The 69335-nt window shown below is 61.0% G+C and overlaps 1 protein-coding gene across 1 annotated transcript; it reads right to left on the bottom strand.

The window, feature by feature from the left end:
* Positions 1 to 27196: 27196 nt before the first annotated feature.
* On the bottom strand, positions 27197 to 56955 carry LOC143390597 (mucin-2-like). The gene is given in 51 exon segments (XM_077108617.1): positions 27197 to 27419; positions 27543 to 27669; positions 27915 to 27954; positions 28167 to 28295; positions 28942 to 29040; positions 29300 to 29422; positions 29548 to 29588; positions 29750 to 29854; positions 30114 to 30291; positions 31005 to 31036; positions 31119 to 31219; positions 31321 to 31390; positions 31935 to 32113; positions 32707 to 32935; positions 33185 to 33368; positions 33949 to 34196; positions 34608 to 34782; positions 35039 to 35301; positions 35941 to 36168; positions 36627 to 39999; positions 40002 to 40072; positions 40293 to 42968; positions 43308 to 44099; positions 45089 to 45295; positions 45705 to 45748; positions 46174 to 46321; positions 46703 to 46834; positions 47099 to 47255; positions 47725 to 47964; positions 48074 to 48253; positions 48336 to 48446; positions 48782 to 48920; positions 49183 to 49337; positions 49701 to 49801; positions 49921 to 49973; positions 50116 to 50371; positions 50655 to 50781; positions 50923 to 51017; positions 51525 to 51689; positions 51769 to 51906; positions 52096 to 52165; positions 52246 to 52356; positions 52555 to 52693; positions 52774 to 52891; positions 53010 to 53135; positions 53339 to 53549; positions 53658 to 53767; positions 53843 to 53933; positions 54974 to 55088; positions 55949 to 56219; positions 56880 to 56955. Coding segments are annotated over 51 exon segments (13572 nt in total).
* Positions 56956 to 69335: the final 12380 nt, after the last annotated feature.

The raw sequence follows: 69335 nt of genomic DNA on the forward strand, positions 1-69335 counted from the left end.
AGCCCCCAGGACACCCAGCTCAGGAGTCCCCAGGACACCCAGCTCAGGAGTCCCCAGGACACCCAGCTCAGGAGCCCCCAGGACACCCAGCTCAGGAGTCCCCAGGACACCCAGCTCAGGAGCCCCCAGGACACCCAGCTCAGGAGTCCCCAGGACACCCAGCTCAGGAGTCCCCAGGACACCCAGCTCAGGAGCCCCCAGGACACCCAGCTCAGGAGTCCCCAGGACACCCAGCTCAGGAACCCCCAGGACACCCAGCTCAGGAGTCCCCAGGACACCCAGCTCAGGAGCCCCCAGGACACCCAGCTCAGGAGTCCCCAGGACACCCAGCTCAGGAGTCCCCAGGACACCCAGCTCAGGAACCCCCAGGACACCCAGCTCAGGAGTCCCCAGGACACCCAGCTCAGGAGCCCCCAGGACACCCAGCTCAGGAGCCTCCAGGACACCCAGCTCAGGAACCCCCAGGACACCCAGGTCACGAGTCCCCAGGACACCCAGCTCAGGAGTCCCCAGGACACCCAGCTCAGGAACCCCCAGGACACCCAGCTCAGGAGTCCCCAGGACACCCAGCCCAGGAGTCCCCAGGACACCCAGCTCAGGAGCCCCAGGACACCCAGTTCAGGAGTCCCCAGGACACCCAGCTCAGGAGCCCCAGGACACCCAGCTCAGGAACCCCCAGGACACCCAGCTCAGGAGCCCCAGGACACCAAGCTCAGGAGTCCCCAGGACACCCAGCTCAGGAGTCACCAGGACACCCAGCTCAGGAGCCCCAGGACACCCAGCTCAGGAGTCCCCAGGAAACCCAGCTCAGGAGCCCCCAGGACACCCAGCTCAGGAGCCTCCAGGACACCCAGCTCAGGAGCCTCCAGGACACCCAGCTCAGGAGCCCCAGGACACCCAGCTCAGGAGTCCCCAGGACACCCAGCTCAGGAGCCCCAGGACACCCAGCTCAGGAGTTCCCAGGACACCCATCTCAGGAGTCCCAGGACACCCAGCTCAGGAGCCCCCAGGACACCCAGCTCAGGAGTCCCCAGGACACCCAGCTCAGGAGTCCCCAGGACACCCAGCTCAGGAGTCCCCAGGACACCCAGCTCAGGAGCCCCCAGGACACCCAGCTCAGGAGCCCCAGGACACCCAGCTCAGGAGTTCCCAGGACACCCATCTCAGGAGTCCCAGGACACCCAGCTCAGGAGCCCCCAGGACACCCAGCTCAGGAGTTCCCAGGACACCCATCTCAGGAGTCCCAGGACACCCAGCTCAGGAGTTCCCAGGACACCCATCTCAGGAGTCCCAGGACACCCAGCTCAGGAGTCCCCAGGACACCAAGCTCAGGAGTTCCCAGGACACCCATCTCAGGAGTCCCCAGGATACCCAGCTCAGGAGCCCCCAGGACACCCAGCTCAGGAGTCCCCAGGACACCCATCTCAGGAGTCCCAGGACACCCAGCTCAGGAGCCCCCAGGACACCCAGCTCAGGAGTCCCCAGGACACCCAGCTCAGGAGTCCCCAGGACACCCAGCTCAGGAGTTCCCAGGACACCCATCTCAGGAGTCCCAGGACACCCAGCTCAGGAGTCCCCAGGACACCCAGCTCAGGAGTTCCCAGGACACCCATCTCAGGAGTCCCAGGACACCCAGCTCAGGAGCCCCCAGGACACCCAGCTCAGGAGTCCCCAGGACACCCAGCTCAGGAGTCCCCAGGACACCCAGCTCAGGAGTCCCCAGGACACCCAGCTCAGGAGTCCCCAGGACACCCAGCTCAGGAGCCCCCAGGACACCCAGCTCAGGAGTCCCCAGGACACCCAGCTCAGGAGTTCCCAGGACACCCATCTCAGGAGTCCCCAGGACACCCAGCTCAGGAGCCCCCAGGACACCCAGCTCAGGAGTCCTCAGGACACCCAGCTCAGGAGTCCCCAGGACACCCAGGTCAGGATCCCCCAGGACACCCAGCTCAGGAGCCCCCAGGACACCCAGCTCAGGAGTCCCCATGACACCCAGCTCAGGAGTCCCCAGGACACCCAGCTCAGGAACCCCCAGGACACCCAGCTCAGGAGTCTCCAGGACACCCAGCTCAGGAGTCCCCAGGACACCCAGCTCAGGAGTCCCCAGGAAACCCAGCTCAGGAGCCCCCAGGACACCCAGCTCAGGAGCCTCCAGGACACCCAGCTCAGGAGTCCCCAGGACACCCAGCTCAGGAGCCCCCAGGACACCCAGCTCAGGAGCCCCCAGGACACCCAGCTCAGGAGCCCCCAGGACACCCAGCTCAGGAACCCCCAGGACACCCAGCTCAGGAGCCCCAGGACACCCAGTTCAGGAATCCCCAGGACACCCAGCTCAGGAGTCCCCAGGACAACCAGATCAGGAACCCCCAGGACACTCAGCTCAGGAGCCCCCAGGACACCCAGCTCAGGAACCCCCAGGACACCCAGCTCAGGAACCCCCAGGACACCCAGCTCAGGAACCCCCAGGACACCCAGCTCAGGAGTCCCCAGGACACCCAGCTCAGGAGCCCCCAGGACACCCAGCTCAGGAACCCCTAGGACACCCAGCTCAGGAGTCCCCAGGACACCCAGCTCAGGAGCCCCCAGGACACCCTGCTCAGGAGCCCCCAGGACACCCAGCTCAGGAGTCCCCAGGACACCCAACTCAGGAGCCCCCAGGACACCCAGCTCAGGAACCCCTAGGACACCCAGCTCAGGAGTCCCCAGGACACCCAACTCAGGAGCCCCCAGGACACCCTGCTCAGGAGCCCCAGGACACCCAGCTCAGGAGCCCCCAGGACACCCAGCTCAGGAACCCCTAGGACACCCAGCTCAGGAGTCCCCAGGACACCCAGCTCAGGAGCCCCCAGGACACCCTGCTCAGGAGCCCCCAGGACACCCAGCTCAGGAGCCCCCAGGACACCCAGCTCAGGAACCCCCAGGACACCCAGCTCAGGAGTCCCCAGGACACCCAGCTCAAGAGTCCCCAGGACACCCAGCTCAGGAACCCCTAGGACACCCAGCTCAGGAACCCCCAGGACACCCAGCTCAGGAGCCCCCAGGACACCCAGCTCAGGAGTCTCCAGGACACCCAGCTCAGGAACCCCCAGGACACCCAGCTGAGGAGTCCCCAGGACACTCAGCTCAGGAGTCCCCAGGACACCCAGCTCAGGAGTCCCCAGGACACCCAGCTCAGGAACCCCCAGGACACCCAGCTCAGGAGTCTCCAGGACACCCAGCTCAGGAACCCCCAGGACACCCAGCTCAGGAGTCCCCAGGACACCCAGCTCAGGAGCCCCAGGACACCCAGCTCAGGAACCCCCAGGACACCCAGCTCAGGAGTCTCCAGGACACCCAGCTCAGGAACCCCCAGGACACCCAGCTCAGGAGCCCCCAGGACACCCAGCTCAGGAGTCTCCAGGACACCCAGCTCAGGAACCCCCAGGACACCCAGCTCAGGAACCCCCAGGACACCCAGCTGAGGAGTCCCCAGGACACTCAGCTCAGGAGTCCCCAGGACACCCAGCTCAGGAGTCCCCAGGACACCCAGCTCAGGAGCCCCAGGACACCCAGCTCAGGAACCCCCAGGACACCCAGCTCAGGAGTCTCCAGGACACCCAGCTCAGGAACCCCCAGGACACCCAGCTCAGGAGTCCCCAGGACACCCAGCTCAGGAGCCTCCAGGACACCCAGCTCAGGAGTCCCCAGGACACCCAGCTCAGGAGTCCCCAGGACACCCAGCTCAGGAGCCCCCAGGACACCCAGCTCAGGAACCCGCAGGACACCCAGCTCAGGAGTCCCCAGGACACCCAGCTCAGGAGCCCCAGGACACCCAGCTCAGGAGTCCCCAGGACACCCAGCTCAGGAGTCCCCAGGACACCCAGTTCAGGAGTCCCCAGGACACCCAGCTCAGGAGCCCCCAGGACACCCAGCTCAGGAGTCCCCAGGACACCCAGCTCAGGAACCCCCAGGACACCCAGCTCAGGAGTCTCCAGGACACCCAGCTCAGGAACCCCCAGGACACCCAGCTCAGGAGTCCCCAGGACACCCAGCTCAGGAGCCCAGGACACCCAGCTCAGGAACCCCCAGGACACCCAGCTCAGGAGTCTCCAGGACACACAGCTCAGGAACCCCCAGGACACCCAGCTCAGGAGCCCCCAGGACACCCAGCTCAGGAGTCTCCAGGACACCCAGCTCAGGAACCCCCAGGACACCCAGCTCAGAACCCCCAGGACACCCAGCTGAGGAGTCCCCAGGACACTCAGCTCAGGAGTCCCCAGGACACCCAGCTCAGGAGTCCCCAGGACACCCAGCTCAGGAGCCCCAGGACACCCAGCTCAGGAACCCCCAGGACACCCAGCTCAGGAGTCTCCAGGACACCCAGCTCAGGAACCCCCAGGACACCCAGCTCAGGAGTCCCCAGGACACCCAGCTCAGGAGCCTCCAGGACACCCAGCTCAGGAGTCCCCAGGACACCCAGCTCAGGAGTCCCCAGGACACCCAGCTCAGGAGCCCCCAGGACACCCAGCTCAGGAACCCCCAGGACACCCAGCTCAGGAGTCCCCAGGACACCCAGCTCAGGAGCCCCAGGACACCCAGCTCAGGAGTCCCCAGGACACCCAGCTCAGGAGTCCCCAGGACACCCAGTTCAGGAGTCCCCAGGACACCCAGCTCAGGAGCCCCCAGGACACCCAGCTCAGGAGTCCCCAGGACACCCAGTTCAGGAGTCCCCAGGACACCCAGCTCAGGAGCCCCAGGACACCCAGCTCAGGAGTCCCCAGGACACCCAGCTCAGGAGTCCCCAGGACACCCAGCTCAGGAGTCCCCAGGACACCCAGCTCAGGAGTCCCCAGGACACCCAGCTCAGGAGTCCCCAGGACACCCAGCTCAGGAACCCCCAGGACACCCAGCTCAGGAGTCCCCAGGACACCCACCTCAGGAGCCCCAGGACACCCAGCTCAGGAGTCCCCAGGACACCCAGCTCAGGAGTCCCCAGGACACCCAGTTCAGGAGTCCCCAGGACACCCAGCTCAGGAGCCCCCAGGACACCCAGCTCAGGAGTCCCCAGGACACCCAGCTCAGGAACCCCCAGGACACCCAGCTCAGGAACCCCCAGACACCCAGCTCAGGAGTCCCCAGGACACCCAGCTCAGGAGCCCCAGGACACCCAGCTCAGGAGTCCCCAGGACACCCAGCTCAGGAGTCCCCAGGACACCCAGCTCAGGAGTCCCCAGGACACCCAGCTCAGGAGCCCCAGGACACCCAGCTCAGGAGTCCCCAGGACACCCAGCTCAGGAGTCCCCAGGACACCCAGCTCAGGAGCCCCCAGGACACCCAGCTCAGGAGTCCCCAGGACACCCAGCTCAGGAACCCCCAGGACACCCAGCTCAGGAACCCCCAGGACACCCAGCTCAGGAGTCCCCAGGACACCCAGCTCAGGAGCCCCAGGACACCCAGCTCAGGAGTCCCCAGGACACCCAGCTCAGGAGTCCCCAGGACACCCAGCTCAGGAGTCCCCAGGACACCCAGTTCAGGAGTCCCCAGGACACCCAGCTCAGGAGCCCCCAGGACACCCAGCTCAGGAGTCCCCAGGACACCCAGCTCAGGAACCCCCAGGACACCCAGCTCAGGAACCCCCAGGACACCCAGTTCAGGAGTCCCCAGGACACCCAGCTCAGGAGCCCCAGGACACCCAGCTCAGGAGTCCCCAGGACACCCAGCTCAGGAGTCCCCAGGACACCCAGCTCAGGAGTCCCCAGGACACCCAGCTCAGGAGTCCCAGGACACCCAGCTCAGGAGTCACCAGGACACCCAGCTCAGGAGCCCCAGGACACCCAGCTCAGGAGTCCCCAGGACACCCAGCTCAGGAGCCCCAGGACACCCAGCCTCAGGAGTCCCCAGGACACCCAGCTCAGGAGCCCCCAGGACACCCATCTCAGGAACCCCCAGGACACCCATCTCAGGAACCCCCAGGACACCCATCTCAGGAACCCCCAGGACACCCAGCTCAGGAGTCCCCAGGACACCCAGCTCAGGAGCCCCAGGACACCCAGCTCAGGAGTCCCCAGGACACCCAGCTCAGGAGTCCCCAGGACACCCAGCTCAGGAGCCCCCAGGACACCCAGCTCAGGAACCCCCAGGACACCCAGCTCAGGAGTCCCCAGGACACCCAGCTCAGGAGCCCCCAGGACACCCAGCTCAGGAATCCCCAGGACACCCAGCTCAGGAGCCCCAGGACACCCAGCTCAGGAGTCCCCAGGACACCCAGCTCAGGAGTCCCCAGGACACCCAGCTCAGGAGCCCCCAGGACACCCAGCTCAGGAGTCCCCAGGACACCCAGCTCAGGAGTCCCCAGGACACCCATCTCAGGAACCCCCAGGACACCCATCTCAGGAACCCCCAGGACACCCATCTCAGGAACCCCCAGGACACCCATCTCAGGAACCCCCAGGACACCCAGCTCAGGAGTCCCCAGGACACCCAGCTCAGGAGCCCCAGGACACCCAGCTCAGGAGTCCCCAGGACACCCAGCTCAGGAGTCCCCAGGACACCCAGCTCAGGAGTCCCCAGGACACCCAGCTCAGGAGCCCCCAGGACACCCAGCTCAGGAGCCCCCAGGACACCCAGCTCAGGAGCCCCCAGGACACCCAGCTCAGGAGCCCCCAGGACACCCAGCTCAGGAACCCCCAGGACACCCATCTCAGGAACCCCCAGGACACCCATCTCAGGAGTCCCCAGGACACCCAGCTCAGGAGTCCCCAGGACACCCAGCTCAGGAGTCCCCAGGACACCCAGCTCAGGAGTCCCCAGGACACCCAGCTCAGGAGTCCCCAGGACACCCAGCTCAGGAGCCCCCAGGACACCCAGCTCAGGAACCCCCAGGACACCCAGCTCAGGAGCCCCCAGGACACCCAGCTCAGGAACCCCCAGGACACCCAGCTCAGGAGTCCCCAGGACACCCAGCTCAGGAGTCCCCAGGACACCCAGCTCAGGAGTCCCCAGGACACCCAGCTCAGGAGCCCCCAGGACACCCAGCTCAGGAACCCCCAGGACACCCAGCTCAGGAGCCCCCAGGACACCCATCTCAGGAACCCCCAGGACACCCATCTCAGGAACCCCCAGGACACCCAGCTCAGGAGTCCCCAGGACACCCAGCTCAGGAGTCCCCAGGACACCCAGCTCAGGAGCCCCCAGGACACCCAGCTCAGGAACCCCCAGGACACCCAGTTCAGGAGTCCCCAGGACACCCAGCTCAGGAGCCCCCAGGACACCCAGCTCAGGAGTCCCCAGGACACCCAGCTCAGGAGTCCCCAGGACACCCAGCTCAGGAGCCCCCAGGACACCCATCTCAGGAACCCCCAGGACACCCATCTCAGGAACCCCCAGGACACCCATCTCAGGAACCCCCAGGACACCCAGCTCAGGAGTCCCCAGGACACCCAGCTCAGGAGCCCCAGGACACCCAGCTCAGGAGTCCCCAGGACACCCAGCTCAGGAATCCCCAGGACACCCAGCTCAGGAGCCCCAGGACACCCAGCTCAGGAGTCCCCAGGACACCCAGCTCAGGAGCCCCCAGGACACCCATCTCAGGAACCCCCAGGACACCCATCTCAGGAACCCCCAGGACACCCAGCTCAGGAACCCCCAGGACACCCAGCTCAGGAGTCCCCAGGACACCCAGCTCAGGAGCCCCAGGACACCCAGCTCAGGAGTCCCCAGGACACCCAGCTCAGGAATCCCCAGGACACCCAGCTCAGGAGCCCCAGGACACCCAGCTCAGGAGTCCCCAGGACACCCAGCTCAGGAGTCCCCAGGACACCCAGCTCAGGAGCCCCAGGACACCCAGCTCAGGAGTCCCCAGGACACCCAGCTCAGGAACCCCCAGGACACCCAGCTCAGGAGCCCCAGGACACCCAGCCTGGGAGTTCCTGAGGCCGCCACCGGCTCAGGGTTAGGGCCCACTGACAGGCCGTGTGTATGTCGCCCAGAGCTCATGAGGAGCAGGCCCTGCCCACCCAACAGGCCAGGGAATAGGACTTTCTAGCTTGCCGCTGTCCGTGTGTGGACACTGAGGAGGCCTTCGTTGGCCCTGTGGGTGTGACCTGACACAGGTGGGACTCCTGCGCATCCTGAAGGCTCTTAGATGAGCAACCCACCCTGCCACCCCTGGGGACAGCTGTGGCTGAACTGTGAGTCTCATCTGGCCTCTAGGACTGTCATGAGGTACAGTACAGTGAATGGCGTTCCCAAAAGATAAGCCCTAATGCTGACCCCTGAGCCTGTGGGTGTTGCCTCTGGGGGAATATTGGCAGGTGTAGATGCCAAGGATCACCTGGCGGGTGGGGCTAAATGCTAGGACCAGTGCTTTACAAGGGAAGGGCAGACAGGGATTGATTTGGGACTCAAGAAAAAGAAGACAATTGAGCCCCCAGAGGCTGGGTGAGTGAGGAGTTCCTGCCAGGAGCCGGGGGACAGATCCCCCACCTCCTGAGTCCGATGGAGGCCTCCTGGACCAACAAGACAAATTCCTGTCCTTTTCAACCACCAGTTTGAGGTCATTTGTTACAGCAGACCCAAGAGATAGGCAGTGACCAACGCACTGAAGACCCAGGAAAGGCTGTAGGGTCCACTAGAGCTGAGACCATGTCCAAGTCCCTCCTGGGCACAGCCTGCCCCCAGCAGGCAGACAGCTAAGAGTGACAGAAAAAAGGCTCCTCCACGCAGACCCAGAAAGCTGGAGCCCTGCACCCATGTCCAGATCACCCCTGAGCAGAGAGCAGACGCCGGGCCCGGCCCTGGGCAGGTGCCTCCTCTGACCCTGGACAGGTATGAAGAGGCAGTGGGTCTGGGGAAAGTTGGCATGGGCAGCCTGGATGTGGCCTGCTGGGCCCTGGCTGGCCACACTGCTCTGTGCTGTGTCCTGAGTGTCCCTTCTTCCCTTTCTCTGCTGAGGGGTGGGATGGTCCCAGAACTCAGAGCTTGTGGAATTGCTGTCCCTATCCTCCAGCCCTCCTACTGGCCAGAACAGGAGCCCAGTGTTGTAAACAGGGTCAGGCTTCCAGGAGGAGCCTGGACAGGACGGGAGTGAGAGGTCATGGGGGTGGGGCAGAGGGCTGAAGACCGATGGGCAGCTCATGTCCACAGACAAAGCCCCGTGTGGCTTCCAGCTGGGCATGGAGGCCGGGCTGGACGGCTCAGCACCACCAAGCGGAGCCCATGGAGAGCAGGAAGGGGTCAGAGTCGGGCAGCACGTCAGGTACTCTGCACAGTCGGCCTCTAAGACCCCTTGAGCCAAGCTCCGGCAGTCTCCTGTTGCTGGTGACTCCAGTTATGCCAAGCTCCGGCAGTCCCCTGTTGCTGGTGACTCCAGTTATGTCAAGCTCCGGCAGTCCCCTGTTGCTGGTGACTCCAGTTATGCCAAGCTCCGGCAGTCCCCTGTTGCTGGTGACTCCAGTTATGCCAAGCTCCGGCAGTCCCCTGTTGCTGGTGACTCCAGTTATGCCAAGCTCCGGCAGTCCCCTGTTGCTGGTGACTCCAGTTATGCCAAGCTCCGGCAGTCCCCTGTTGCTGGTGACTCCAGTTATGCCAAGCTCCGGCAGTCTCCTGTTGCTGGTGACTCCAGTTATGCCAAGCTCCGGCAGTCCCCTGTTGCTGGTGACTCCAGTTATGTCAAGCTCCGGCAGTCTCCTGTTGCTGGTGACTCCAGTTATGCCAAGCTCAGGCAGTCTCCTGTTGCTGGTGACTCCAGTTATGCCAAGCTCAGGCAGTCCCCTGTTGCTGGTGACTCCAGTTATGTCAAGCTCCGGCAGTCTCCTGTTGCTGGTGACTCCAGTTATGCCAAGCTCAGGCAGTCTCCTGTTGCTGGTGACTCCAGTTATGCCAAGCTCAGGCAGTCTCCTGTTGCTGGTGACTCCAGTTATGCCAAGCTCCGGCAGTCCCCTGATGCTGGTGACTCCAGTTATGCCAAGCTCAGGCAATCTCCTGTTGCTGGTGACTCCAGTTATGTCAAGTACCCGTCCCCACTCACCCCTGTCCCTGCTCTGACTTTCCCCCCAGGTGGCCCTGCTCAGGAAATACGAAGTGACCAGGGCCTTCGGGGCAGTGACCACTGGTCCTGGTGCCCAGCATGCTGTCCTGGGCCTGGCCACATGGGCAAGGAGACTGCCAGGGGTGCTTGGTGGGCAGGGCCAGGTCTGCCTGGCCGTGCCAAAGCAGTTCAGATCTTCACATAGGCAGCTCCAGCCCCACCCAGCAGGGGACATAGCCCCATCCTTGGGGCAGCCCACCTGCTGACCTGGGTGTGATCTCACGGGTCACTGACATGTGCTCAGTCCTTACAGTCCTGTCCACACACCATCAACCATCACCCCGAACAAAAGGCAGATACCACCAAGTATCCCTCAGCTGCCGGAAGAACAGACAAGACGTGGTGCAGCCGTGCAGCTGGATGCTACTGGGCCTCCAAAGGGAAGGCCGTGCTGACATCTGCTGCCAGCTGGACGGACCCCAGGACACTGCGCTTGGTGAGAGGGGCCAGGCACAGCAGGACAGACACTGCAGGATCCCGCGGGGCCCCTGCAGCCCTCAGGTCCACAGAGGCAGAGAGCCTAGGGGCCGGGGCTGGGGGGCGGAGGTCAGGGCCGGAGGGACAGAGCTTCAGACTGAGGAGATGAGGACGCCCTGGAGGTGGGAGGGCCACAGCAGGTGAGTGTGCCCAGCGCCCAGGGTGGGGCACTGGACGTGGTCAGGATGGGGTTGTCTCCCACCTCCCTCCGTTCATGCTGTGTTTTGTAACGTGGTGAACTTCACAGTAGAATTTGCCACCGTGACCACACGTAAGGGCCACGTTCGGCTCTGTGGCTCCGAGTGCTCAAGCTATGCCACTAGCTGCACCCACGGAGCCTGACCCGTGCGTCCAAGCAGAGCCCAGGCTACATCTGAGCTGCGGGACCAAATCCTGAACTTCATGGAGGAGTCCAATGAGAGGGCCTTCCAAAACATGGTTCCGCCGGCTTTCAGCTGACATGTGTCACGCCCAAGACAGGGACGGGGACATCCATGAGGAGCTGACGGGGGGCGAGAGAGGAAGAGGGAGGGCAGACCTGCCCCCCGGGGCTGCATGTGCGTGGGGTCACGGAGCCTTCCCTGACCTACTGCAGACAGAGCCTGCAGGCCATTCCTTCTGTCTCTTATTCAGCAAACATTTACTGAGCTCTGACCACACACCTGTGCCACTGTGCCCTTGGAGAGCCTCACTGGGTGCTGCAGGCCAAGCCCGCCGGCTGACCCACACTGTCCAGGACGGGCCAGGCAGCTTGGCAGAGGGGCCCGGGGCACTCAGCACCAGCCCCTGAGCCACTGCTGCTGCTGCAGGTGGGTTGGTGGCAGCTGCTCCCTTGGGGCACCTGGAGGACAGCCCAGGGTTGACCAGGCACTGCACCCTCAGGGCTGATCCGGGTCTCCTCCAGCTCAGGTCCAGTGGTTCCGGGTTCCCTGGGGAAGCCTGAGTCATGGGGCTGCAGCCCAGCAGGGTTCTTGGGTCCGTGAGCCGTGTACCTTGGCACCAGTGCCAGCAAAAGACACATTCATTCACAGAAAAGGAAGATATCTTCTCGGGTCACCCTCCTCCCTGGGAAAACAAACGCCCAGGTTATCTCCCCTGGGCATGGGAATGGGCCCTGGGCGCAGAGGTCAGGCCCTGGGAAGGAGGACCTGCTGCAGTTGACCAGTGTCTCTGGAGCCATGCTGATCCAGGCCAAGAGGGGGTGAGGTCAGGGGAAGCTGAGGGCAGCGGAGGACCCTTCTGATGGACACACTTAAGGACAACACCCAGAACTGGAGCTGAGTCCTCGGCTGTCCATCCCCCTCTAGGCGGCAGCCCTGGCCCAGGAGCAGATTCCAGGAGCAGGGATGCCCCCGTGGGTGCCACCAGTGTCTGGGCACCATGTGGACTGGGATTCTTAGTCCACTTCTGGCCATGCAGGAGGAAGGGGGCCATGCTCACTCAGCAATGCCAACCAAGGCCCAAGAGTGGGTGCCACGGCCTGCAGAGCGACAGGGCTGCCCTCAGCCACCTCCAAGGCCTGCCCAGCTTGAGGGACTCCAATTGGAGGGCCTTGGGACACTGCCCAGCTGCCCCCCAGGGCTGTCCTCGTCTGGGGACTCTCCCTGGTCCAGCAGACCCGGAGCTGTGTCAGGGCCCCACCCAGGGTGGGAGGATGCCAGTGGGAGATGGACCCAGGCCCCTCAGCTCATGTGAGAGAACGGTCATCAGGCAGTGACCACACAGCCAAGGGCCATGTGAGGAGAAGGTAGGGCCAGCGGGGGTCCGCTTGGTCCTGGGAGTGGGGACAGCACTGATGGGGTGGCCGTGGGTGCCAGAAGGAAAAGCGGAGTCTCTGCAGATGAGCCAGAAAGGAAGCCGCGGGCTGACCTCCGGGACGGCCAGGGCCGCGGGCAGCAGGCAAGCTCCTGTCCAGCAGCATCACGCAGGCCCCAGAGGCAGGGGCCTCCCTGGGAGGTGGAGGCCCAACCTTGCTGAGGGGGTTGCAGGTCCTGGGAGGACGGTGCCTCTCAGTCCCCGAGCCCCATGGACCCCAGACTTGAGACCTCACTCTGCACGCTGGAGGGAGCTCCGCGTGGCAGGCGCAGGCCAAGTTCCTGGCTCTCCGTCTACTGCTCCTGTCACCCTCGAGGCTGCCACAGTCAATTCAGCTCACGTGGCCAAGCCGGGTCCAGGGCCAGCACTTGCCCTCACAGCCCGGCAGGGCAGAGCCATGGCCTGCTGAACAGGAGGAGCCCTGCCTGGAACTGAGGGCCCACCTCGGGGCGGGGGAAGGGGCTCCAGCCCAGGGCCTGAGCCTGTGGCCCCGTGAGGCCGTGACCCACCCTCCACAGGACACCCCCAGCCCAGCGGTCCCCTCCCATGGTGGGCCTTTCCTCCTCCGTGAGTCACCACATGGGGCCCCCGACCACACTATCCCCTGGCCCCCACCGTCCCCCAGAAAAGCAAGGCCCAGCCACTGGCCCTGCAGGATGCTGCCCCCTTCTGCTCCAGAGGACTCCAAGCCAGCAGCGTCCACGTGAGGGAGGGCACACCTAAGGACGTGTGGGAATACTGGAGGCAGGAGGGCAGGGGGCGGGGACCCGCGCCCCCCAGACAACGTGGCCAGGCCACGCGGGCACACCTTGTTTGCACACAGGGCTGGCCCAGCTGCCTGTTTAGCTATGGGATTTGTGGGGTTTCAACGAAGCTCTAATGACCAGGTGCTGGTCAGCGCCCAGGCTGGTGGGCAGTGGGGAGCTTCCCACCTGCACTGGAACTCAGTGCAGAGTCTCCCTTGAGCACCCAGGAGGCCCCCCGACCCAGAGCCCCACCCCAGAGCCAGCGCTGGGGTCCACCGGAGCCTCCCCATGCCGGACGCCCAGAGCCCCTCAGGGAGGGCCCAGGCCTTGCTGCACCCAGTGGCCCCTGGCAGCTCTCTCGAGCCCCTGCCACCCACCTTCTTTCTCTCAGCCCCTGGCAGATTCTTCCAGAATCATGGGCTTTCCCATTTCCCTCCCCTGATTGGTCCCACTCAGCTGGACACCCAGTGACCCTCACCCTGGCCACCCACCATCCTCCTCCCTTATAGCCTCACTGCCCTCCTCCACCAGCCCCGACCCTGGTCCATTCCTGGAATGTGCCTGGGAGTCCACTCTATGCCCAGCCCTGGGAGCTGCCTGGAAGCCCTGCCTGCCCCTACTGGACCCTGCACTGCCCACCTGTCCACCCCAGGAGGAGGAAGGTTGTGGTGACCAGTGACATCACAGCAGCCTTTACACGGGGCCTCCCCCTCCTCGGCCCCCAGAGGGCTCAGTGCACACCTGTGCTGGCCAGCGGTGAGTGGTGCAAGCTGGTCTGTGGGGACTGGCCCAGGTCTCTGCACTCCTGCTGACCCTGCACAAAGCCCCTCAGGGAGGGGTGTCCCTCTGGCACACCTGTGAGGGACAAGCCCCGGGTGCTGCTCCTTGTCCTCAACCATCCCCAAAGACTGGGCCCTGTTCCTCGGCCATTTACCTGAGGTGGGGGCTGGGCCAGGGCTGGCCTCCAGTGGGGCTCGGCTCAAGGGACCCTCCCTCATCTGCAGCCTCCGTGTCCAGTCTCTGTCAGCGCCTTGAGCCTCCCCTCTCCCACGCCGTTCACCCGCCAACCAGGCTCTGGGACTCGGGGTGCAGGGCACCTGCTGAACCGGCTGCTGCCTGCACGGAGCTGCTACAGGCCTGATTTGGGGTGAGGACAGGCGTGGGGACAGTGGGCTGGGATTTGAACCTAGGGCTCGGGACCCTCTCCATGGGCCGGCCTGGGTTCTGGGGTCTCACCACTTCGGGTGGCCCAGCCTACCCCCGTTGTCCAGAGCAGCCCAGTGAACCTCCACGTACCCTGGGGGCCAGGCAAGCAGCCTCCAGAGCGTGCCAGACAGCCTGGCCTGGAGGAGGCCCAGCCCCCGGGTGGGGACTCCGGGCAGCCGCAGCAGCACCTCCCAGTGGCTGCCCAAGTGTGGCTCAGCCCCTGGCTTCTCCTCTGACCGAGGCGGCAAAGGAGAGCACAAGAGCCCAAGGGGTACCCGCACCTCTGGTGTCCCCTGCACCTGCCTGGCGGGGGCAGTTAGCAGACCAGAGAGACAAGCAGCTCTGTCTCCGAGGAGACAGATGAGCCAGGCCCCAGACCCGTCAGAGAGGGTGGCGGGTGGGGAGCCTGCCCAACCAGTCTCTCCCAGGCACCCACAGGGCCCAGCAGGTTCTGTATGTAGGACAGTCGGGGGTCAGGTCCAGTGCCGGGCCCTGGCTGCATTCACCTAGGGACGAAATTCCCAAAAAGCCTCTAGCCTGTCCACTGAGAGCCGGCTGAAGGCCTTGGGCCCGGCCCTGTGGTCGGCAGAGTGGGGCTCGTGCCAGACCTCCAGAATGTGATGGGGCTCCAACTCTGCCACAGGGGACACGGGTGGGGGCTGCCCACAGCTCTCACAACCCTGCCCTCCTGCACAGCGAGGCCACCTGGGGGACTCTGCTCCCTCAACCCGCAGGAGCACCGGACCCCACAGCCCCCACCCACACCAACCCTGCGGGAAGGAGGGACCCCAGGCAAGATGGACCTCAGGGACGAGAAGCAGAGAGAGAGATGGAGAGGGAGACACAATGCAGAGACAGCCAGGAGGAGAGACCACAGCGGAGACAGAGACAGAGAGACATCAAAACAGAGACAGCTGCAGATGAGGACTGCCACCCTGCCCCCCTCCACACCAGCCAGAGGAGGCAGCAACGCGTGTGTGGACACAGAAGGCAGTCCCTCCCTGGGTGCTGGGTGGGTGGGGACGGTCACTTGGAGCAGGGGTGCTGAGCACACAGAATGGTAGGCAAAGTGGTTAAAGGGGAAGCTTGCTGTGTGATTTTGCCACAGTTGGAATTTGTTTTATTTATTTACTTATTCACTCATTCATTCGTTCACTTGTTTGGTGTTGGGGACTGAACCCAGGGATGCTTTACCACTATGCTGCATCCCAGCCCTTTCAATTTATTAATTGAGGGCCTCACTAAGTTGCCAGTTGCTGAGGCTGGCCTTCAACTTACAATCCTCATGCCTTAGCCTCCCGAGTCCCTGGAATGACAGATGTGGCCACCACACCTGGCTGAGCCCAGCCCTGTGCTCCAGGCAAGGTGCTGGCCTGGGAGACTCAAAACCGATGCTCCAGCAGGCATCCGGGGAGGACCCCACACAGCAGCATGTCTGAGAGGCTCTGCAGCGTCCGCAGGCAGGGCAGGAAGACACCTCGGGAAGTTCAGCCGCCCTCATAAGAGGCCGGTAAGAAGGCGGCCACAGGAGCCACCGCACTCAGGCACTGGGCCCTGCACCCAGCACCACACAGGCAGCTGGGGTGGGGGCAGCGGCCTCTGCCTTCAGATGCCCTCCCGCTGCTCCTGGGGGCCTCTCTGCCCTGCACCTGGGGAAGAGCTCCCATGGGCTCCCGGGCAGGGCTGGGACTGGGCCACAAGGCCACATGGTCACTATGGAGTTGCCACTTCCCTGTCACAGCCACCGGGGAAGTGGCAGGGGAGGGACAGCTACACCAGCGGTGGCGGGGGGGGGGTAACCAGCCCCAGAGGGCACCCTGCACCCCTGGCACACGCTTATCTGGCTTATCAGTGAGCTGACCACAGCTCACGCGGGAAGGCGCACAGGAAGTCCTTTCCATCGCTGGGTAAACTTCCGTGGCCTGGAGCGTGGCCATCCCCCGACACCTGGCCAGGAAGGCCCTGAGGTGCCCACGTCTGGCAGAGGGTGGCCGTCCTGATCCGGACTCTGCTTGGGCCCCGTGCCGTGGGCTGGAGGCTCTGGGGAACTGCACTCTGCACAGCGCACGCTCTGACCGCCACCAGAGACCCCCATCCTGGGCTACTTCTCAGGCAGGGTCTGAGGCCTGCCACCATGTGGGCTGGGTCGGGATGGCTCAGGCTGGTGTCCAGGTGGCACTGGGGCCTTTGGTCCTCGTGTGAGGTGTGGGGACACTGGGAGGCATGGGGGACAGGTACCCATAGGCGCAGGGGCCAACAGGGCCTTGGTGCAGGCCACACCAACTTATTCTGTGACTGACTGTCCTGCTGCCCATGTGGGCAGCCTGCCTCATCCCCTGGTGAGGGCAACTGGTCGGGGGCTGTGCCTGCCCAACTGACCAGTGCGGCTCCTGTTTCTAAGCCCAGACTGAGGCCAGTCACTTAGGCTGTGGCATTGCAAGGGCCCCAGAGTCAGTGAGGGCAGCCAGACCAAGTGGTGAGCCAGCCTTGGGTGCCCGTCTCTCCCTGGAGGCCCCTGAAGCCACATGTCAGAGCCCTGGGGGACACAGGCTCTTGGTTCACTGCCCACCCTGCAGAGCAGCAGCCAGGCTGCTCTTGTGACGTTGGGCCACAGAGCCACCTCCCCTGCCCAGGGAGTGTGAGGACACCTGGGTGACTCGCTGGCCATGTTAAGCAGGATGGCTCAGTGGCAGCCCCTGAGAAGAGGGGACGCAGGGAGGAGCCCCTTCAGCACAGGACCAGGACCGCTCTTGCTGGCCTTGGCAGGTGGGCCCACCCGGAGGAGGCCGGGGAAACGCCCAAATGCTGTGAAAGGGCAGGGTGGGCTTGGTTCAGGCTTAAAACTGCCAAGAAGCAGAGGGACAGGAGAGGGAGGCAGGGTGGCTCTACCGGCTGGCTGCCCAGCAGGTGGTCAGCACCCTGAGACTGAAGCTGGGAACTTGTGGAGCTCAGGAGTAATGCCGTGAATCCAGGCAGCCTCTGCAGTCCAGGGCATGAAGGCCATCATCCTCTGAGGTCATAGCAGGGTCCCCCGAGCCAGCAGCCTAGGGCTCTGCTGACCCGTCCACATTAGATTAAGGCAAAAGTCAACTCCCGAGACCGTGGCTTGGATGTCAGGGAGGGGAGCAAGGCTGATCAATACCCCCTGCTCTGCCCAGTCTCTGGAGGAGTGGACCGGAATGCCAACAGCAGCAACTAGCAAGCTCCAGGGTACAGAAGTCGGCTCTGGACGTTGGGGCAGTGCTGACCAGTGCTTCCAGAGTCCATTGCCCCACACCCAGGGCTGGAGGTCGCAGATCAAGGGGCCTCGGGCTGAATCTTCTCCCTGGGTCCCCGCCGGGTCCTGGGCCTGCCCTGTTCTCCCTTCTTGACAGAACACCGTGGTGTGGGATTACAGCACCCCAGTGCCCCCTCAGCTTCATCCCCCCTAAAGTACCTGTCTCCCAGCCCCGGGGGGAGGCTCCAAGATGCAGACACCGTGCAGAGACCCGGGCGGCCGTATCAGTCCGCCAGAGCAGAGTGGGAGGCCAGGGTGGCCGGCGGGATCCTGCCACGTAGGTCCCAACTGGACACTGTCCATCCTGTAAGCCTTCCTGGGGCTCCTCTCCAAGGTCTGCCTGGCCCCGCAGAGGCTCTAGGGGCCAGTCACGCCACTCCAGGGGCAAGCTGCTCGGATCTGGCATCTGGTCACTGGCGAGGGGCTCAGCCAGGAGGGCTCAGTCCAGGGAGGAGTTGTCCTCAGGGCAACCAGGGCCCTTGCCAAGGTGGGAGGGGCTCGGCGCTCCAGCCGCGTGGCTGCAGCTCCCGTGGCCCAGGCTTTTCAAGATGAGCCGTCTCAAGCACCCCAAGGAACAGAGGAGGGCAGCACCCACCCCACCTACTGACCTCGCAGCACTCACCACATTAGCACACCGCCAGTTTCCCTTTGGTAGATCAAAGGTCCCAGCAAAGTCGGGGCACCGTCCAGTCCTCTGCGGAGGCAAGGAGGCCCTCAGACATCTTCACGCGCCTGCCACATCAGTATTGGAAAGGGTCACTGCGCAGGCCCGGCCGAGGCCGCAGGGGCCACTGTGCCCGAGCTTGGGCGCTCTGCAGGCCTCCAGGAGCCGGAGACATGTGGACTCTCCAGGTTGGCTCTGCTGCTGGCCACTTGTGTTCCCAGGTGATGGCGGGATAGGGTAGGCGTCCACTGTCTGCAGGGGGGGCCACCAGGCGCCTGTGAGCTATGGGGAGGTGGTAGGCCTTTGTGGGTGGGGCCTGCTGGAGAGAGTCGGTCACTAGAGGTCAGCCCTGAAGGGAGCCCTCACCCCCTTCCCGCGCCCCCTTTGCTTCCCGCCACCACTGGGAAAAGTCTCCTCCGCCACCCACTTCTGCCAGGATGCGCGTGCTTCCCAGGTGACCCTGGAAACCTGAAACCCTAAGTCAGTCAAAATAAACCTTTTCCCTCAATACGTTGATTATCTGGAATATTCTGTTACAGTGGTGGAAACTGAGTAACACAAGACACTCTGGACATTGGTCCTCAATAATCACAGAACACGTGGAAATCATCTTTTTTCACTTCCTGGCTTATATTTTTACTTCATCACATTGATAGTTTTCAAACACAATTTCTCAAGTGTAACATAGTCAAGTGTATCAGTCTCTAATGACTTGTGGTTTTAGTGATTCCAGGTCTTAGTCTACTTTCAGATGCTATAACAAAATACCCAATGCTGGGTAGGAACTTTATAAAGAAAGGAAAGGGGTTTAGCTCACAGTTTTGGAGGCTGAAGTCCAAGATCAAGCAGCTGCATCTGTTCTGCCTCTGATGCGGCCCCCAGCTGCCTCACAGCACAGCCGGAAAGCAAGAAGAGAAATAGTGAAGGTTAATGAAAAAAAAGCATTTATTTACAGCAGAAAACCCAAGTTGAAAGCAGAATAGAACAAAACTCCACTAAAATAGCCACACAACCTGTGCAGAGCCCCAAGAATCAAGTGGCAATGTCAGGCCGTCCTGAGAAGACCATGGCTGTGCGAGAGGGCACTGACCTGGGGCTGGCGGGTGAGTGCCCCTCGCTCTGCAGCAACCCGCCCTGGCAGAACAGCAGAGACCCGTAGGATCCCTCCAGCCAGCATCTGCAGTAACCCCTGGGCCCCACGAGGCCTCAGCGGGGCCTCCTGCCAGTCCTCCTCGCCCCAAGGCCACACTGGACACTGCGTGTTTCTCTCGGGGTTCCAGCTCACTGTTTAGTCGGCATGGTCCTTAGGACAGCGGCGTGCTCTCCGTGTGGACCGGCTCCTGTCCCACGCCTCCGCCTTGCTCTTCCACACCCTGGGGCTCCTCGCAGACTTTTGGACCAGCCTGCCAAGCCCCAGGGAAGACGGGCCGTGAAGACATCTCTCCGGGTCCCTGGAGCTGGCCATCTCACTGGGAAGACCCACCTCAGGTTCCGAGGCCGAACCCCGCTCCTCCCAGCAAGGCCTCGGGTCTTCTCAGGACGCGGGGTCTGGCTCACTCCTGGATCTGCACGGGTTTTGCGCTACCTTGGTGGGGTTTTCCCTATTACATTTTCATTTGGCGCACTGGTGTAAATAGACGGGCTTTCTGTTTGGTGGGTTGGTCTTCCCCATGGGTCTCACTGGGCCATGCCAGCCCTCTTGCCTCTCCGCAGCAGAGCCTCAGACAGCCCTCCCCTTCCCGTCCTGATGTCCTCACCTCTTTTCTTGCTTTATTGCCCTTGGCAAAGACTGAAAGCACAGGGCTGCAGCCACCTGCCTCCCAGCTGCCTTGGGAAGGGCAGAGGACCCCAGGGAGCCCATGTCGCTGCGATTCCTTGGAAGAGGCCCCTCCTCCTGTGAGGGACGCCTGCTCCCCTGTGGGTCCCTTGGTCCTGTTTTGCCTCCACTAACATCAGCGCAGGGCGCAGGGCTGAGGACCGCCAGCTTCCCGCTGGGAACCTGAGGCATTGTCCTGGAGATTAGGTTAAATACACCTGTCAGCCAGGCCCAGTGGCACTCACCGTCACCCCAGGATCATAAATCTGAGGTCAGCCTAGACAATTTAGCAAGATCCGTCTCAAAAATAAAAATTAAATTACATTTAACATAAAAATAAACGCACAAGTATATTTAGTTGCTCCTGCCACACCCAAAAAATGTGTGAGATGATAGATATGTCAGTCTACTTCACTATGGTGACGTTTCGGAGTTTGCTGCCCATGGCATCATGCTGCAAACCTCAAATGTACCCAATAAAACTTATTTCCTAAAATGTCCTGGGACATTCCTAAAACTTCAGGAGCCACCAAGTGTCTCTGGTTCCCTCTGCTGCCCAGTGGTGGTATTGCCATCCCTGCGCCCAGGGCCACAGCCAGTGCTGGACCACTCTGGGTCCTGGACACTGGGAAGACCCACTGGGTGGCTCTCTCTACCAGGACTGATGGCCACCTTGGAGGTGAGAGTGGTCTTATTGCCTGGGTCCTGGACACAGATGTGGAGCAGGTGCCAGCCAAGCTGTAGCTTCAGGATGCCTGGGAGACCGTGAGTGTCACAAGCCCCAGGACTAGGCAGCCTCTGTCCCCTCTGGCACCACAGGGCCCATCCTGACCAGTTCCTAATATAGCCAGTTTTCTGTGGTTGAACCATCCTTGAATTCCATGAGAGAAGCCCTATTGGCCAATGTCTTGGATGGGAGAGTGGGAGGGGCTTTGCACGCAGCCACCCCAGTCTACCTGAGGTCTGACCAAGTGAAGGAGCTGGCGTCTCTGGGCAGGACCAGCCAAGGGCCACTGATTCTGCCCAGTGCTAGGCTGTGCTTGTGGGTACATGTGCTTCTTGCTCTGAACCCCTGAACCAGCGAGGCCAGCCTCCAGCCACAGGCAGCCCTAGACCCAGACAAACCCCACCCAGAGGGACATGGGGACAGGCACTCGCGAGGTGGGCGAAGCCCCAGAGAAGGGGAGAGAGAAGAGCTGGGTGTGCACTCTGTCGCCATGTTCAAAGATGGCAGTCTTTTATGTGGGCCCACCCTCCTGGGGTGCAGTAGAGAAGGGCAGGAGGAGCGTGGCCCAGTCGGCCCCTGGCCGCAGCTTGGGATCCCACCTGCTGGCACACTCCCTCGCCAGGCAGCGCTGTGAAGAAGAGATTCAGCTGCAATGTTGTCCCCTGTGCTGGTCTCGGAGACGACCTTTGGCATCGAGACTATACTAGTTTCAAAACAAGATGGCTAAGCGTTCCCACTTTTCCTACTCTTCCAGTCAGCCATCTGGAAGAGTCTGTGTAAGACGAGCGCCGTCAGGCCTCCAGTCACACAGGCCCCCAGCCGCTCACACTTGCACCCACACCCACGACCATACGGGTCTGGCTTGGCTGTGGTCATGGGCCAAATGGTGGCCCCCCAAAATATCTGTCCATGTCCTCTTCCCTGGAACCCCTAAATGTGACACTATTTGGAAAAAGTGTCTTTTCAGATGTGATTAAGAAGGATCTCAAGGTAAGATCGTTCTGAACCCAAGGACAGTCTTTAAAAGAGACGCACAAAGGAGCATTTCCTGCAGAGACAGAGGCAGAGCTTGGGGCCACATGGCCACAGCCACGGAGCACCTGGGGTTGCAGAAGCTGGAGGCGGGAAGCACTCCCCGGAGCCTCCAGAGCAGGGCAGTCCTGGGGAGACCTCGGCTCGGCTCTGGCTTCCAGGGCCTGGGAATGAACTTGTGCTGCCTTAAGCCGCGGATCCTGTGTTCCTATGCTCCAGCTGCCCCAGAACCCACGCAGCCCTGTGCATGCCCTGTGCAGGCCACCTGAGCCCTGGCCCTGCTGGACATGGGGAGGACATGGCTCCAGCTCCCAGCTGTGGCTGCCAGGCATTGGGACAGACTCACAGGGGACAGTGGGGACGGCCGCTGAGCTAGCCCAGGGGCCGACTGCAGACAGGAGCTGAAGAGCGTGGTTGTCCCAGGAGCTAGGCTTGCCTTATTCTTACTCTTATGCGATCGTGCGTACACCCATCAGGACGCTCCACCCGGGGAGTGTGGTGTTATGAGGTTAGTGATGGCATCCAATTGTGTTACCGGCACCACACACAAGGCAAGGGACCTAAAGAGCTCATCTGTGCCACCGGCAGTCCGTTCCCTGGTCCTAGGTGTCACGTGGCCTCCGTCTCTGTGATTCTACCCACGCAGCTGCCTAAGTGTAGACCCCGCAGAATTCCTCGTGTCCTCCAGCAGTATGACGCCGTGAGGGCCCTGCCGGCCGCCCTGGCCCTGGCTCCTTCCCGTGGCTGAGCACCCATCGTCTCAGACCTCGCTGCCTCGGGCCCCAGGTTGCTCCTGGGTCTGGGAGTTTTGAACGCGGCGGCCTTAAGCATTCATGGGCCAGCCGTGCGGCCTGGGCTCCCTTCCTGGCTGGGGCAGGCTGGCTGGACACGGCCATGGCCCTGAGGCACAGGCGCGCTCCACGCTCCCAGCTGCCTCACGCGGTGGCTTTCCCCTGCGATCACTGGGCAGGTCCTAACGGTAAGCATCTTTTCATGAACTTACCAGCCAACTGGCAAAAGTACCACCTTCTATAAGAGCCCCATGAAGGCCTAGGCCCATGCTTTGTCCATCTCGCTGCAATGGGCCACACGACTTCTGGTGCCCTCTGGACACAGGTTGCAGCTTCCCACTTGTATTTGCCAACTACTCTTCTGACAGAGGATTGCTACCTAGAAAACTAAAAAGAACTCAGAAAACTGAAAACCGAATAACCACATAACCCAATTAATAAATCGGCAAATGAGCTAAACAGACTCTTCTCAAAAGATGTAGTTCAATGGGCAACAAATGATGGAAAATGTTCAACATCATTGACAATTAGGGAAATGCAGTTCAGAACCTCACTGAGCTGTGGCCCACACCAGTCGGGAGGGCAGCCTCAGGGGTGTGAACAACAGATGCTGGAGGATGTGGGGAGAGGAACCCTTTACACTGTGGGGGGACTGTGCATCAGCACGACCCCGTGGAAATCAGTAGGGAGGCTCCGTGTGACCCAGCTGTCCCACTCCTCGGTATTGACCCTGAGGAGTCAGAGTCATCTCACTACAGTGACACACGCACACCATTCACAGCCGCCAGACGACGGAGCCAGCCAGAAAATGTGGTGGACATGCACAGTGGAGTTTTAGTCAGCCATAAAGAGGAGACTCTGGCATGTGCAGGAACGTGGGCGGAGCTTGAGAGCATTGTGTTACGTGAAATCAGCCAGACTCAGGTCAAGGGTCCTATGCTTTCTCTCATAGCAGAGGCTGGAGAGGAAAAAGGAGAAGAGACCGTGGGTGTGTCTGATGAAAATCAAAGGAAGGTCAGTAGAGGAAAGGACCAGGGGTGGGGGGAAGGGAGGAAGGGGGAGTGCAGGGGAGGGACACTGGCCAGGCCATGCTGCTGCATTGTGTGTGTGGACATCACATATTGAACCTGCAACAACAACCTGTACAAGTACAATGCACCTGTTTAAAACACGGAAAAAGAGAGGAAACTATAATAATAATAATAAACAAAAGTAGCTTGCCAATTGCTTCCCAAAGGACCGGAGGGATTGTGTGGGTATTCCGGGACTCTTCAGGTAGACTCAAGGAGGGCAGCTAGCTCACCAAGATCAGACCTTCTTGCCCATGAACTTGGCCTACGTCTCCTCTTATTTAAGTCTTTTTAAATTTAGCTTTGGGATGTGTTGTGCTTTCAGTTTACATTTCTTGCACAATCTTGTTAAATGTCTGCCCACGCGTTGTGTTTTTGATACTATTGTAAGTGGAGTTGTTTGCTTTGACTTGATCCCTTTACATAGACACACGATGGGCTCCTGCAGGCGGAGCTCATTGGGGGGGGCGGCTCTGTGGGTTCTGCGGGGCCACCTACCCACGCACTTTGTCTTCTGCACCCCTGGGTGGCCCTCCCGCTCTTGGTCCATGTGTCCTTCGGCTCTCTTGCTGGTCCTCAGGGCTGCCCAGTCCTCCTCCTCTCACTTTGCTTTTCTCCTGTGCTGTACTGACAGCAGAGTCGCCCTGGGCCGTGCTGCGGACGGCCTCACAGCACTCCTCTCTGGGCTGTCTCTCTGCTCCTGGCAGGCACCGACAGCTGTTTCTCACCACGTCACTGCTCTTGGAATCTGGAGAGATGCAAACCTGCAAGATGGGTTGAGAGACGTTTCCCTCAACAGCTCAGGAGGCTGAGGCTGGAGCATCATGGGTTCAAAGCCAGCCTCAGCAACTTAGCAAGGCCCTGTCTCCAAATACAAAATATAAAGAGGGTTGGGGATGGGGCTCAGTGGTCAACAGCGCCCCTTCTCACTTGTGTTTAAATGGGGTTGGTGCTATTTCTTCTCTAAATATTTACAGAACCACAGATAAGGCGTCCTGGGGAAGGCCTGCAGGTGATGGATTCGGTTTCTAAGACAAGATGGGGCTGACTCCTGTTTCTTCTGGGGTCAGTTCTGTGAACTTGCTTCTGTGGAGGGACGTGTCCGCCTCATCAAGTTGTCAACCCCATTACACCATGGTCTCCCTTTCCCCTCCGAGTCCTCGAGAGGCCTGTCCCAGGCTTCGTCTGGGTATAGTCCTCGTTCTTGTTTGCATGATCCTCCTTGATGAGGTTCATTCAGTTTTACTTTTATCTCTTCAGGGAACCAGTTTTCCATTCCACTGCTTCTACCCACTCGGTTTTGTGTGCCTGGAGTCTGGGCTTTGAAGCCGTGAAGTGGGTGCTCCCGGGGGCCACGGGACGGGTGTGTCAGCCTCATCTGTCCCAGCTCCACCGGCTCGTCTTCTGCTGGTGCTGAGGTAGAACACGGGCCATCGCGACTTCCCTCTTACCAACACAAGAAAACATGCTGTGAATGTCTCAGGGATACTTTTTGATAAGTTTTACTTTCATTTTTAGTCGATTTAAAACATTTCCTAACTTCTCTTGAGCCTCCTCTTTGACCCGTGGGTTATTCGGTGTGTGTCCCAGAGGCTGGGGTGTGGCTCAGTGGTAAGTGCTCGCCTGGCCTGGTGCTGTCACCAGCATCACAAACAGAAAACAAGTGTGTGTCCCAATTCCCAAATTTAGGGGGATCTTCCAGTCGCCTGTGTTGCTACTGTCTACCTTAGTTCCACGGTGGCTAGTCAACACCTTTTGTGTGAGGCTGAGTTGAACGTCTGGGGGTTTTATGGCCTGTGTTGGTCAGGGGCCTGTTCTGGGAAGGGGTGGGCTGCTCTGGGGTGGGGTCCCTTTATGGAGGGTTCAGCCCGGGAGGGCAGGCAGGGGCCCAGCTGCACCCTCACCCATTCGGTTGCCCCTGGAGCACCCGCTTCACAGTGGCAGGCCCAGAGATAGGTCCAGGGACCTGCCAGCACCTTCCTCCTCTTCCTGACCAGGGCTCTGTCCACAGCACCCTATCCCACCCTGCAGGTCACCGCCATCCTGGGGCTGCCATCAGGGCACACTCTGGCAGAGAAGTGACACATTGCCAGGACGGGCCAGGAGAACAGCCTCGGGCCACACACGACTGCTCAGGGCCCCTGCCCTCCAGCCCCAGACGGGGCGTGGAGTGGCTTTGGGACTCGGGCCTTGAAGACTTCATGGAAGCTCCGGCTCTGAAGCCCCAGGCCCACATGGCCATGCCAGAGGTGGCCAGCCCACGTCCCCTCAGCACATCTGCTCTGCCAGAGGACCCAGCGGCTCTAGGGTGGGCCCAGGCCCTCTGACTTCCCAAGAAGTCCATGAGCCTCGACACCGCGGGCTCTGGGTCCCCAGAGAGGGTGGCAAGGGCAGCTGGGGCACTGGGAAGACTGCCACACCTGAGCAGCCTCCAGGACCAGGGGACACCAAGGCATGGGCACCCCGACAGGCCCTCAGCCCACTGCCCCTGCCCTGGGGTCCAGAGGTCAGGTGGGGAGGGAACCGGGCAGAGGTGGGACAGCCTGGGAGGGCAGCTGTCTCAGCCCAGCCCCGAGGAGGCTCCAAGTGGAGAGAAGGAAGAGGGGCTCTGGCCTCTGGCCGGCAGCTCCGGACCCCGCACAGGTGCCATGCGCCCTGAGGGCACTGCAGCAAGGCTCCGCAGTGAGACTGGGTGCTGGGGCTCTGGCCTCCTCCGGGACACCTGGGGCTCCCCCAACACTGCCTGCTGCCTTGAGAGAGGAGGTGGGGGCTTCCTGCATGCACCTACCACAGATGGGCAGCCTCCACCAGCCTCCATGAGGCCCAGAAAGCCAGGGCCTCAGCTCCTAAACACGTGAGGGCACTGTGTCTGAGGTCACACACGTACGCGTGGCCAGCCGTCCACTGTGCCTTCAGGCCAGTGGGAGGCCTGGCGGGCTCTGCCTGGAAGCTGCCTGCAACCCTGGCCAGCCAGCCACGGCCACTTCTGGCCAGTTTGCAGCGGGAGCTGATTCTCTTGGCTTTTCCGGGGTAGAAGCCAGAGAGATCCACACACACAGGCACACACTGACCCCACAGCTCGTGCTGGACTAAAATCACCCCAGCGGCAGAAAGCCTGGGAAACGGCCATGAAAGACCCTGGACGGTCTCACAGGCCTGAGGTCAAGCTGCCCAGCCAGGGCTTGGCACATGCAGAGAGCTTGGGGCTGGTTTTTCTGGGCAGTACTGGGCAAAGCCAGGATCCCTGGGTCCTGTGTGCACACTGGTGGCCGGACCCATGGGGGGCCCAGGGCCCTCTCTGAGGCACCCCACCCCCACACCCCTGGACCCTGCCACCCAGTGGCCAACGGGCATCAACTCAGACCACACCAGTACAGCATCTCTGCCTGAGTTTATTATCAGAAAGCAAAAGATCCAACAGAGACTCAGAAAATAAATATCCGCAGAGAGGAATCCAAGCTCAGGGGCCAGGGGCGAGGCCGGTCAGCGGCGGGGGCAGCGCCTCCGGCTCACGCCCTCCCTAGAAGCCGGGGGCTGGAGCGGCGCACGCGGCTCTGCTGCGCCCGCGGGAGCCCGCAGACGGAGTCCTGGCACAGGCAGCTCTCGATGTGCGTGTAGGTGTGAGCCAGCGTGCCTCCGTTGGGGCAGTCCAGCACCACCTCGCGCTCGCTGGTCCTCTCCTCCTTGCAGCAAGAGCACCTGTGGTCCAGGGCCTGGGCCTGCGCCGAGTACCTGGGGGCGAGGCCGGGGTGAGGGGCCGCCTCCCTGGAGGCGGGGCTGGCCTCGCCCCGCCCCCGGCCTCTCTTTGGACTCCTCCGGGCTCCCCACCAGGGCACAGGCTTAGCCGGGACTCACATGGCGAAAGTCCCACAGGACCCGGAGCAGTAGTTCATGGTGACATTCTTGGTGCAGCCGGCCCTTGAGATCTCCCTGACCACTGGGATGGTGGAGCAGGGGACCCTGGTCTCGTTGAGAGGGATGCCTGGGAGGAGGCCGAGGGGCAGGGGTCTCACACCAGCTCTCACTTCCTCTCCTCTGCCCCAGTGCAGCAGCCCCCAACCTGCGCCACCCGTCCCCCAGGGGCAGCCCTCAGCCTCCAGCTGGGCTCCCTCCTGCCTCTTCCTGGGCACAGCAGGCACAGCTCTGGGCACCCTCCTCTCTGCTTTCCTCCCTCCAGGGGCTCTGAGGCACCCACCCACCAGGCTGTGCCTGCCAGAGGCTACTCACATCTCTGGCAGCATCCATTGGGCATCAGTGTGATCGAGCCCTGGGGGGAAAGGAGAATGAGCCTGGGTCCCCCAGACTTCCCTGTCCCGGGGTTGGGAAGGGGTGGTTCCTGCAGGAGCCCAGGACAAAGCCTCCTGGGCAGCTGCAGCCAGGCCTGAGGCCATGTCCCAGCACTGGACCAGCCTTTCAGGAACACTGGGGGCCCCACCCTGGGCAGAGCATGGTAGACCCACGCCCCAGGGGCCCACTCACTGGGACACAGCGGCTGGGGTCAAAGTCAGGGCAGGAGATGTTGGAGACGGATGAGATGAGCTGGTTGTGGAGCTTCATGCAGCTGTAGAACATGCACTTGTTGTTGGGGTTGCTCTGAATGTCCCCGGGCTGCAGGCAGAGAGCATCAGTGAGGACACGTGGGAGGGAAGGTCTTGCAGCCCAGAGACACAAACAGGACAGAGTGGGGACAGGACAAGAGCAGCTTTCCAGACCAGACCAGCTGCAGCCCAGCAGCACCAGGCAAGTGGACAAGGGGTCTCGGGACAGGCGCCTGCCTGCAGCCCACATAACCAAAAGGTTCTGTCCCCATCCCAGGAAGCTGTGGCTGTGCCCAGACCTATGAACTGACCCCATTTGGGAGAAGGACCTTAAAGATGAAGCTAAACAAGATCTTGAGACAAGGTCATCCTGGATTAGCGTGGCCCCAAAGCCAGGGGCAGCATCCTTATGAGAGGCAGAGGAGGAGACAGATGCAGGGAAGGAGCCACTTGGAGACGGAGGCAGAGCCTCCCCATGGCTCCCCCTCCGCAGCCCTGTGAGCCTGGACCTCAGAGCTGGGCACTCCAGAACTGGCAGAATCGAGTCCTGCTGGCTTAAGCCACCGCACTGTGTACATTGCTGCAGCAGCCCCAGGACCCTTGTCCACAGCTGCACCCAGAATTGGGGGACTCGGCCAGCGGAGCCAGGGTTCCCCTGTTCTCTATTCCACCTGCCCTGTGGAACCTCCCAGCCATGGGTGGTGTCCCTTGCGCACCTTCAGGATGAGGTACTGGCTTTTGGGCCTGTTGATGATGCAGTGGGTCTGCTCACACTTCTTGCAGCACTGGCCAGGGGCCTCCACAAGTTCAAAGCCCTGTGGACAGACAAGGCCCAGGCCCAGTTGCAGGCTTGTCCTGCACCCCAGAGGCACCTGGGGCTGCTGGGGTTGCCTGCCTGGAGAGGCTGCAGTCCAGGTAGGTGCCAAGGTGGAGAGGCGGGGACGGAGTGGGCAAGGAGAGCACGGAGGAAGTGTGAACAACTCCGTGGAAGCGTCAGGGCCTGTGTGCTTCTCAGGGAGAGGGGAGGAGGTGCCCTGAGATGGGGAGCGGGGAAGGAGGGCAGCTGGGGCTTACAGGGTCACAGGAGATGTTGCAGGGCACATGGGTGCAGGTGATGACATTGAGCTGGGTGCTGTTGTCCACGGCGTGGGTACACACGCAGTCCTGACACTTGGAGGAGTACACTGGGGAGCCAGGCTGCGGGCACAGGCAGGCGGTGAGGACCTGCCCAGGCCCCGGCCACACCCCTCCCCACCCACGGGGAGCGAGGGCCGCAACCTCCCGTCCCTCCTCCGCCTCCCCACTGCCAGCCCAGGGCTCACCTGGTACTCTGCGTTCTGGTGCACACACACACCCTTGGGCACTTGGGAGAGAGCAGGAGAGGCCCTCAGAGGCTGTCCTGAGTGGCCACCTGGCCTAGCCCCAGCTCAGGACATATCCACAGACAAGACCCCCGAGGGTGCCACTTCCCGAAGCCAGCCCTCCCGCACAGCCCAGCCACGCCAGCCAGCCTTACGCACGTACCACAGGAGTAGACAGGGCAGCACCTTCCGGGCACCATCCTGCTCTTCACCTGGAATCCCAGCGGGCACGGGGCGGGCTCCTCTCTGCACAGGCTGGTGTTGCACTCTGAAGGTGAGGCAGACTCCTAAGGAGGGTGCTTCCCACCGGCAAAGCCCCACCTCCTGCCACATAGCACCGGGCCCCTGCACCCCGGGGGGTTCCCCTTCACCCCTCCCAGGCCAGCCCCTGCAGGGGGATGTCCAGCGGAGCCCCACAGCCTCTGGGATGGCCACATCCTGAGCTCCCAGGGCAGGGGCTGCCCACAGGGTGCCTGATGCATGACAGTGGGGCCCAGGGTCCTGCCTCCCGCTCCGGCTGGCCTTACTGCACAGGGAGATGCTGCAGCAGGTGTCGGCAGGGTCGACCTCGGTGACGAGGTAGGTGCCGTTCTCCTCACACTTGACCGGAGCCCTCTGGCTGCATTGCTTGGGCTGGCACAAGATGCCACTGCCACCCTCCAGGCAGACGCAGTCCTTGCAGTCGAACACAAACCGCTCCCCAAACTGCGGAGGAAGCGCGTGGGCTGCTGAAGCCAAGGGCCCCACCAGGCCCCGCCCACCACCGTGCCAGGGCTGCAGGGCGACCCATCTGTGGCCAGCCAAGCAGGAAAGGGCTGTCCTAGGCAGCTGGCCAAGGGGTCTTGAGGGGAAGCCACATCCCTGCCCACCCCTGGCTCACAGGCCAGGCTCTGGGAAGGACAGCAGCTGCTCTCTTGGGGTCCCAGGCTGCCATCCACAGCCATGACCTGCTCCCAGCACCCACCAACATGGGCCTGGTGTGGGGCCAAGGCACCTCTCAAATCACTTAGGTGTGTGCAGAATTGAGCCAGGAGTGAGCCTCAGGGCCAGGAGCCTACCCTGGAGGCAGAGCACACCCAGTGGCCTATGTGTCACCCCAGTGCTGACAGACCACACGACGGTGGGCAAGCAGGTGGGTGCATAGAGAGAGGGTCGGCTGGGGGTGTGGATGATGGACAGATGAATAAATCCGTGACCAGGTGATAAGAGGATGGATGGATGGACAGATGGACAGGTGGGTGAGTGGATGGACAAGTGGGTGGAGAGATGTTTGGATGGACAGATGGACAAAAAAATGGACAGTGGATGAGTGCGTGGGCGTCCCTGCTAAATCAGTATCCCAGGGTTCAGTGACTGATTACTCAGTCTCATGTCCACCGGACCCCACTCCCCTCCCGCAGCACAAGGGGAAGACCTACCTCTCTGGGCACATTGTCGGGTCCCACACAGCCTGGGGGAGGAAGGAAACACTGTTAGCACAGCGTGGTGCTGTAGGGAGCAGGGTCCACCCCGGGGCGGGGCGGGTGGCCTACCGCAGGTCTTCACGCAGACATCGAAGCCCGGGGCGTAGCTCGTGGTGCCTTCGGGGCAGTAGCAGCCCTCCACCAGGCTGCTGGAGTTCTGCGGGGAGGAGCTGAAGGAAGAGGACCCTCAGGGGGGCCTCTGGCCCAGGGCGGTGGGATGGGGAGGGGCCACCTGCCAGCCCATCCGTCGGGGACTCGTCACACTACGTACCTGGACTGGCAAGTGGGCTCTTGTGGGGGGCCACAGGCCCGGTACTCCCTGTGAGATGGGCACGTCACAGCTGCAGAAAGCAAGGACCAGAGGGCCACTCAGGAGGGCACATCCCCAGTGACAGCTGCCCGCTCCCTCCCAACCAGGACCTCCCCACACCAGCAGAGGTGGCCAGTGACTCAGTGCTGTGGCCTCTGTCCTGCCCTGGTGGGTGCCTGGCTGGGGGGGCGTGGTCACGCTCTGGTCAGCTTGGAGGCTGGGTGACCACACCTGCCTGTCCCACGCCTCCACCCTGGCTGCCCCCCGGCAGGCTCAGCCTGGGGCCATCAGGGAGGTGCCTGTGGCTGACAGCAGGAGCAGCGGGAAGGGACAGGCCTGGAGGACAGGAGGCCCACACCCACCTACCTAACCCCAACCCTGACCCAGCTGGGTGCAGAACTCCACACCCGGCCTCCGGGCTGTCCTTCCCCACCTTGGGACCCAGCCTCACCCTGGCTGTCCCTGCATGCCTGGCTCAGCCCATTGGGTCTAACTTCAGGCTTCACTACCAGCAGATCTGGGAGCCTCATCTGGCCTGCAGGCCCCCCGTGCGGGGCAGGGGCAGGGGCACTTACAGCAGGCCCCGTGGGTGTGGCCCCGCCAGTCAATGCAGACGCCCTGCTGGGCACAGAGGGCCGCGTAGGCCTGCACACTGGCGCACTCCAGGCCAGAGCCAGGCACGAAGCAGCTGTCAAACACGCAGGCGTCGTAGTAGTGCTGGGGCGGCACGGAGGCGTGGCACTGGGAGAACAGGCTGTGGGCGAGTTAACGCTCTGGTCGGCTCCAGGCCAGGTGACCACACCCACCTCTCCCACACCTCCACCCAGGCTGCCCCCGGCATGCTCAGCCTGTGGCCATCAGGGGGTGCCTGTGGCTGACAGCAGGAGCGGCGGGAAGGGACCGGCCTGGAGGACAGGAGCCACACCCACTGGCCCCAGGGGGAGCGCTGGGTGCCTGAGCCTCCCCAGCAGCCCTGGAAGCCCCCTGAAGCCCAACCCAGCACCGACCTGTCCGTCGCTGCCCGCCTCGGGAGGCCCCCTTCCATCTAAGCTCAAACCTGGCTCCCCAGAGTCAGCCCTGAGTGCAAGCTCAGAGCTGGGCCACCCAGGGCCTCTGGGGCAGCTAAGCTGGCACCACCCAGGAGGCCAGGAGAGCAGGGTGCCCAGGAACGCTGCTGGCCTGTGGGAACAGGGGCCTGGGCCTGGGCCCTGACTTGGGCCAGACAGCACCGTGCTCAGCCCTCTAGCTCCCTGCTCGGCTGGGCCTCGCATCCTCCTGGTAGGCTAGGCTGCTTCCTGGGGCCCACAGCTGCCCAGTGGCCAGGCCCGACAGGGCCAGGCAGGTCACCTGTCCTTGATGAGCTGGCAGAGTGGAGACGTGGTGCAGTTCTTGGGCAGTGTGGAGTGGCTGCCCCCTGGCGTTGTGAGGGCCGGGCGCCTGGTGGTGAAGCTGCCGTGGGGACAGTGTGGCTTGGAGGGATCATTCACCACCCACTGGTCAGCTGCGGCCTCGCAGTTGGAGGTGATCTCCCCACTAGGCAGCACACAGTCGTCCGCAGTGCTGTTGGTGCAGGTGCCTGTGGGGGCAAGGATGGTGCCATCGCACCAGCACCAGCCTGGACCGTCGGGGCCAGGGTCGTCCCTGGGAGACCACCCCTCCCCCCGCCCAGGTCCCTCGTGGCCAGCCCCCTCCTGTGGGCTCCCCACAGGGACCAAACCCAGGACCACACCACAGCGCCCCAACAGAGGAGCAGAAGACCCACTGCCCGCCGCTTGAACAGGCCCCCAGCTCCCAAGGTGGGGCGGGCGGGGGCTGCAGAGCTCACCACACTGGCCCTTGGTGTTGTTGCCGAACAGGCGGTAGGGCAGCCTGACGGAGAAGGACAGCCCATTGTAGGAGATGAGAGCGCCCAGCTCGGGGATGTCCACCACGAAGCTGATGCCCGACTCGTAGACCTGCAGCCCATACTTCTTGTAGGGCAGGGCCACCGCCTGCTTGTTGACCTGCACCTGCAGCCAGCGTTCCTGGTCAGACACCCCGGCAGGAGCAGGGGGCAGCCAGCTAGAGGCCTGCCTTGCCCTGCCTCGGTCACCTCCGGGAACTGTGTGTGACGCAGAGGCCCATCTGCACCTGCAGGGAGGGGTCTGCCTGTCCCTCCCCCTCCTGCTCCTTCCGATTCCTTCTGTTGTCCCTGAGCAGACCCTGTCCCCTCTGGTCCAGGAGTAAGCTGGACAAGTCCTCTCTGGAGACTTTGGGGCCTTAAGCAGAGAGTAGGGCCCCAGGCCCCTTAGCCAGTGGACCAATGATCCCAGGAGGGCAGCCCTGACCACCCGCCCCGTCCCCGGGAGGAGCTTCTGCCGAGACCTGTGCCCGGGCGGGGCTTGAGTGGTGGACGCAGGGTCCCTGAACACACCTGGAGGGCCTGAGAAGAGCACGCTGTGTCCCCAGGAGACCCCGCCCCATCCCACCTTCCAGCCCGGCTCCGGGGAGGCTATGTAGGGCCCTTGCTGCCGTCCTCTGCTGTGGGGATCTCGCTCAGAGCCCGGCCTGCTCGCCCGCTGTGGACACTCCCAGGCCCACCCCACGCACCTGCACTTTGAGAGGCATCATCTGTGTGGTTTGCATCAGCACCTCCTGGGTCTCGTGGCGCACGATGAGTGTGCGGGGGCAGGACACCTTGTCGTTGACGTCACAGTGGTAGTTGTCGATGTAGACCCCAAAGTTCTCCACCTGCGGGGTCACCTCCTCCACCAGCACGTAGGTGCAGTTGCCCTGGTAGCTGTAGTACAGGCCGTCGAAGGTGACGTAGTGCGGGTCCCCCCAGCCCGTGCAGTAGCCTGCAGAAGAAGCTCAGTGAGCTGGCGGGCAGGGGTGGGGACCGCAACGGGTCACAGTCAGGATTAAGGGTCAGGTCGGGAGAGCGGGCCTGAAAAGCCTGGTACATTTGGGTGTGAGAGCAGGCTGGACCTGGCTCCCCACCATCCACAGGGCCCTTCCGCAGGACAGGGCCTCGGTGTGGAGCCAGAGGGGCCCCTCTAACCTGGAAGGCTCCTCGTTCTGGGGAGGTCCCCAGACCTGGGCAGGAAGGAGCGCGAGAAGTCCCTGGGCCCTGGTCAAGCCTGCAGCAGGTGCTCAGCCCTCGGACCCTGCGCCCAAGGGCCTGCCGCGTGCTCCCAGGAGACCAGCCATGCCACCCTCCACCAGAGAGGGAGCGGCAGGCAGCCCCCGAGCGACTGGGAGGGACTTACAGTCACACTCCCAGTGCCAGCAGCAGCCGTCGGGGTCAAGGACGCGCACAGGCTTGAGACCGTTGGAGCAGGTGGGCATGGGCGGGGGCTGGCACTCCTTCTCCACGATCTCCACCACATTGTCGTGCTTGCAGATGGCCATGGTGCAGTTACACAGCCACCAGGTCTCGTTCTCCTGCAGGACGAGGCCCTGGGAGTCAACAGGCTGCACGTGGGCAGCAGGGCAGTCCTCTCCACCCCAGAGGGGCCGCCGGCAGCGCAGGGCCTCGTGGCGGCCAGCCACCTGGCCAGGCCTGGAGAAGGCCAAGGGCCGCAGCGGACCCTGCACTGCAGATGGTGCAGGGCAGGGGAGGAGCATCTCGGACCCCTCAGGCCTCGGACGCATGGACACCTCTGGCACCGGGGGGACGAGGCCACCCTGGCCCACTGACCTGTCTCGGAGGATCGAAATCTAGGCACCCAGTGGGCTTGGTGGTGCCGGGTGTCGGCTTGGAGGATGTGGTCGCTGGCTTGGGCGTTGAGGGTACTGCTGGTGTCAAAGGCGTGGCCACCGAGGACGGAGTGGGCACCGAGGATGTGGGCGTTGGGGAAGGCGTGGACGGGCAGGACCAGTTGAAGTACTGCAACTCACAGTCAACGGAGCAGTTCACATAGTAGCAGGTGTCCCCGATGGTGTTGTTGTACACCACGTCACCTGCAGGGAGAGAGAGGTCCAGTCCCCGTGCCACCCAGAGGCAGGGTGGCCGCCTTAGGGGACGCAGGTCCCGTGGAAGACAGAGAAGGCGCGGCTGTGGGCCCAGACAGTCATGTGTCCCAGGGGTTCCTGTGTGACTGTCCCTGGGCACATGCTACAGGGTCGGGAAGGGGCCTCTGGGAGGTGACCAGGCTTAGATGGGGTCCTCGGGGTGGGGCCCTGGGGTGGCATTAGTGACTTTAGAAGAAGAGAACAAGGCTGGAGCCAGCTGGCTTGCCCAGCTCTCCTGGGAATGCCCTCTGCCACGTCAGGGTGCACAAGACGACCTCACCAGGTGCTGACACCACGCTCCTCCCAGCCTCTGGAACCGTGAGCCAAATAAACCTCTAATCTTTAAAAATGATCTAGTGTCAGGTAGTCTGTCATGGCAACAGAAAATGGACCAACCACCCTGACCATGCTCACGAGCTGAGGGACCCTGGTCCCTCTTTCCAGCCAGATGTCCCATTCCACCCTTGTCCTCCCGCCTCCTGAGCAAGTTCCTGGCTTGGACCTTGCCTGGTCCTTACCCTGTCACACTAAACAGGGATCAGACCCAGCTTCAGCTGCCTAGTGTTGGGGGTGGACAGCCAAACACACCTGGGATGTAGTACGTGTCGTTCAACACGCAGCAGGTGGTGGAAGTGCTTATCTCCCACGGGGTGCTGGGAGAAATGAGCGGGGTGGACGTGGCCAGGGTCCCCCAGGAGGACGAGGTTCTGGTGGTCTCCAGTGTGGTCGGCATGGTGGAGGGGAGCCCTGTCCTGGTGGGGGTCCCCACGGCGGTTGTCGGCACAGTGCGGGGAGTGGTCTCGGAGATGGGTGTGCCTGTAAGGACAGGTCTGAGCTGAGGCCGTCACTCCTCTTAGGTGCTACGGGGGCCCGACAACAGGACCACAGAGGGGAAGGTGGCCGGCCGGCGGGAGGCCCAGGCTCTGGAAGCCACCACTCACACTGTGAGGACTGCAGGGGAGGCCGAGGCTCGGGCATCAACAGAGCTGCAGGAGGGGCTGCAGGGCCTCAGACTCAGGGGCCGGCCCCTCTGGCCTCTGCCACGCCAAGGCTCCGAAGGCCCAGGCACAGAGGACGGTCGGGGCTCCCTGCACTCAGTGATGGTGCTCAGAGGGAAAGCCACGCGGAGCCAGCCTCGGCCTTCCCAGGGCCCACCCTCCTGGGCAGAGCAAGGGCAGCCACCCGAGGCACGGAGCCAGGCCAGCCCAGAGCTCTGAGGCTCCCTGGCAGAGGGCGGCTCTCCTGGGAGAGGAGGGTGGGATGCACCTCCTTACCTGGCGAGGCTGGGGTGGTGCCCGAAGTGGAGGCCTCAGGTCCAGGAGTGCTGCCCGAAGTCACAGCGGCCACAGGTGGTGTCGTTCTGGGTGACGCTGGGGTGCTAGAAGGCTCCTTGGTGGTCAGAGGGGTGCTGGGAAGGGTGGTGGACTCCGTGGAAGGGGAGGGGGTAAACTGAGTGGTCACGGGGGTGGAGAGTGAAGGGGCAGGAGTAGACGAGGTCGATGCGGTGGTGGGTACTGTGCGAGTAGGGGTGGGAACCTCTGTGCCAGTGCTGGTGGGAGTGGGAGTAGGGGTCACAGTGCTCGTACTCGTAGCAGCAGGAGTAGCTGTGCTTGTAGCTGTGGCCTCGGGGACGGTGGCAGTTACAGCAGAGGATGGGGTTGGGGTCTGTGTGGTGGTGGATATTGGGACTGGTGTCGCCGTGGGGGTGGGCGTTGGACTAGGGGTCTCTGTGGTTGTGGTGGTGGGTGTAGGTGTTGTGGTCTCAGTGATGGTGGTAGTGATGGTGGATGTTGGGGTTGGGGTCTGTGTGGTGGTGAATATTGGGGTTGGTGTCACCGTGGTGGTGGTCTGTGGGCTCAGGGTCTCTGTGGTTGTGGTGGTGGGTGTAGGTGTTGTGGTCTCAGTGACGGTGGTAGTGATGGTGGATGTTGGGGTTGGGGTCTGTGTGGTGGTGAATATTGGGGTTGGTGTCACCGTGGTGGTGGTCTGTGGGCTCAGGGTCTCTGTGGTTGTGGTGGTGGGTGTAGTTGTTGTGGTCTCAGTGATGGTGGTAGTGATGGTGGATGTTGGGGTTGGGGTCTGTGTGGTGGTGAATATTGGGGTTGGTGTCACCGTGGTGGTGGTCTGTGGGCTCAGGGTCTCTGTGGTTGTGGTGGTGGGTGTAGTTGTTGTGGTCTCAGTGATGGTGGTAGTGATGGTGGATGTTGGGGTTGGGGTCTGTGTGGTGGTGAATATTGGGGTTGGTGTCACCGTGGTGGTGGTCTGTGGGCTCAGGGTCTCTGTGGTTGTGGTGGTGGGTGTAGGTGTTGTGGTCTCAGTGACGGTGGTAGTGATGGTGGATGTTGGGGTTGGGGTCTGTGTGGTGGTGAATATTGGGGTTGGTGTCACCGTGGTGGTGGTCTGTGGGCTCAGGGTCTCTGTGGTTGTGGTGGTGGGTGTAGTTGTTGTGGTCTCAGTGATGGTGGTAGTGATGGTGGATGTTGGGGTTGGGGTCTGTGTGGTGGTGAATATTGGGGTTGGTGTCACCGTGGGGGTGGGCGTTGGACTAGGGGACTCTGTGGTTGTGGTGGTGGGTGTAGTTGTTGTGGTCTCAGTGATGGTGGTAGTGATGGTGGATGTTGGGGTTGGGGTCTGTGTGGTGGTGGATATTGGGGTTGGTGTCACCGTGGGGGTGGGCGTTGGACTTGGGGACTCTGTGGTTGTGGTGGTGGGTGTAGGTGTTGTGGTCTGAGAGAGGATAGTAGTGATGGTAGATGTTGGGGTAGGGGTCTGTGTGGTGGTGGATATTGGTGTTGGTGTCACCGTGGTGGTGGTCTGTGGACTTGGGGACTCTGTGGTTGTGGTGGTAGGTGTAGGTGTTGTGGTCTGAGAGAGGATAGTAGTGATGGTAGATGTTGGGGTTGGGGTCTGTGTGGTGGTGGATATTGGTGTTGGTGTCACCGTGGTGGTGGTCTGTGGACTTGAGGACTCTGTGGTTGTGGTGGTGGGTGTAGGTGTTGTGGTCTGAGAGAGGATAGTAGTGATGGTAGATGTTGGGGTTGGGGTCTGTGTGGTGGTGGATATTGGGGTTGGTGTCACCGTGGGGGTGGTCTGTGGGCTCAGGGTCTCTGTGGTTGTGGTGGTGGGTGTAGTTGTTGTGGTCTCAGTGACAATAGTAGTGATGGTAGATGTTGGGGTTGGGGTCTGTGTGGTGGTGGATATTGGTGTTGGTGTCACCGTGGGGGTGGGCGTTGGACTTGGGATCTCTGTGGTTGTGGTGGTGGGTGTAGGTGTTGTGGTCTCAGTGATGGTGGTAGTGATGGTAGATGTTGGGGTTGGGGTCTGTGTGGTGGTGGATATTGGTGTTGGTGTCACCGTGAGGGTGGTCTGTGGGCTCAGGGTCTCTGTGGTTGTGGTGGTGGGTGTAGTTGTTGTGGTCTCAGTGACAATAGTAGTGATGGTAGATGTTGGGGTTGGGGTCTGTGTGGTGGTGGATATTGGGGTTGGTGTCACCGTGGTGGTGGTCTGTGGACTTGAGGACTCTGTGGTTGTGGTGGTGGGTGTAGGTGTTGTGGTCTCAGTGATGGTGGTAGTGATGGTAGATGTTGGGGTTGGGGTCTGTGTGGTGGTGGATATTGGGGTTGGTGTCACTGTGGTGGTGGTCTGTGGACTTGGGGACTCTGTGGTTGTGGTGGTAGGTGTAGGTGTTGTGGTCTGAGAGAGGATAGTTGTGATGGTAGATGTTGGAGTTGGGGTCTGTGTGGTGGTGGATATTGGGGTTGGTGTCACCGTGGTAGTGGTCTGTGGACTTGAGGACTCTGTGGTTGTGGTGGTGGGTGTAGGTGTTGTGGTCTCAGTGATGGTGGTAGTGATGGTAGATGTTGGGGTTGGGGTCTGTGTGGTGGTGGATATTGGTGTTGGTGTCACCGTGGTGGTGGGTGTTGGACTTGGGATCTCTGTGGTTGTGGTGGTGGGTGTAGGTGTTGTGGTCTCAGTGATGGTGGTAGTGATGGTAGATGTTGGGGTTGGGGTCTGTGTGGTGGTGGATATTGGGGTTGGTGTCACTGTGGTGGTGGTCTGTGGACTTGGGGACTCTGTGGTTGTGGTGGTAGGTGTAGGTGTTGTGGTCTGAGAGAGGATAGTAGTGATGGTAGATGTTGGGGTTGGGGTCTGTGTGGTGGTGGATATTGGTGTTGGTGTCACCGTGGTGGTGGTCTGTGGACTTGAGGACTCTGTGGTTGTGGTGGTGGGTGTAGGTGTTGTGGTCTCAGTGATGGTGGTAGTGATGGTAGATGTTGGGGTTGGGGTCTGTGTGGTGGTGGATATTGGTGTTGGTGTCACCGTGGTTGTGGTCTGTGGACTTGGGGTCTCTGTGGTTGTGGTGGTGGGTGTAGGTGTTGTGGTCTCAGTGATGGTGGTAGTGATGGTAGATGTTGGAGTTGGGGTCTGTGTGGTGGTGGATATTGGGGTTGGGGTCACCGTGGGGGTGGGTGTTGGACTTGGCGACTCTGTGGTTGTGGTGGTGGGTGTTGGTGTTGGGGCGGGGGTCGTGGTAGATGTCGGTGTGGTGACAGTTGGTGAGGTTGTATGCTCTCTCGTGGTGAGTGTTGGGGTACCGGTCTCTGTGGTGGTCTCAGTGGTGGTGGTGGTGGGCGGTGGTGGTGTGGAGCCACAGGGTCTGCAGCACTGGACGTTGATCTCGTAGTTGAGGCAGAAGGGCATGGGAATGACTCCGCCTGGCCTCTGGTCTTCGTTTCTGCAGACCAGTCCGACTGAGAGGTCACACACCACTTGCTGCCCAAGCTGCTGGATTGGAACCTCAGGATGCATCGCTGCTCGGCAGGAGATGTTAGCTGCCCAGCCCGGGGCACAGACGCCTCCAATTGGTTCAAAATCTCCTCCTGGCTTGTCAAAGTTGGGTTTTCCGGAGTCCAGCCAGCCAGTCCACTCGCAGTCCAGACAAGGAGGGGTAGTTGTCGTGGTGGTGGTGGAGGTTGGGATTGTTGTCACCGTGGGGGTGGGCGTTGGACTTGGGGACTCTGTGGTCATGGTGGTGGGTGTAGTTGTTGTGGTCTCAGTGACAATAGTAGTGATGGTAGATGTTGGGGTTGGGGTCTGTGTGGTGGTGGATATTGGGGTTGGTGTCACCGTGGGGGTGGTCTGTGGGCTCAGGGTCTCTGTGGTTGTGGTGGTGGGTGTAGTTGTTGTGGTCTCAGTGACAATAGTAGTGATGGTAGATGTTGGGGTTGGGGTCTGTGTGGTGGTGGATATTGGTGTTGGTGTCACCGTGGTGGTGGTCTGTGGGCTCAGGGTCTCTGTGGTTGTGGTGGTGGGTGTAGTTGTTGTGGTCTCAGTGACAATAGTAGTGATGGTAGATGTTGGGGTTGGGGTCTGTGTGGTGGTGGATAATGGTGTTGGTCTCACCGTGGTGGTGGTCTGTGGACTTGGGGTCTCTGTGATTGTGGTGGTGGGTGTAGGTGTTGTGGTCTCAGTGATGGTGGTAGTGATGGTGGATGTTGGGGTTGGGGTGTGTGTGGTGGTGGATATTGGTGTTGGTGTCACCGTGGGGGTGGGCGTTGGACTAGGGGTCTCTGTGGTTGTGGTGGTGGGTGTAGGTGTTGTGGTCTGAGAGAGGATAGTAGTGATGGTAGATGTTGGGGTTGGGGTCTGTGTGGTGGTGGATATTGGTGTTGGTGTCACCGTGGTGGTGGTCTGTGGACTTGAGGACTCTGTGGTTGTGGTGGTGGGTGTAGGTGTTGTGGTCTCAGTGATGGTGGTAGTGATGGTAGATGTTGGGGTTGGGGTCTCTGTGGTGGTGGATATTGGGGTTGGTGTCACTGTGGTGGTGGTCTGTGGACTTGGGGTCTCTGTGATTGTGGTGGTGGGTGTAGGTGTTGTGGTCTCAGTGATGGTGGTAGTGATGGTGGATGTTGGGGTTGGGGTCTGTGTGATGGTGGATATTGGTGTTGGTGTCACCGTGGGGGTGGGCGTTGGACTAGGGGTCTCTGTGGTTGTGGTGGTGGGTGTAGGTGTTGTGGTCTCAGTGATGGTGGTAGTGATGGTGGATGTTGGGGTTGGGGTCTGTGTGGTGGTGGATATTGGTGTTGGTGTCACCGTGGGGGTGGGCGTTGGACTAGGGGTCTCTGTGGTTGTGGTGGTGGGTGTAGGTGTTGTGGTCTCAGTGATGGTGGTAGTGATGGTGGATGTTGGGGTTGGGGTCTGTGTGGTGGTGGATATTGGTGTTGGTGTCACCGTGGTGGTGGGCGTTGGACTAGGGGTCTCTGTGGTTGTGGTGGTGGGTGTAGGTGTTGTGGTCTCAGTGATGGTGGTAGTGATGGTGGATGTTGGGGTTGGGGTCTGTGTGGTGGTGGATATTGGGGTTGGGGTCACCGTGGGGGTGGGCGTTGGACTTGGGGACTCTGTGGTCGTGGTGGTGGGTGTAGTTGTTGTGGTCTCAGTGACAATAGTAGTGATGGTAGATGTTGGGGTTGGGGTCTGTGTGGTGGTGGATATTGGGGTTGGTGTCACCGTGGGGGTGGTCTGAGGGCTCAGGGTCTCTGTGGTTGTGGTGGTGGGTGTAGTTGTTGTGGTCTCAGTGACAATAGTAGTGAAGGTAGATGTTGGGGTTGGGGTCTGTGTGGTGGTGGATATTGGTGTTGGTGTCACCGTGGTGGTGGTCTGTGGGCTCAGGGTCTCTGTGGTTGTGGTGGTGGGTGTAGTTGTTGTGGTCTCAGTGACAATAGTAGTGATGGTAGATGTTGGGGTTGGGGTCTGTGTGGTGGTGGATATTGGGGTTGGTGTCACCGTGAGGGTGGTCTGTGGGCTCAGGGTCTCTGTGGTTGTGGTGGTGGGTGTAGGTGTTGTGGTCTCAGTGATGGTGGTAGTGATGGTGGATGTTGGGGTTGGGGTCTGTGTGGTGGTGGATATTGGTGTTGGTGTCACCGTGGGGGTGGGCGTTGGACTAGGGGTCTCTGTGGTTGTGGTGGTGGGTGTAGGTGTTGTGGTCTCAGTGATGGTGGTAGTGATGGTGGATGTTGGGGTTGGGGTCTGTGTGGTGGTGGATATTGGTGTTGGTGTCACCGTGGGGGTGGGCGTTGGACTAGGGGTCTCTGTGGTTGTGGTGGTGGGTGTAGGTCTTGTGGTCTCAGTGATGGTGGTAGTGATGGTGGATGTTGGGGTTGGGGTCTGTGTGGTGGTGGATATTGGTGTTGGTGTCACCGTGGGGGTGGGCGTTGGACTAGGGGTCTCTGTGGTTGTGGTGGTGGGTGTAGGTCTTGTGGTCTCAGTGATGGTGGTAGTGATGGTGGATGTTGGGGTTGGGGTCTGTGTGGTGGTGAATATTGGTGTTGGTGTCACCGTGGGGGTGGGCGTTGGACTAGGGGTCTCTGTGGTTGTGGTGGTGGGTGTAGGTGTTGTGGTCTCAGTGATGGTGGTAGTGATGGTAGATGTTGGAGTTGGGGTCTGTGTGGTGGTGGATATTGGGGTTGGGGTCACCGTGGGGGTGGGTGTTGGACTTGGCGACTCTGTGGTTGTGGTGGTGGGTGTTGGTGTTGGGGCGGGGGTCGTGGTAGATGTCGGTGTGGTGACAGTTGGTGAGGTTGTATGCTCTCTCGTGGTGAGTGTTGGGGTACCGGTCTCTGTGGTGGTCTCAGTGGTGGTGGTGGTGGGCGGTGGTGGTGTGGAGCCACAGGGTCTGCAGCACTGGACGTTGATCTCGTAGTTGAGGCAGAAGGGCATGGGAATGACTCCGCCTGGCCTCTGGTCTTCGTTTCTGCAGACCAGTCCGACTGAGAGGTCACACACCACTTGCTGCCCAAGCTGCTGGATTGGAACCTCAGGATGCATCGCTGCTCGGCAGGAGATGTTAGCTGCCCAGCCCGGGGCACAGACGCCTCCAATTGGTTCAAAATCTCCTCCTGGCTTGTCAAAGTTGGGTTTTCCGGAGTCCAGCCAGCCAGTCCACTCGCAGTCCAGACAAGGAGGGGTAGTTGTCGTGGTGGTGGTGGAGGTTGGGATTGTTGTCACCGTGGGGGTGGGCGTTGGACTTGGGGACTCTGTGGTTGTGGTGGTGGGTGTAGGTGTTGTGGTCTCAGTGACAATAGTAGTGATGGTAGATGTTGGGGTTGGGGTCTGTGTGGTGGTGGATATTGGGGTTGGGGTCACCGTGGGGGTGGGCGTTGGACTAGGGGTCTCTGTGGTTGTGGTGGTGGGTGTAGGTGTTGTGGTCTCAGTGATGGTGATAGTGATGGTGGATGTTGGGGTTGGGGTCTGTGTGGTGGTGGAGGTTGGAACTGTTGTCACTGTGGGGGTGGGCGATGGACTTGGGGACTCTCTGGTCGTGGTGGTGGGCACGGGCGTGGGTGAGGTTGTGGGCGTGGTCGGTGATGGTGTTGGTGTGGCGGGAGTTGTGATTGTGGGCGTAGGCGTGGGCGTGGGCGTGGGAGTGGGTGTGGGCGTGGTCCTGGGCGTGTGCGAGGTGGGGCATGCCCACCAGGGTACGCAGCAGTTCACCCGTATCTCATAGTCATAGCAGAGTTCGAATGGTCCAGTCTCAAACTGGTCTTCGTTTTTGCAGATAAGCCCAACGGAGACGTTGCACTCTACTTTCTGGCCCAGCTCTTCCCAGGAGAGGTGGGGCTCCGTGGCCGACCTGCATTGGATGTCCTCTGGAGCCTTGCAGACACTGTCAAAGGTCTCTCGGTCACCACCATCGCTGCCGCTGCTCGGGTGGTCCTCGTTGATCCAGTCAGTCCAGAAACAGCACAGCTCTAGAAGCAAAACCCCCCCAATGGTTATTTGCATCTGGGCAGAGGCACCTTCAAGGTCTCTGTGCCCCGAAGGCCTGGGACCTCCATGACTATCCTTAAGATATGGCTGCCCTCCTGTCATCACTAAAGGACCAGTTTGCAGGACAGGTTTAAACTGACTTCACCCTCATTTTACACTATAATATTGAGGCCCAGAGGGCAGAGGCCACCCCAGGCCATATCTGGGTCTGACAGGCCCAAACCTTGAAGCTTCAGGTAGGCACCCCTTTCCCAAATCCTAGTGTCAAAAGCGGGGGGTGCTGTGGTTGTGGCTCAGGGTACAGCGCTCACCTAGCACGTGCGAGGCACTGAGTTCAATCCTCAGCACCACATAAAAATAAATAAAATAAAGGTACTGTGTCTGAGTACAACTAAAAAAAAAAAAAATTAAAAAGAAAATTTTAAAAAGAACAAAAGTAGGAACCCGTAGAGCCAGAGCTCCAGGAAGGGGGAGTATGGACAGGCCTTGTCTCTACTCTTGGCCAATCGCATGGTCCCTCATGCAGGTCCAGTCCCTGGCCTGAGCAGACAATAAAGTTGCCCAAATACACCCATCGCTGGTCCTTAAGCAGATAAGCCCACCACCTCGCAGGTCCCAAGCAGCCTCCTGGGGGTTCTATAGATTTTGCTCATCTTGGCCCTGTTTGTCACCGTGACATAGTGCAGCGTCACTTGAAGTTGACGGAACTGCAATAGAGAGGGGAAGGGTCTCGTTACCCAGCCGAGACCCTTTACTCTCTTCACTTTTCAGTGTGCCTTCCTGTGTCTTGCCACACCCTGGTGGCTTGTCCAGTGTGTCCAGGATTTTGACCACAAACAGGGATTTGAGCAAGTCCTCTGATTAGGCCTTAGGGGCATCTTTGCAGGGACAGAAGCTGGCCACCCAGGCCACGTGGGCTGCTGGGGAAAGGCAAGGTCCCCAGCAGAGATCCGCGGCCATGGGGCCTCACCTGGGCTGGGGAAGGGGGTGATGGTGATGGTGGTGGTGGTGGGGACAGAGGAGGTGGTGGTGGGGACAGAGGTGGTGGAGGAAGTCGGCGTGGACGGGGGTGCCGTGGTAGTTGCACAGATGTTGAAGTGCCTCTCCACTGTCCCATTGGGGCCGCAGAACTCCCAGTAGCAGAAGACACCGTCCTGAGTCTGGTTGAGAATCTTCCCTGGGGGGGAGGCCAGCCATCAGTGCGGCAGGTGGAGGCAGACTCACTCCCCAGCGCTGCCTGGCAGGTCACAGCTGAGGAGAGACTGGGTGCCCCCAGTTCCACAAGTGCCCCAGCAGGACCCCTTTCCTGGATCTCCCCCCTTTGAAGAAGGGGCCTCATCAGAACACAGGGGACACAGAGGGGAGGGGCAGCAGATGTTCACCATGAGGCACCGGCCCCATAAGAAGGGACTCGACGTGTCACAGGAGCCCATGGGCTGCTGCACAGCAGAGCAGGTCTGGACATGTCTGGGCACCAAACAGGTAGAACCCAAGAGGACAACCCCACGCAGGCCAGGCCCATGGATTCAGGGACGGGGCAGGCTGCAGGCTTCCTGCCGCAGAGCTAGCAACAGAGGACAGCTTACCTTCCTCCAGTTGGCAGACCACATGTGAGGAGTCAGTGCACACACTGCAAAGCAAGCACAGCGGCTGCAGGCCTCCTGCCCCTCCCTCCAGGCCTGCTCCCAGTGCAGACCCCGTCCCAAAAACCAGCTCCAGAGGAACCCCACCCATCAGGTTCTAAATGCGGGCAGAGGCACGGGACAGGTAAGATGGGAAAAAGCTGGAACAGGCAGGTGACATTCATGTGCATGAGTGACTGTGTGCACCTGCGGGACTGTGTCCATGCATGAGTACAGGCACGCACTCTGTGTGTGGACGTGTGTGTATGAGATGCATGTGGCTGTGTGCACACGCATGGGTATGTGCACCTGCATGGAGCAGCAGGGGACTGTGTGTGTGTGCAGGCCTGTGTGTGCTTGTTATGTGTGTGTGTGGCGTGCCTGCGTGTGCACCGAGCCCCCGCCCGACCCCTTGCGTTGTGGGCTTGAGTACCAAGATGTGCAGATGTCCTTCGTGGGAACCAGCGCTCCAGGGGGGTAGCGGGTGTCCCCAACATAGCAGCCACACTTGTCCCCAGTGACACACTTCTTCAGGTCCTCATCGTAGATGGGCCTGTCCGTAGGGCATCGGGGGTAGCAACCTGGCGGGCACAGGGCCAGGGCCTTGGACCTCCAGGGAGGCCCACGGGCGCCTCCCCAGCATCCCCACCTATGAGTCGTGTCTCTCGGGGTGTTCCTCTGGCGAGGCCAGGGGACAGAGAGGGCTGGGTCTCCCCACCCCGGGGGTCCTCTGCACAGCCAGCCCCTCGCAGGGCTGTTAGCTGCCTCTTCTCTGATTCTCCTTGCGGAGGTTCAGGGCAGCCCAAGCCCACTCCTCGAAGGACACATTCTGCCACAGGTGAGCCTGGCCGCCCTGGGCCTCAGATCTCCAGACCTCAGGCCTCCCACGGGGTCCCCATGGGTCTCCAGCCAATGGCAGCTTTAAGCCCCACGATGCCTGCCCCAAGGCCCTCCCTGCTCACCCTCCAGGTAGGACACAGAGATGTTGGAGTGGATGCCGTTGATGGTCCTGCAGGTTTCAAAGCTGCGGTTCCCACACGGCTCATAATGCCACTCACACTCGTCCGGGGGGTTGTAGTAGTCACAGAATATGGCTGAAGGGAGGACAGGAGGAGGGGGACAGGGTCAGACTCAGCAGGATGCAGGCAGGGGCCCAGACAAAGGGGAGGCTGGGAGGGGGGAGTGGGCAGGGACACGTCCAGTCAGGTCTGGACAACCCAGGTCTCACAGTGATCCCAGGAAGCCTGATGCCAGGAAGCATAGGGTTAAATGACATACAGGCTGTCACTTGGAGGGGAGGGAGTGCCGCCTGCCCCCAGCCCTCACTGCAGCCCCTGGTCAGGACAGTGGGCACTCACGGCACAGATCCGGTGTCCTCCAGAACACACAGGCCTCCGCCTTGGTGCACTCCTGGGCGTAGGAGGCCACGGCAGAGCAGAAGCACTCGCAGTCGCCCCCCGTGTCACAGGAACAGGAGTCCTGCACGCAGGCCTCGTAGAAGACCGTGGGGTCCACCTGAGGAGCAGACGTGGTGTGCCCTGGGCCCTCGCTGCCTTCGTGAGGCCAGGACCCTGCGTCTGGCCCTGGTCGTCCCAGGGCTCCAAAGACACCCTGACTGTGCAGCCCTGGGGCTTCGAAGGTCTCAGGATAAGATGGCCATCCTAAAACCGGCCCGGCCCTCTGTTGCCAGTATCTGGGGCCATCTGGTCATGAGCCCCTTACCTGCCTTCCCTCCCTGCATTGTGAGCATGTAAGGCAGAGAGGTTAGGGAGGCTGGTCTAACCAGGAGTCCCAGAGGGTCACCTGGTCTCCTCACGTGTCCAAAGAACAATGAGAACAGGAGAAAACTCAAGGACAAGTCCTCCACCGGGAGCCACTCCCCAGAGTGTCCTGGCGCAGGGGAGAGCCCTGCAGGGTCATGACCACGCCCCTCCCCGGCCCCGCCCACTGCTGTGGCCCCGCCCAGGCCCGCAGCCCCACCCACCTTGCTGTGGCACGCGCTGAACACGCTGCTCTTGATGATGCTGCACTGCTTCTCCGCCCAGGAGCGGCGGTGCGGGTTCCGGCTGCAGGGGTCCGGGACGGTGCTCACGTCTGGGCAGGTGGAGGCCTCCTTCCAGCTGTTCCCGAAGTCTAGCTCGCTGCTCACCACCACGTGGTCCCGCGTGGTGAAGTCGTTGCTGGTGCGGTCATCAAAGTTCCCGCACAGGCCGCACACAGTGCCCTGGGAGGAAGGCGCAAAGGGTTCACAGGCGAGGCAGCTGGGGGGGACAGCACAGTTCAGAGGCCACAGAGGGGCGGCCCTGAGAGGGCTGGCAGGCGGGGCAGCCCACCTTGTAGGACGGAGCCAGCTTGATGAAGATGGTGGTCTTCTTGTCCCAGATGACGATGATGCCGGTGCTGGCCTCAACCACCAGGTACTGGCCCACTTCCCGCGTGGTGTAGGCCACATGGTGACCCTCCTCAAGCTGGACCACTTCCCGGCGCTTGTCCTCCAGCTTCAGCTCCGTCCTCTGCCCAGAGGAGAGGCAGGTCACTAGCAGCGTCCGAGGGTCCCCAAGGGCTCTGGGAACCCCAGGGAGGGGCAGCACTCACCCCTATGAAGATCTTGATGGCCTTGGAGCAGGTGACACCAGTGGTACCACAGGGGACATTCTCAGTGATAATGCTGAAGGAGCCTGTTGAGGAGTTCTGGCCGCAGTAGTCCTAGGGGCCGGTGGGTGAGGTCAGCTAGCTCCAACTCTGACCTGGCCAGGGCAGCCCCTCATCGGGTGGCTGGGGATAACAGTGGCACCGGGGGTGCCAGGGCTTGGCCAGCCAGCCAGGCTTGTCCTGATTACACATGCGTGTGCACACACGGGTACTTCAGCAGGAGGGTCACAGAACTGGAGAGGGGGCTGGACCGTGCCCACCCCTCTCCCAGCCAGAAGCCCAAACCTTGACCAGGTGGGGCCTGAGGCAGAGGACGGGCTGGCCCTCCCACAAGGTCTTCGGCATCTCAGAGCAGGTAGAGCGGGGACCATGGGGAGGGCAGGCCTCACCTGGACAGCCACGTAGGAGCAGTGTCCGTCAAAGTCATAGTGCTTCCCATCAAAGGTGATGTAGTGGCCGCTCCCGTAAATGGAGCAGGTGCCGTGGCACAGGAACTGGGTACATTGCCAGCGTCCTCTCTGGCAGGTGCTGAGAACAGGAGAGAAACCTGAAGGGGCCAGAGCCCAGGGCCCACCCTGCTCAGACACCAGCCTGCTCAGCCCCTGGGTTGGTGGAGACGACGCCTGGCAGCCCAGGCAGGACACCCACCAGCACCCACAGCAGCCCAGACATACCCTGCACCCACCTCTGCTCCAGGACCAGGGGCAGACATGAGAGAGTGCCCATCAGCTGAGCCAGAGCCACCCTGGCCCTGGAGGACCCAGCAGGGTACCCTCAGCAGGCCACTTACCAGGTGTTGTTGCAGTCTAGCTTGATCTTGTCCCCAGGGGAGTACAGGTCCTTGTTGTGGACACACGGGCACTCCTCCTCCACCACACAGCCCCCCCGGCCGTCATCCAGGAGCCCCTCAGGACACACACAGCCACTGACACAATCCGTGTGGTACTGGGGGCAGCAGAGGGGGCTTCAGTGAGACCAAAGCTCCCTCTGGGAGGTGGGAGGACACCATGGGAGAAGCCCTCCCTGCCCCAGGCCTCTCCCCTGCGGCCCACATGTGGGCAGGAAGACAGGTGAAGGTGGCCTGCCTAGAGCCGCTAAACTGGCCCCTGTTCCCAGGGAGCCCATAGGCCACCACTTCCTTCCAATAACAGGGGCAGTGTCAACAAAATCCAGTATCCATAGGATTCAGCATCCGGACCTGGTGGACAGGGCATAGAGGAGTCCACCTGCTCCCTCCACAATGGCTCAGCCAGAAATACCCGACCCAGCCCACCCAGCCCACCCACCACAACCCTCCCCAGCACGCACATAGCCAGCGACCAGCGTCTGGCAGCTGGTGGGGCGGGACTCCCGGGTGGCCAGGGCAGTCAGGTTGTTGCAGTCAACAAGGATCTTGGGGGCCGCACAGCCTGTGGGACAGAGGGGCTGTCTGAGCTCACGCTGAAGTTAGCGGGCACGGGTGGGCAGGAGAAGGAGCAGGGGAGCAAGCCAAAGGGCGGTGGCCATGCACAGAGCAGCATCCACTTACTCTGGCCGATCAGCTTGACCTGCGTACAGTGCAGCCTCCCATTCCGGCAGACACTGCGAAGGAGAGGGGGCAGTCAGGGGAAGCGGCCCCCCCAGTCCCCCACCCCAGGCCCATTTGCACCACGTCTCAGCTCAGAGCAGAGCTCCAGAGGCAGACCTGCCCCCCCAGGCCTCCCTGCCCAGGCCAGACACCCACCAGCGCTCCTCCTGCCTCAAGACCACCTCCCCCGCCTCCAGGTAGAGGCCTCGGTGGTAGCAGGAGCACTTGGCCAGGGGCACACAGCGGCCCTTCTCGTCCAAGAAGGTGTGGTCAGGGCAGCCACAGCCGTCCACGGGCGCGAAGCCTTTGAGACAGTGGGTTTCCCCCTCAGAGAGCGAGCGGCAGGTCTGCTGGCAGGCGGTCAGGTTGTACAGGAAGGTCTGAGATTTGGGGCAGGAGCCCACGTCCTTGTCTGCAGAGAACCAAGGGACCAGAGTGAGGCGCAGGAGAGACCAGCTCCCAGCTCCGTCCCCGGAGACGGTCCCTGAGCCTCGCTCCATCAGGGCAGAGCACCCATCCAACCAAGAGACCAGGGAGGGCAGCCGCCCAGGGACACCCACCCTGAACTCAGCTGCCACAGCTCCTGCCCACACCCCCACCCCTGGTCCCTGAAGGGGCCCGCCAGGAGCCAGCTGCAGGAGGTGACCCTCCCTTGGGCCACCCGTGCTCAGGGCCCAGCCTCAGGGGGCACTCACTGCAGACGCGCTCCCGCCAGCCCCACAGCATGACGCCCTTGGTGGCGCAGGCCCGCGCGTAGGAGGACAGCGCTGCGCACAGGCAGTCCTCGTTGTTCTGACAGTTGCAGGTGTCATACTTGCATCTCTGGAAAGCAAACGGGGTGGGGGGGCAGTGAGGTGGAGCCCTGGGCGCGACCCAGCGCCCTGTGCACTCAGCACACACACCCGTCACCCACTGGGCACACCAGGCTCTGGGCATGGCACATGGCATGGGGGAGGGACTGACCTTGTAATACTCAGTGGGGTCCACGGCCAGGTGGCACCTGCTGAAGGGGGTCTCCGTCTTCTTCAGGAGGGAGCACCAGTGCTCCGCATAGTTGGCTGGGGAGGCAGGTGGGAGCCTCAGCAAGGCCAGGCCCCTCACACGCGCCAGGTCCAGCGGCTGGCTCGCCCAGGCTGGAGCAGATGTGGCCCCAAGCCCTGGCCCCCTCAGTCCCTCTGGTCAAATACCCTGGAAGCTCTGGGCAGGGTGCACCCTGCTACCTCCTCTCTCTCCACCCCAAGGGGCCAAGAACCACCAGGTGCTGTGGGGTGCTGGGTGGAAGGCACACTGTCCTGGCTCCAGGCCAATCTCTGGACGAGGGTCACCACCCAGTCATTAGCCAGTCACCCCCGCCATGTCACTTGGTAGGCTGCCACCACGGGCCACCCTAAGCCAACCGGGCAGCAGGACACAGCAGGTGGAGGGGCTGGCACCCAGCCTGGCAGGCTGCCATCACCCACCCACCCTCACCCACCCCTTGTCCCACCAGGAGCCCCGCCTGCCCGCCTCGCCGGCCAGAGCTCGGGGACGGCAGGCCCTGGGCGCGCTGCGGAGCCGAGCCTCACCACTCTCGATGTTGAGGGAACAGGGGTCGTCCAGCCAGTCCAGCTTGTCGTGACAGCTGGCCTGGGCCTTCCAGCTGTTGGCGAAGCTGGACCCCGTGGCCTCCACCAGGCCACCCGCCGTCCTGAAGTCGTCACTCTCCAGGCCATTGAAGTCCCCGCAGAGCCCTGAGGGGCCAGGACACGGTTGGGAGGGGTCTGGGCTGCTGGGGCACCTTGGCGGGGAGAGCCAGGCGGGGCCACTCACCCTGCACCTGCCCCTGGGCAGCCTGGTCCAGCGTCACGAAGAGCTGCATGACGGGCACCAGCTGCACCTGCAGCCGCAGCCCGAGGGCCGTGTTCACGACGATGTGGTAGGAGGAGGGTTGGAAGATGGAGAAGCTGGCTGCAAGGAGGGCGCAGTGAGGGCACAGCACCCTGGTGCCCCAGGGAGCTCCCTCCACCCACGCAGAGGCCCGCGTGGCCCAGTGAACAGGGACCCTCCCCTGCCCGGCCTCCTGGGCCCCAGGCCCCCAGCTGCCCACATCCCAGCAGGTCAAGCCAACCAGCCCAGCTCTGGGTCCCCTCCCCTCACCAGCCACGTGGGGCAGGGTCACTGCCAGCTCATTGAGTAGCACGCTGCCATCCGACTTGAAGGCCACCACCTGCAAGAAAGGCCAAGGGTGTTAAGGGCTGAGAAGGCTCCAAGGACCTGGAGCCCTGGGGGGACAGGCAGGGCACCCACGTTCTTCTTCCTGTCTATCAGCAGTGCCACTGTCTTCAGGCAGGTCTGCTTGTCCGTGGAGCCGCAGGGGGCCAGCTCGCCCAGGAGGGTGAAGGAGTCGTTGTGGTCGCCCTGTGTGGGGAAGGCAGGAGGGTTGTGCCCAGAGGCAGGGCCCAGCCCCGAACCCAGGGCTCCACAGTGACTTAGAAGGGAAAGCCCATTTCTCAACACCCTTCACCACCCTAGGGACAGCCCCAGGCCCCCCTCTTCTCAAGGGCCAGCCAGTCCCCTGCTGGGAGGGCCCAGGGCCCCCAGCTCCACCCCACCCACCTTGGTCAGGACGTAGTAGCAGTCCCCATGAAAGGTGAACTTTTTCCCATCGAAGGTGGTGATGTGGGAGCCACCCTCCAGGGTGCAGGTCCCAGGGCATGGCAGGTCTTTACACACCCAGCGGCCAGCATTGCAGACACTGTCGGCCATCAGAACACAGGGTCAGGGCTCGGGGACGCTCCAGCCTTCCAGGCCCTGTGCCCTGGATCGGCAACTCACCATTGCTCACAGTCATTGGTGATCTCCTGGCCCGGCACATACAGGTGCCCGTGCAGCTTGCAGTGGCACTGGCTGACGGGGATGCAGCCGCTGGCCGTGAGGTCATCATACACAGTGCCTGGGACAGCAGGGGAGGTGAAGTCACCCTGGGCGGCTCAGCCATGCCATTCTCCCCAGGGCGGGGCTGCCAGCCTGGCTCCCGCCCCCACTCAGCAGGCACCCCCCCCCAGCACAACCTTCTGGGCAGAAACAGCCGTCCATGTGGTGCTCCTCGCACAGGCTGCTGACCTCCAGGTGTGAGCAGGTGTCCACGCAGGGTGAGCCGCTCTCCAGGTAGACCATGTTCCCGGGGCAGCTCTTGGCTGGAAGCGAAGGCAGCTCGTGAACAGGCAATCCCACAAGGGCAGAGCACGGTGGCAGGTGGCCATGTCCAAGGGCCTCAGTCTAGGCCACTGGAGTCACCTGGCTCCCCACAGCTGTGGCACCTGGGTACTTGGCACAGACACCTGCCCGGGGCTCCCCAGACCCAGGCATGCTGCCGCTGGCTCTGTCTTGGGCCACTTACGGCAAAAGGAGGCCGACCTCCAGTTCCCAGGCCGGCCGCCAGCATGGGAGCACTGACGGGAGAACTCGGCGATGGTGCTGCAGACGCAGGCCCCACCCTGCGGGCACCGGCAGCGATCCTGCATGCAGGCCTGCACGTACAGCTCCAGCGGCAGCCGGGCCTGGCAGTCTTGGAAGGCCGCATCGGTCAGCAATCTCTCGCACTCAGCACGCTGGCAGGAAGGACGTGGGGGTGGGCAACTGCTCACAGCTCCCCTCCCTCCCCGCAGCAGGGTTCCCGCGAGCACCCACAGATGGGGACCCCTCAGGCTGGGACTCACGTGCTTGGAGCAGGACTCAGGAGCGGGCACCTCCTCAGGGTCCTCGCACACCACCTCAGGCTTATTAATCTTCTGCATGTTCCCAAATTCAGTGGCACTGAATGTGATGCCTGGGGGCACAGCCGGTCAGCGGTCAGCAGCTCCACCCCTGCCTCCACCCCACAGAACCCCAGCCCAGCGCTCACCTTCAGAGAGGAACTCCGAGTAGGACGGCAGGCCATTGAAGTCCCCGCAGAGGCCGCAGGTGTGGTTCTGGAACCTGCTGTCCAGCTCCAGCTGTGGGGAAGTGGGCAGGTGAGTGGGCCCAAGGCCTTGGGAAGCCCTAGGCCAGGCTGGCACCTTAATGAGGAGCAGCAGGGAAGAGGGGCATCTACCACCGAGAAGCAGCGTGTTCCCGGGGGGAAAGCTGAGGGCCAGCCCCCACAACCAGGCAACCCAGGGCCAGACAGCCCAGGGCCAGACAGCCCCCATGGCCAGACAGCCCCCAGGGCCAGACAGCCCCCATGACCAGGCAACCCAGGGCCAGACAACCCAGGGCCAGACAGCCCCCAGGGCCAGACAGCCCAGGGCCAGACAGCCCAGGACCAGACAGCCCAGGGCCAGACAGCCCCCAGGGCCAGACAGCCCCCCAGGGCCAGACAGCCCAGGACCAGGCAACCCAGGGCCAGACAGCCCCCCAGAGCCAGACAGCCCAGGGCCAGACAGTCCCCAGGGCCAGACAGTCCCCAGGGCCAGACAGCCCCCCAGAGCCAGACAGCCCAGGACCAGACAGCCCAGGGCCAGACAGCCCCCAGGGCCAGACAGCCCCCAGGGCCAGACAGCCCCCAGGGCCAGACAGCCCCCCAGGGCCAGACAGCCCAGGACCAGGCAACCCAGGGCCAGACAGCCCCCCAGAGCCAGATAGCCCAGGACCAGACAGCCCAGGGCCAGACAGCCCCCAGGGCCAGACAGCCCCCAGGGCCAGACAGCCCAGGGCCAGACAGTCCCCAGGACCAGACAGCCCCCAGGGCCAGGCAGCCCCCAGGGCCAGACAGCCCCCAGGGCCAGACAGCCCAGGGCCAGACAGCCCAGGGCCAGACAGCCCCCAGGGCCAGACAGCCCCCAGGGCCAGGCAGCCCAGGGCCAGACAGCCCAGGGCCAGACAGCCCCCATGACCAGGCAGCCCAGGGCCAGGCAGCCCAGGGCCAGACAGCCCCCACGGCCAGACAGCCCCCACGGTGCTGTGGCTGTCTCCACCACCTCCACCCTCCTAAGGGCAACCAGGACTTGGCTGGGGGAGGAGCCTGCACCCCAGGGGCCAGGATGCTGGCACCCACCATGAGCGCGTCTTCACGGTTCCACATGAGGGAGAGACCAGCGCGGGAGTAGACCTTGGTGTAGGCCTCGTTCTTCTCGATGAGCAGCCCAGAGCTGTAGTGTGGGGTGCTGACCCTGCGGGGCACCGCTGTCACTTGCCAGCCCCTGGCCCAGGGCCCACCCTTCTTGTCCTCTCGGGGTCCTGCTGCCCAGAGGGCACTGAGGCTGGGTGCATGGTGGGAGATGGGGGATAGCTGCGGGCCTGGCCTCACACTGGGGCCACAGACAGACTTGGCCAGGCCCAGGGGGCACATGAGCAGTGGCCAGAGAACACCTCTTCTGGGCTGGCCAGGTTCCTTGGGCAGGACCGGCTCAGACTGCTCATCTCCTTTCACACTGTGGGCACTGTCCTGGGCAGGGCCCTCCCAGGAGCCCTGAGAGAGGGGGCAGAAGGAGGCCAAGCCTCCCAACCCCCTCCCAGGCCCTCTCTCATCACCCTAGACAGTCCTGATGCTCTCGGGGACCTCCCCCCGGCACCTGCCTCACCCAGGGGCCTCCTGCTCTCCACCCACCATGACCCAGGCCTGGCAGGAGCTCAGCTAGAGTCCAGTGTAGGAAATAGAACCCCTGGAGCAGGAAGAGGGCAGGCCCGCAGGTGGGAACCCGCTGGACAGGAATACATTTAAGAGGGCTTCATTGTCCCAGAGACAATGAAGGGACAATAGCTAGCCAGGGTGGGCAGCTCCTGTAACTCTACCCTGGGGAACAGCTCTGGCAGCCTCCAGGCACCCCAGTCCAGGACCACTGGCCAGCTCCAAGGGGAGGGACAGCTAGGGGCTCCCGGGTGAAGACCCCTGTCAACCTCCAGGGGCTCAGCAGTGTGTGCGGAGGGAATTGTGACCCGAGTCCACCCTCAGGGCTTTCCCCCGGCCACCAGCCGGAGCAGCCGGGCCTCACAGGGGCTACGGGATGGGACGCTGACCAGCGCCACTCACATGGCCCCATTCACCACAACCAGTTGGTGGGTGAGGTAGATGGTGTCATCCTTGATGGTCAGCAGGATGGACTCCACCTGAGGATGGCCCCCACCCTGGCCCTGGCTGCGCTTCAGGTGCACGGCAAATTCCTTGTAGGAGTCTCGGCAGTCGGAGGCGAAGTTGTAGTCACAGAGGCCGGGGAAGCGGAAGACGTTGCCGTCGAAGGTCTTGTAGTGGAAGTCGCCCCAGGTGCTGCAGACGCTGTGACCATGGCTTCGGGGTCTGGCCTCTGTGGGGACCGTGGGGCTCGGGGTGAGCCACCCAGGCCCAGGGAGTTCTGCCCCAGTCCGCCCCAAGCTGGCTCCAGAGGTAGCCATGTCCAGAAGGCCCCCCCACTGCAGGCGGACCTCTGAGGCCTGGGTCGCGGCCCGGGGTCTCAGCCCCAGGAGCACATCTCCAGCTGCCTGGCCTGGGGCGCGACCCAGCGGGCGGTGAGGGCCGAGCGACTGTCAGGCACCCTGGTCACTCTGTCCACTTGGTGCAGAGCCCTGATGGAATGGAGGTTCCCTAGTCTTTTTGGCTGAATGACCCTTCACCAGGTGGACACAGCCCCTCTTCAGAGGTGCCGCCTAGGCCTTGACCCGCCAGGGCTGTCCTGGGACCCCACACTCCCCCACCCCGGAAGCACCCCTCAGGTGTTCTGCTGATCTTCCACTGGGCGTGGGGTCCCCTGGGCCCCCCTGGCCAGGCTCTCAAGCTCAAAGGGACAGCAAGGGCCGCAACAATTCATCCAGGCAGGAGCTACTCCGGTTGTCCAGTGTACGCAGTCCAGCGGATGCCAGGCCGAGGGGACCAGCCCACTCCCAGGCGCTGTGCCTGCTCCTGGATGCCTGCCTTCCTGTCCCAGCACTCTCTGCCCATCCCCTGCCCACCTCACCAGGCTTCTCACCTCTCTGGAGCTCAGAGCCTCCAGCCAAGGCCAGGGCCAGGCAGATGGCCACGAGGCGGGCCAGTCGCAGCCCCATGGCGGCTCTGAAGGGCACTGTGGGAGAGCACCCCGGCCTGGAGTCTGGGACTTATATGCCCCAGTGGGCCGTCAGAGGGCGGAGGGCAGGGGAGGGGCAGAGGTGGGGGCGTTGGCCAGATTATCAAGAAAACAGCTGTGGGGGCTCGTGGAGACCACAGTGGGAAAATATTGATTCAGGTTATCTGCATTTATCTTTTTATGACTCCCTGGGCAAACTTGGCCTTCCTCAGGATGCAGCAGCCCAATTACCCAAATGCAGAACACACCCAGGGCGACCCTCCCACCCCTCCCAGCCACTAGCGGACCAGGCCCAAGGGGACAGGGTAGGGGCTTTCCCACCGGAAGCGTGTCCTGGCAGACTCTGGGCCCACCCAGCCCTCCAGACCACAGTCCAGTGCCCCCCACCCGCCAACAAAGTCCAGGATGAACAGGGGCTTTGGGCTGGAAGATCCATGACCAGCATTTACCAGTCTCTCATTCCCGGGACCCCACTCCTCCCCAGGCAGTGTGGACTGAGATGGCCACAGGTCCCCAAAGAGCTCAGGCCTCTGTCACCCCAGGCAGCCAAGCCCACCCAGGACTGGGCCACCTGTACCTCCCGTGTGCAGGCAGCCTATGAGCTCCCGTGGGGCCCGGGGTCCACCCCGCGGCAGGGAGCTCTTCGCTGATCCTAATCCCCCTGTTTTCCTGGCCTAAGCCAGGCTCTGGATTACATGTAATTAGAACTTGAGGAGCACCAGTCCAGCCGGGGACACTTGCCGGAACCCGGTCCCCTGGAGCATGGAGGGACTGGCCCAGTGCCTGGAATGACTGTCCCCGAAGGAATGAGGCCCAGGTAGGGAGGGTGCCCTGCAGCAGGCCCTGCCCTCACAGACGCCCCCACCTGCTGCTGCTTCCCCTGGGGACGCACGAGGGTAGGGCTCTGGAGGGGCAGCCTGCCCCGGCCCCGGCCACGCCTCATCCTGCTCCAGGGAGGACAGTGGCCTCTGATGGACCTCAGGCCAAGCCCAAAGCTGGACATGGGCTCAGCCTGGAAATCCCCCCAGGAGCCGTGCGTAGCCCTGGAGCAGACACCAGCCCCAAACCCAGACCCACCCAGGTGCCAGCTCTCGAGGCCACACAGAGAGGGAGAGGCACCCACTGGCACCCCCCGGAGCAGGAGATAAACTAAAATCTGGAGTCCCTCCCTCACTGCATTTTCATCCTCCTGAGAAGAGAGCCGAGCCTGAATTCAGTTTCAGGGTGTAGCCGGATTGCCCACAGTGAGCTCAGGTCAGCCTCAGATGCCAGCCGGGGTCCTGAGCTCCAGAAACAGTGAGGAGGGGTCCGTCTAATGGTCATGGAGAACTGGACCAAGGGAACTGTGCCTCTTCCCCGGCCACACTGCTGCCCTGGTCAAGGCCCACACAGGTGGTGACCTGGGCTAGAGGGAGCCCTGGCTAGGGCCAGACTTTCTTCACCACCAGCGTCAAAGCCTGTGTTCTGATGCCACCTCACTCCCAGGCCTCCAGACCACCACAGGAAGGACCCTCAACAGGACTGGAGTGGAGCCCTTGCACTCTCAGGGTGTCGGGGGCCAAGGAGACCACTAGCCAGGGGCCTGGGAGGAAGCCCCTCCTCTGCTCCCACTGTGCCCACTAGTTCCGGCCTGGGGTCCATCCTCTCAGCCAGGACTTGAGCACAGGGACCCTGAGAGTGTGCCTGGGCAGGGTAGGGACCGAGAACACTGTCGCCCCACTTCCCTGTTTAGGCTGTAGACGCTGGCACCAAGCCCTGAGGGGACCAAGGGGCATCCAAGAGGCAGTGATTTCCAGGCCAGGCTTTCTCTGCTTTGGAAGGGATCAGAGGAATTCTAGCCAGATAGGGTGCTAAGCACAGCAGCCCTGCCCTTAGCTCCAAGAAGGGGGTCCTTTCTGGATGAAAGGGAGATCCTCCTGGTGGAGAAGGTGGTCCTCCCTGGTGGAGAAGGTGGTCCTCCCTGGTGGAGAAGGTGGTCCTCCCTGGTGGAGAAGGTAGATCTTAGAGAGAACATAGATCTTCCCTGGATAAAGGATGTGAGGTCCTCCCTGGTGGAGAAGGTGGGTCCTCCCTGATGGAGAAGGTGGTCCTCCCTGGTGGAGAAGGTGGTCCTCCCTGGTGGAGAAGGTGGTCCTCCCTGGTGGAGAAGGTGGGTCCTCCCTGATGGAGAAGGTGGTCCTCCCTGGTGGAGAAGGTGGTCCTCCCTGGTGGAGAAGGTAGATCTTAGAGAGAACATAGATCTTCCCTGGATAAAGGATGTGAGGTCCTCCCTGGTGGAGAAGGTGGGTTCTGCCTGGTGGAGAAGGTGGTCCTCCCTGGTGGAGAAGGTAGATCTTAGAGAGAACATAGATCTTCCCTGGATAAAGGATGTGAGGTCCTCCCTGATGGAGAAGGTGGTCCTCCCTGATGGAGAAGGTGGTCCTCCCTGGTGGAGAAGGTAGATCTTAGAGAGAACATAGATCTTCCCTGGATAAAGGATGTGAGGTCCTCCCTGGTGGAGAAGGTGGTCCTCCCTGATGGAGAAGGTGGGTCCTCCCTAATGGAGAAGGTGGTCCTCCCTGGTGGAGAAGGTGGTCCTCCCTGATGGAGAAGGTGGGTCCTCCCTAATGGAGAAGGTGGTCCTCCCTGGTGGAGAAGGTGGTCCTCCCTGATGGAGAAGGTGGTCCTCCCTGGTGGAGAAGGTAGATCTTAGAGAGAACATAGATCTTCCCTGGATAAAGGATGTGAGGTCCTCCCTGGTGGAGAAGGTGGGTCCTCCCTGATGGAGAAGGTGGTCCTCCCTGGTGGAGAAGGTGGTCCTCCCTGGTGGAGAAGGTAGATCTTAGAGAGAACATAGATCTTCCCTGGATAAAGGATGTGAGGTCCTCCCTGGTGGAGAAGGTGGGTTCTGCCTGGTGGAGAAGGTGGTCCTCCCTGGTGGAGAAGGTAGATCTTAGAGAGAACATAGATCTTCCCTGGATAAAGGATGTGAGGTCCTCCCTGGTGGAGAAGGTGGGTCCTCCCTGATGGAGAAGGTGGTCCTCCCTGGTGGAGAAGGTGGTCCTCCCTGGTGGAGAAGGTAGATCTTAGAGAGAACATAGATCTTCCCTGGATAAAGGATGTGAGGTCCTCCCTGATGGAGAAGGTGGTCCTCCCTGATGGAGAAGGTGGTCCTCCCTGGTGGAGAAGGTAGATCTTAGAGAGAACATAGATCTTCCCTGGATAAAGGATGTGAGGTCCTCCCTGGTGGAGAAGGTGGGTCCTCCCTGGTGGAGAAGGTGGATACTCCCTGATGAGAAGGTGGTCCTCCCTGATGGAGAAGGTGGTCCTCCCTGGTGGAGAAGGTGGTCCTCCCTGGTGGAGAAGGTGGTCCTCCCTGGTGGAGAAGGTAGATCTTAGAGAGAACATAGATCTTCCCTGGATAAAGGATGTGAGATCCTCCCTGATGGGAAAGGTGGGTTCTGCCTGGTGGAGAAGGTGGTCCTCCCTGATGGAGAAGGTGGGTCCTCCCTGATGAGAAGGTGGTCCTCCCTGGTGGAGAAGGTGGTCCTCCCTGGTGGAGAAGGTGGTCCTCCCTGGTGGAGAAGGTGGTCCTCCCTGGTGGAGAAGGTGGTCCTCCCTGGTGGAGAAGGTGGTCCTCCCTGGTGGAGAAGGTAGATCTTAGAGAGAACATAGATCTTCCCTGGATAAAGGATGTGAGATCCTCCCTGATGGGAAAGGTGGGTTCTGCCTGGTGGAGAAGGTGGTCCTCCCTGATGGAGAAGGTGGGTCCTCCCTGATGAGAAGGTGGTCCTCCCTGGTGGAGAAGGTGGTCCTCCCTGGTGGAGAAGGTGGTCCTCCCTGGTGGAGAAGGTGGTCCTCCCTGGTGGAGAAGGTGGGTACTCCCTGATGGGAAAGGTGGGTCCTCCGTGATGGAGAAGGTGGGTCCTCCCTAATGGAGAAGGTGGTCCTCCCTGATGGAGAAGGTGGTCCTCCCTGATGGAGAAGGTGGTCCTCCCTGGTGGAGAAGGTGGTCCTCCCTGGTGGAGAAGGTGGTCCTCCCTAATGGAGAAGATGGGTCCTCCCTGGTGGAGAAGGTGGTCCTCCCTGGTGGAGAAGGTAGATCTTAGAGAGAACATAGATCTTCCCTGGATAAAGGATGTGAGGTCCTCCCTGGTGGAGAAGGTGGGTCCTCCCTGGTGGAGAAGGTGGATACTCCCTGATGAGAAGGTGGTCCTCCCTGATGGAGAAGGTGGTCCTCCCTGGTGGAGAAGGTGGTCCTCCCTGGTGGAGAAGGTGGTCCTCCCTGGTGGAGAAGGTAGATCTTAGAGAGAACATAGATCTTCCCTGGATAAAGGATGTGAGATCCTCCCTGATGGGAAAGGTGGGTTCTGCCTGGTGGAGAAGGTGGTCCTCCCTGATGGAGAAGGTGGGTCCTCCCTGATGAGAAGGTGGTCCTCCCTGGTGGAGAAGGTGGTCCTCCCTGGTGGAGAAGGTGGTCCTCCCTGGTGGAGAAGGTGGTCCTCCCTGGTGGAGAAGGTAGATCTTAGAGAGAACATACATCTTCCCTGGATAAAGGATGTGAGATCCTCCCTGGTGGAGAAGGTGGGTCCTCCCTGGTGGAGAAGGTGAGTCCTCCCTGATGGAGAAGGTGGTCCTCCCTGATGGAGAAGGTGGTCCTCCTGGTGGAGAAGGTGGGTACTCCCTGATGGAGAAGGTGGTCCTCCCTGATGGAGAAGGTGGTCCTCCCTGGTGGAGAAGGTGGGTACTCCCTGATGAGAAGGTGGTCCTCCCTGATGGAGAAGGTGGGTCCTCCCTAATGGAGAAGGTGGTCCTCCCTGTATGGAGAAGGTGGTCCTCCCTGATGGAGAAGGTGGGTCCTCCCTAATGGAGAAGGTGGTCCTCCCTGGTGGAGAAGGTGGTCCTCCCTGGTGGAGAAGGTGGTCCTCCCTGGTGGAGAAGGTAGATCTTAGAGAGAACATACATCTTCCCTGGATAAAGGATGTGAGGTCCTCCCTGATGGGAAAGGTGGGTCCTCCGTGATGGAGAAGGTGGGTCCTCCCTAATGGAGAAGGTGGTCCTCCCTGATGGAGAAGGTGGTCCTCCCTGGTGGAGAAGGTGGTCCTCCCTGATGGAGAAGGTGGTCCTCCGTGATGGAGAAGGTGGGTCCTCCCTGATGGAGAAGGTGGTCCTCCCTGATGGAGAAGGTGGTCCTCCCTGGTGGAGAAGGTGGTCCTCCCTGATGGAGAAGGTGGTCCTCCCTGATGGAGAAGATGGGTCCTCCCTGATGGAGAAGGTGAGTTCTCCCTGATGGAGGTGAGTCCTCCCTGATGGAGAAGGTGAGTCCTCCCTGATGGAGAAGGGGGTCCTCCCTGATGAAGATGGGTCCTCCCTGATGGAGAAGGGGGTCCTCCCTGATGGAGAAGATGGGTACTCCCTGATGAGAAGGTGGGTCCTCCCTGATGGAGAAGGTGGTCCTCCCTGATGGAGAAGATGGGTCCTCCCTGATGGGAAAGGTGGGTCCTCCGTGATGGAGAAGGTGGGTCCTCCCTAATGGAGAAGGTGGTCCTCCCTGATGGAGAAGGTGGTCCTCCCTGATGGAGAAGGTGGTCCTCCCTGGTGGAGAAGGTGGTCCTCCCTGGTGGAGAAGGTGGTCCTCCCTAATGGAGAAGATGGGTCCTCCCTGGTGGAGAAGGTGATCCTCCCTGATGGAGAAGGTGGTCCTCCCTGATGGAGAAGATGGGTCCTCCCTGATGGAGAAGGTGAGTTCTCCCTGATGGAGGTGAGTCCTCCCTGATGGAGAAGGTGAGTCCTCCCTGATGGAGAAGGGGGTCCTCCCTGATGGAGAAGGGGGTCCTCCCTGATGAAGATGGGTCCTCCCTGATGGAGAAGGGGGTCCTCCGTACATATAGAAGGTGGTCCTTGCTGGATGGACAAGGTCAGCTGTGTCCCCTTTGTGTAGGACAGTGGTGGTGACCCACCCTCTGGGCTCACACAGGGGCTCAGACAGGCTTGGTGAGCTGTGGTGTAGGGCCCAGCAGGGAGCTGGCGGGAGAGCCAGCCTAGGGTGGGAAGGGGCTGGTGTTGGAGCAGACGGTGGTGACCAGGAGTCACCCAGTGGCTTCACTGCCAGCTTCTCGATTGCTGGCTGAGGTCATCACAGTGCCCCAGGCACATGTCGGGGACCAGGACAGTTCAGAGTCAGGGAAGAGACCCAGGGTAAAAACAAGCTGGGAGACGCCCCACCAGGCTTCAGAGGTCGGGATGCACAAGGTCGGAATATCAGACGGCCCTGAAGTGGACAGCAGAAGGCCCATGACCGTCAGCTGGTCAGCCCTCTCCTCAGCACAGGTGCAGTGTGGGCAGCTGCCACCGCCTTGTTGGACCTTCAGCCCTTGGCCCCGGGGTCCTCTGCCATTGTAGCTTCCCCGCAGGGCAAAAGGGCAGGGTGACGGGGAGGGGGCTTTGACACAGCAAACTGTGGGAAGGACGTGGTGCCCAGGTGAGAGCGGCAGCCCAGCTAGCCACCGGTCCAACCCGGGGCAGGCAGACCCAGAGCCGGGGGGAAGAGTGCCGGGTTCCCTGCCGGCCCCACGCCCCGCAGTGTTTACCTGGACAGGACGCTGTTCCCAGGGAGGACGTGGGATTTACAGCCTGAGCCCAGGGAGGAGCAGCAAGGACGTCACGGGCTTCTGAGGTGACTGTTCCACTCGGTGTGTCCACCACTGACTCATCAGGAAGCAGATGCCTGGGTAGAGCAGCTGGAGGAGGACAGCAGTGGGGAAAGCAGGGACGATGCCCTGTGCTGTCCACCTGGCTGGCGTGGGGCCCAGGTCGGTCAGATGTTAGTCTTGAGGTGGCTGCAAAGGCCTTCAGACGTGAGCAGGTGGCCCACCTTAGCATCACCTGCAGCTCCGATCGGGTCAGGAGCCAGTTCCTTCAACGGACACCCCAGAACACACTCGGTCACACACGCTCCCTGGAGAAGCCTGAGAGACGCACAGTGAGTGGCTGACACTGTCCGGCTCCTCTGGAGCGGTGCAAAACTGCCCACCCCGCTTCCCGCTTCTCCCTTCCCTGTGCTGAGCTCCCTGCGACCACGTTGCTCTTCACTGAAACCATCCCGGGTGTCCTCAAGGTGTGTCACGCAGGCCACTCACCACATGATCACCAGGATCACCAGTCTGATGACAGCCCACGCAGTGGAAGGGGGGACTGAGCCACTGAGGAGCAGCACTAAGAGCAGGGAGGGGTGACCTGGAAGAAAGTCCACCCAGTGTACCAAGCGCACGTGTGACGATACCAGGTCCACTGCACAGGCAATATGACACGCCAATTTAAAAACAGGAGTAGAGAGACCAGGGGAGAGAATCTCAGAAGGAGGACGGGAGGAGGAAGGTGTTGGTGGAAAGAACCACCAAATCATGGTGGGTACCAGTAGATTCTGCAATCTGCACGATAGAAAATGAGAAATCATACCCCAATGATCCCATCGATGAATCGCCAAGATCACTGTAATGTCATGAGTAGATGATAAAAAATAGAATACATGAAAAAGAAATTGTGGGGGGGAGAGGGAGATTCACGGTGAACCCCACCCATGTGCTCTATGTTAGGTACATGTGGGAACATCACAGTGCTCCCCACCCATGTGCTCTATGTTAGGTGTATGTGGGAACATCACAGTGATCCCCACCCACGTGCTCTATGTTAGGTACATGTGGGAACATCACAGTGATCCCCACCCATGTGCTCTATGTTAGGTACATGTGGGAACATCACAGTGATCCCCACCCATGTGCTCTATGTTAGGTACATGTGGGAACATCACAGTGATCCCCACCCATGTGCTCTATGTTAGGTGTATGTGGGAACATCACAGTGATCCCCACCCATGTGCTCTATGTTAGGTGTATGTGGGAACATCACAGTGATCCCCACCCATGTGCTCTATGTTAGGTGTATGTGGGAACATCACAGTGATCCCCACCCATGTGCTCTATGTTAGGTACATGTGGGAACATCACAGTGATCCCCACCCATGTGCTCTATGTTAGGTACATGTGGGAACATCACAGTGATCCCCACCCATGTGCTCTATGTTAGGTGTATGTGGGAACATCACAGTGATCCCCACCCATGTGCTCTATGTTAGGTACATGTGGGAACATCACAGTGATCCCCACCCATGTGCTCTATGTTAGGTGTATGTGGGAACATCACAGTGATCCCCACCCATGTGCTCTATGTTAGGTGTATGTGGGAACATCACAGTGATCCCCACCCATGTGCTCTATGTTAGGTGTATGTGGGAACATCACAGTGATCCCCACCCATGTGCTCTATGTTTGGTACATGTGGGAACATCACAGAGATCCCCACCCATGTGCTCTATGTTAGGTACATGTGGGAACATCACAGTGATCCCCACCCATGTGCTATATGTTAGGTGTATGTGGGAACATCACAGAGATCCCCACCCATGTGCTCTATGTTAGGTACATGTGGGAACATCACAGTGATCCCCACCCATGTGCTCTATGTTAGGTGTATGTGAGAACATCACAGTGATCCCCACCCATGTGCTCTATGTTAGGTGTATGTGGGAACATCACAGTGATCCCCACCCATGTGCTCTATGTTAGGTGTATGTGGGAACATCACAGTGATCCCCACCCATGTGCTCTATGTTAGGTGTATGTGAGAACATCACAGTGATCCCCACCCATGTGCTCTATGTTAGGTACATGTGGGAACATCACAGTGATCCCCACCCATGTGCTCTATGTTAGGTACATGTGGGAACATCACAGTGATCCCCACCCATGTGCTCTATGTTAGGTACATGTGGGAACATCACAGTGATCCCCACCCATGTGCTCTATGTTAGGTGTATGTGGGAACATCACAGTGATCCCCACCCATGTGCTCTATGTTAGGTACATGTGGGAACATCACAGTGATCCCCACCCATGTGCTCTATGTTAGGTGTATGTGGGAACATCACAGTGATCCCCACCCATGTGCTCTATGTTAGGTGTATGTGGGAACATCACAGTGATCCCCACCCATGTGCTCTATGTTAGGTGTATGTGGGAACATCACAGTGATCCCCACCCATGTGCTCTATGTTAGGTACATGTGGGAACATCACAGTGATCCCCACCCATGTGCTCTATGTTAGGTACATGTGGGAACATCACAGTGATCCCCACCCATGTGCTCTATGTTAGGTACATGTGGGAACATCACAGTGATCCCCACCCATGTGCTCTATGTTAGGTGTATGTGGGAACATCACAGTGATCCCCACCCATGTGCTCTATGTTAGGTACATGTGAGAACATCACAGTGATCCCCACCCATGTGCTCTATGTTAGGTGTATGTGGGAACATCACAGTGATCCCCACCCATGTGCTCTATGTTAGGTACATGTGGGAACATCACAGTGATCCCCACCCATGTGCTCTATGTTAGGTGTATGTGGGAACATCACAGTGATCCCCACCCATGTGCTCTATGTTAGGGACATGTGGGAACATCACAGTGATCCCCACCCATGTGCTCTATGTTAGGTACATGTGGGAACATCACAGAGATCCTCACCCATGTGCTCTATGTTAGGTGTATGTGGGAACATCACAGTGATCCCCACCCATGTGCTCTATGTTAGGTGTATGTGGGAACATCACAGTGATCCCCACCCATGTGCTCTATGTTAGGTGTATGTGGGAACATCACAGTGATCCCCACCCATGTGCTCTATGTTAGGTGTATGTGGGAGCATCACAGTGATCCCCACCCATGTGCTCTATGTTAGGTACATGTGGGAACATCACAGAGATCCTCACCCATGTGCTCTATGTTAGGTGTATGTGGGAACATCACAGTGATCCCCACCCATGTGCTCTATGTTAGGTGTATGTGGGAACATCACAGTGATCCCCACCCATGTGCTCTATGTTAGGTGTATGTGGGAACATCACAGTGATCCCCACCCATGTGCTCTATGTTAGGTACATGTGAGAACATCACAGTGATCTCCACCCATGTGCTCTATGTTAGGTACATGTGGGAACATCACAGTGATCCCCACCCATGTGCTCTATGTGAGGTACATGTGGGAACATCACAGTGATCCCCACCCATGTGCTCTATGTTAGGTACATGTGGGAACATCACAGAGATCCTCACCCATGTGCTCTATGTTAGGTACATGTGGGAACATCACAGTGATCCACACCCATGTGCTCTATGTTAGGTACATGTGGGAACATCACAGTGATCCCCACCCATGTGCTCTATGTTAGGTACATGTGGGAACATCACAGTGATCCCCACCCATGTGCTCTATGTTAGGTGTATGTGAGAACATCACAGTGATCCCCACCCATGTGCTCTATGTTAGGTACATGTGGGAACATCACAGTGATCCCCACCCATGTGCTCTATGTTAGGTACATGTGGGAACATCACAGTGATCCCCACCCATGTGCTCTATGTTAGGTGTATGTGAGAACATCACAGTGATCCCCACCCATGTGCTCTATGTTAGGTACATGTGGGAACATCACAGTGATCCCCACCCATGTGCTCTATGTTAGGTGTATGTGGGAACATCACAGTGATCCCCACCCATGTGCTCTATGTTAGGGACATGTGGGAACATCACAGTGATCCCCACCCATGTGCTCTATGTTAGGTACATGTGGGAACATCACAGTGATCCCCACCCATGTGCTCTATGTTAGGGACATGTGGGAACATCACAGTGATCCCCACCCATGTGCTCTATGTTAGGTACATGTGGGAACATCACAGTGATCCCCACCCATGTGCTCTATGTTAGGTGTATGTGGGAACATCACAGTGATCCCCACCCATGTGCTCTATGTTTGGTACATGTGGGAACATCACAGTGATCCCCACCCATGTGCTCTATGTTAGGTGTATGTGGGAACATCACAGTGATCCCCACCCATGTGCTCTATGTTAGGTACATGTGGGAACATCACAGAGATCCTCACCCATGTGCTCTATGTTAGGTGTATGTGGGAACATCACAGTGATCCCCACCCATGTGCTCTATGTTAGGTACATGTGGGAGCATCACAGTGATCCCCACCCATGTGCTCTATGTTAGGTGTATGTGGGAACATCACAGAGATCCTCACCCATGTGCTCTATGTTAGGTACATGTGGGAACATCACAGTGATGCCCACCCATGTGCTCTATGTTAGGTACATGTGGGAACATCACAGTGATCCCCACCCATGTGCTCTATGTTAGGTACATGTGGGAACATCACAGTGATCCCCACCCATGTGCTCTATGTTAGGTACATGTGGGAACATCACAGTGATCCCCACCCATGTGCTCTATGTTAGGTGTATGTGGGAACATCACAGTGATCCCCACCCATGTGCTCTATGTTAGGTACATGTGGGAACATCACAGTGATCCCCACCCATGTGCTCTATGTTAGGTACATGTGGGAACATCACAGTGATGCCCACCCATGTGCTCTATGTTAGGTACATGTGGGAACATCACAGTGATCCCCACCCATGTGCTCTATGTTAGGTACATGTGGGAACATCACAGTGATCCCCACCCAAGTGCTCTATGTTTGGTACATGTGGGAACATCACAGTGATCCCCACCCATGTGCTCTATGTTAGGTACATGTGGGAACATCACAGTGATCCCCACCCATGTGCTCTATGTTAGGTGTATGTGGGAACATCACAGTGATCCCCACCCATGTGCTCTATGTTAGGTACATGTGGGAACATCACAGTGATCCCCACCCATGTGCTCTATGTTAGGTACATGTGGGAACATCACAGTGATGCCCACCCATGTGCTCTATGTTAGGTACATGTGGGAACATCACAGTGATCCCCACCCATGTGCTCTATGTTAGGTACATGTGGGAACATCACAGAGATCCTCACCCATGTGCTCTATGTTAGGTGTATGTGGGAACATCACAGTGATCCCCACCCATGTGCTCTATGTTAGGTACATGTGGGAACATCACAGTGATCCCCACCCATGTGCTCTATGTTAGGTACATGTGGGAACATCACAGTGATCCCCACCCATGTGCTCTATGTTAGGTGTATGTGGGAACATCACAGTGATCCCCACCCATGTGCTCTATGTTAGGTGTATGTGGGAACATCACAGTGATGCCCACCCATGTGCTCTATGTTAGGTACATGTGGGAACATCACAGAGATCCTCACCCATGTGCTCTATGTTAGGTGTTTGTGGGAACATCACAGTGATCCCCACCCATGTGCTCTATGTTAGGTGTATGTGGGAACATCACAGTGATCCCCACCCATTGCTCTATGTTAGGTACATGTGGGAACATCACAGTGATCCCCACCCA

This window comes from Callospermophilus lateralis, chromosome 2, assembly GCF_048772815.1.
Source record: "Callospermophilus lateralis isolate mCalLat2 chromosome 2, mCalLat2.hap1, whole genome shotgun sequence".
Lineage (NCBI taxonomy): Eukaryota > Metazoa > Chordata > Mammalia > Rodentia > Sciuridae > Callospermophilus > Callospermophilus lateralis.